A 67,102-nucleotide genomic window follows, 5' to 3' on the forward strand; every position below is an offset into this window, starting at 1 on the left:
TAAAACCTATTGCACAAACTTGCCATGAAGGTGCATGGAGAGTTAAATTTATGGTATACCATACTTGTTTCTGCTCTTAGTTTGTGTAATTTTGCGCTAATTACAGATTCATTATCTTGACCATATTTTGTTCCAATTTTGGGAAAGAGGTGAGGGAACAAAAGTGTAAATCAGTTTAAGTATGTGGTATATAGATATTCTACCATTGGGTGTACAGGTAGAAGTGTGGTTTTAACCCAGATTCTACACCCTCCAGTATCTATATAACATACATATGATAAGATTCTATTAATACAGTTAACCTATCTGTGCAAATCTGCACATAGTTTAAGGATGCTGCATAATATAACACAAGCACTTTATATTTATGTATATTTTATTGAAAATAAGTATAACAGGTGTCACAATCGTGGGTTTGACATCTAAAAGGGGTCATTCTGGATACTAGAGTCAACATAGGCTCTATAAGAATCATTTTAAACTGACTTGCTTATCTTGAACAGCTTCAAGACATTCAGTATGGTGGTGGCACAGGGTCAATGATAAAAGTTTGTCAAACTATGCTTCTTCCACCTTAATAACAAATTTCAACCATATGAAGCTAGAAAAGCAGTGCGTTGTCATATGACTTCCAAAATTATTTAAGGTTTTGCAAATAAAAAATGTGCATTTCAAGCAGTGTGCCACCATCTTGGATTGCTTAGGTCGGAACAAACTCGTTTCATTAGGTCTGTGTTGACTTGGTTCGAGATAAAAAGTCCATATAGACCTATGTAGACTCTATGGTCCTGAATATTACCAAGGTAACTTGCATGCAGTACCCCAGATTACATCAGTGGTCAATACACTGACGGTCAGAACTGACCAGTAGTAATGACGCTTGTGTTTCCTGTCTTTTCTGTTGGTCAGAATAATCGCATCTGTTGGTAATCGCTTTTTATTGAGATCCGATATTGAAATATCCAACACAAGGCACTTCAGATACATCCAGAAGAAAAAGGTAGACAGTCATTTGTTTTGTTTTTGTGTAATACAAATCCGGGAATTATAAGAAACAACAAGGCACATAAATGTTATAGTTCAAAGTATTTTAATTTATGTACTTACAGAGAATGAATGACAACAATTTAGCAAACAGTCCAGACAAAATGCAGTTTCTTTGTTCTTGATATATTAAACAAGTACAGCAAAAATCAAACTGATGCAATTTATACAGCATATCAATATTTCATCCATGAAAATTTCGTCAACTGAACTTTTTATCTCGGATAACAAGTTCATGCAAGTAATTTGTAATACTGTACAGTGGGTAATTTTAGTGGTTGTTTTATTTTTGCAGTTTTTTGAAACACTGCTGCTAAACTTTCTATAATACTAATATGCAAGAAAATGATCATCTGAAAATCAATACCAACATCCTTTTTATTCAATTTTTCCTTTTACTTTTTACAGCCTATTACAATATTCATGAAAGATGTGATCCTGCCGATTTACTTATGCATGAATTACATTTTTTTCTCCTAGTGCAAAAATAATGCATTAACAATTCAACCCATTATGCATACCAAAAAGTCCTTTTGGAAAAATTTCATTGAAGAAATTGAATTTTCTCTATACATATTGCCATACAAAATAAGTCTCCATGTAAGTAGATAGTACCACAAAATTTGATTAGATGAAATGGCATAGGAAACTATATTGCACCTGTACCGAGTTTCTCTTATATAATCCATCTGCATGAAAATAACTAGTTTTTGAAAAAAATAAAATCTATTTACTGTGATTTTGAGTATTTGACAATATTATTAACAAGTATGGAAACATGTATATATATATATTTCATGTATACATATAAAAACTATATATAATTGATATAGGTATAAAAAAAATATGAATTATATCCCTTCTCTGGAATGTGATGAAGTGTTCCAGTTTCACTGCCACGTGGAACAGGAACTGAAAATCATTTGTTTTCTCAACGAATATTGGTCCGATAGTCTTATTTACATTATAAAAGGTACTCTGAAAAATCCAAAGGACCTTCTTTCCCTTAAGTACACCAGTAGCACTCGTACGTAAATAGTAAACAATGCAGAATATATAGTTATCTACAGAGAGTAAATTTGCTGGTTCACATATAGTTCCAGACTAGCATGTCTGATTGTTAACATTATCGTTATCAAAACCAAATTATTCTGCAGGTACAACATCTATTCCGAAGATAAGTGACCGCTGGTCAGATATGATTATGTCGACTGTGACATGCATGTAAAAGTCGATCTCACCATGATTAACCTCAAACATTTTTGGAGTAGTACATCTAAACAAAAGTCTGGATTCAAGTTGTGGAAGTCAAAATTTTATCCTACTTATCATTGACCTAGCTCCATCTCTCTGACATTTTGTGTACCAAAAAAATATATTTGAAATGACAACAGTTATTGAAAATTTCTATAAAACCATATAGAAATCTTTATTAACGAACAATTGCTTGTCCAGTCCCCAATTACTTGGATATTTCTTAATTTAAGAAACTTCCTTATGATAAGTTTTCACATTTAAAAGCATTATTGGGGTAATCGAAAAATCATGAGGAATATTTCTTCAACTATAGTAATAGTTTCTTAATGTTAACCAATGTTCATGACATGGTAGCATGAAAGACATAGCCATATCTACAGGGACCAGTAAAAAATGGACCAGACCTATCATCATTTTATCAATTTATCCGTCCCCTGTTGCCTTGTCCATACCCTTATACTACACATAATACAATTTTTACAACCACCAATTCTCCACAGGTAAAGTTGATCTCTACCTGATTAGAAATCGCAACTGCAGTGGAGGCACACGATCTCAAAATAAGTCCTATATAATGGCAAGATTACATGCTGTAACAGACAATAATTGATGATACAACAAAATTATCTCAAATTTCTTGTAATGTTTTTCATATTAAAATCTATTCTTCTGATAGACATGAAATAATAACAGATGAAGAGACATCACATCAAGCAAGATGTAGAAAGTACCATGTCGGCTATATTAGGATTTTATTTAAGTACAGTGGAAACTTGTAAGTTTCTGAATAGCATAATATTTATATTAATGAAACAGGTATGTTCACTAAAGGATCTTCATGTCGTCAATCTGACAGAAAACGTTTTGGTTTAGTTACTGAGTCAGAACTAGCCAGGTTCCACCGGTACTTGGGAAAGAAAATTCATAATGGAAAGTTATAGCGAAAACGTAAACATTTAGAGAAGAAATTAGGTATGGTCAGAAATAGACAGAGTATAAATCTAGGGAAGAAAGGATGTGTTAGGATAACTTGCAAGAATGTTGTCGGAAGCTTCTAAATAAGGAAAAAAAAGGAATAACTTCAATAATAAAGAAAATTGAAAGAAATGTGAGCAAGAATTGTTCTAGATCAAAAATGCAAAACTAAGTTGTATCCTTATTGTGCAAGTGAGAACATAAATTTCTATATACAAAATAAAGTATACAAGTATAATCTTGAACGTAAACTTTGTACATAACAAATGTAAAATGAAAGTAAACTGATTCAAATGGTATACAAGGAGTATGATATATATGTATGTAACATAATTCGTATAGGATATGAAACACCAATATGCATAACATTATAAAATTTAGATAATATTTTCATAATGAAACAGTATGTATGTACAATAAACTTCAAAAGTTACAATGGCAGAAAAAATAATAATGATTCTGAATGATTAACTCATGTACAACATTGTAATAAGAATACATGTAATTATCCTGGAGGACGTTTTCGTACCAATAGGAAGTTGATCCCAGAGTATATATCATAATACAGGCAAGGCACTCGAGGTAAGGTCAAGATCTCCAAGAACAGATCCAACATCATCTATTTGAAATCTTACGAAAAACATTTTAACACAAAAATCTCTTGACCTAATCTCACTAAATAAGCAGTTTTAAGTCTAGTTGTGTATGATCGACATATTTCTTGTTTGTAATTTTGCAATGTCAAGTTATAACACAAAGGGTGCAAAAATTTACCAATTGTTTCACATTATGATGATCTATTTATACTTACGACTCTAGTCCACTACATTGCACAAATATTCACACTCTCTTCTGATCAGAGCTGAATTCCCACACGCCCGTCTAGCTAATCCTACCCAGGATTATATGCCCATCTTGCACAAAACAGAAGTTTAAGCTTGTCTTCGTGTAAAACAATGCTCCCAGATTGCTCCTGTGAGCCTCTATCTTTCCTCATATATTTCCCCCATTTCCAGTCTGCATTGCAACAACAGAAGAACGCTAGCTAGCATTGTGATGCTCCTAACCAAACTGTCCGGAATTTTATTCCTGCCAAGTGAACTTCTAGCCTTCTACTAGCACACTCAACTTCTGACCAAAATGTCTGCAATTTGAATTCACCATAACATCTGTAGCATTAAACCTTACCTTCACTCCTGGGTCCAACATCACTTCGGAATTATTATGTAGTATACTGAACGTCTGCCCAAGGACCTTTGTCAAAAATTGAGGCCGTCACAACAGTAACAATATCTTGTCTAAAAACATGTCAAACAATTGATGCATACATCATTACAAACATAGAACAAAAACTAAACAACTTAAGTTTAAATCTGTCACACTGTAGCACAGGAATAATAAGTCGATCAAAACACAGAATAATTAAAATAAATTTCCAACATTCCCTTCTTACCCCTAAGAATAATATTATTAGATCTCAGGTCACCATGCAATTTGCATAAAATCATTTGTTTAAATGGTGGTCATTTTCTGTAGTTTAATTGCACACCAATCATAATTAGCAAATACATTAATTGCAATATTAATTTAAATACCCTATTTGTAAGTATTTCAACTCTCTTTTGCTATTATCACTAGTATTAACCTAATTTTAAACTAGATCCAGTTTACTTTAATAGGAAACTTACTATGAACAACAGCTACATGTTTCACAGCATATATTATTATATTATATGTGTATTCAACCTGTGTTATCCGAACATCTGTATATTTCGAACAGAATTACCCTGCGTAACGGCCCCTGTAGCATTAAGTTCTACTGAACGTAATCATTAGACCATGATCTGATACAATGCTTCCTTTATAGCCTAAATGAAGCTCTTTGAGTATTACAGAAGTAATTTGCAGCTGTAAGGGTTTATAAAGGAATACACATGATTTTTTTATATGATATGGCAAGTGTTGTGTGTCTCGATGTAAATAGGAAGAGAAGCGAAATAGCAATACAGTTTTTAGTTTTCTTTTCATCAGACACAAAAGAATCTTAAAATTTAGGGAAGCACAGGCGATGGTGTTGATCCAGGATATTGCAGGAGGGATCCAAACATAAACATGAATCAACGGGAGGAGAATCTATTTTGTCCAGTGCGTTCCTGCCTGGAGGGAGTAGCCGAGTACCATACTCAGAATATACTATATGGTATTTTTTGTTTGATCGGTACGAACAGTGTTCACTGTTCTCGAACGAACATTTCTTTCTCAAAGCAACTGTTGAACACAAGTAAGTATTTGACTCAATGTAGCACAAAGCTGATCAAAAGCAGATATTCTGAGTGAATACTTCAGCTTCAAACTTCCTTTTTCGGGACATCCCAAACTATAAAACTTTCTCCCGACACCGGTCAACTGGCCAATTAGAACCCTGTTAGTAAGTTTGGTTTCAGTTTTCACGCTTCGTGAAGTTTTCTGGGAAGACACCCTTGACACCTGTCAACTTCTTCACACCCATCAACCACCCATCATCCTGGGGAAAAAAACAAGTACATTTCATCAATGCTTAAATATTCACAACAGATTTTTCTATCTTTAATACAATACTTGTAGGCAGTAAGGATATCAGATTGGATCTTAATGAATCACTTATAATTTTATTAGTGCCAAATTAAGAGTTGGAACAATATTTTAAAGTTGACTTGAAACATGAGAAGCCTTAAATTTGACAATGCAATTGTTCAATCTAATGTAATGAAATATATCAAAATATCAAAACATGTATCAGCTAGGTAAGGAAGGAGAACTTATTTATAAGCGTGTAGGTAGGAATTCATTATCCAGTTTGTAAAATTGATCTCGCGAAAGATATATTTTATAATAAAATAAAAACATTGAATGATGCTTTGGGGGAAACAGGCAACTAGAACTGAGAACATGTATTCAAAATTAAAATTTGCTTTTTAAGCCAATAAATCTATTCCAAATTTTATTTTTAATTTACCTAAATATTTTGCAGCTTTACTATCAGGTAATGCTTATCAATATGTTTTTTAGTAGAAGTTTATTTCTTTTTTCACCATATAAATTTTATCAAGCAATAAGCTCATGCTGAATTTGGTTATAAACAAATCATTAGAAGTATGAACAAATGCAATTTCATTTTCCCATTCCCCTTTATTGAGGGCTGTTCCAGAATTAACCATTGGGGAGGGGTGGGGGGCACTTTTGCAGAGACCAAACCCCCCAATAAAATCTTAAAAGTGCTTTCATATAAGGAAAGTTATGCAGACCTGGCCCTCGGAATCTCGAAACTTTTCAACCCCAACACCGATAATATATTAATAGTTGCCTCCCACCTACCCGTACGATTAATTATGGAATAGCCCCAGAGTCAAGATATTAAATGTTGGCACCCTGGGCTTACTGAAGGATATATACATCTTTAATGCTCACAGACCCTTGAGCAGAGCTACTCACCAAATCCTCCGTGCCATCGTATTCCATCACATATATCACATCACCTTTCTCAAAGCTTAGTTCGTCTTCATCCTCCTTGGTGTAGGAATGAGTGGTCACAACCTGTTATAGAAATAATCTTCAATAAGATTCATCAGTTTGGAAATTTGTAATATCAAAGTTTTACTTTATACACAAACAATGTACGTATCAAACGTGTCGCAACGTTTCAACGTTGTCAAGCCTATGGGTCATAGCTTGACAAAGGGACCAGTGGGTATTGAAACGTTGCCACACGTTTAATACGTACATTGTGTGTATTTAGAAACACTTTCATAGAAATTAATTCTTTGGTTTACTTGCTAACAGGTGAACTAATTTAAACAAACTATAATCTGAACAAACTCTGTACATTTCCTGTAAAGCTTAGAGGTTCATGCATTGCCCACTTTTTTTTTTCACAATGAAGATGTAAGCAATAATATAACGATCTATTCCACTAGAACTTATATCAGGAACGATTTTGTCGGTGAGAGGTTAGTTAATAGTACTAACCATATACAGAGTTCCCTCGGGTAGTTTCTCTACCACTGGTGCATTGGACTTTGGCACTTCGTACAAATTGTCATCGTCGAATTTACTTGTGTCCTCTACCTCTGTTTGTTTTGTTTCTGCGGGTGACGGGACAATATCGTATATTGGTGCTTCCTCTGCCTCAGGTTCTGGACCCCCTGCCTTAGGCTCTGGCTCCTCCGTAGGTAACGACTCCTCCTCCTTCATCTGCATCACAGGCGAGTCGCTGGTGGGAGGGAGGTTTAGGGGGACAGCTGGTGGAGGATAGTCAGGAGCATCAATGACAGGTTCCTTATCTGGTATCTCCTGAGAGGATGTGTCTTTGGTGGTGGGTGTTTCCTGAGAGGTGGATGCTTCTTCGTTCGTGTCTTTGGTTTCCTCGGTCTGCAACATGTATAGTCAACAGACATTTAAATCACCAGAGCTTTTTAAAACCAAACAATTCTCTGACTGTTTAACTTAATCATCTTGAAAGTTAACTTTAAAAAAATCAAAAAATCTAACGAAGTTGTATAAACACAGTGCGACTTAAAGCTCATGAAGAAAGTATTCCTTTCTTTCAGATAATCATAACATCAAATGCAAGTGTTGTATCCTTTTACAGAATTAATTGAAACTGGAATTACTTAGTGATGAGTAGGAAGGGACTGAGAATGATAAAGGCAGTCCAAAACAAGAAATGATAGTTTTGGTATGAAGCAAACAATTATTGAAAGAATTCTTGAAGGTTGGTTGAAGTATAGTAAATCTATCATAGTAATAGTGACCTCTTTCTGCTCCTGAGTGTTAGTGGTCTGCTCTGCAACAACTGGCTGTGGAGGCTGACTTTCTACTTGGGGTGGAGTCACTATTTCTTCCTCTGGTTTATTGTCGATCTGGGGCGGGGACAGGGGCACAGTTTCTTGGAAGGACATGTTATTCTGGTACACTGGGCCTAAAATGAATTTACAGAATATGTACACATTTGAAATCACATGGTATCATTTTATCTTTTCAATAAGAAAAATTCCAATAAACAAAGTATCTACATATGAAACGCTTTGGAGGACTTCTAAATTCCCCAAACCAGTTGAATCACAGGCAGTATGTCTTCTTTTTTTTTTAAATCACGGCACTTTGTATCACCTTTTCTAAGGATTGTGACAGGCTTTCCATATGACCCAATTTCAGAATGCTATTTCTTCCCGACCTACTACCAAAAGCATTATGGAAATCTAACTGGATATCACCTCCTATTTCTGACTTGAACCGTTTATTTGTTATCACACATGTGACCTAGGTCCCTTTCGCGTATCCGGTTCAACTAGGTTGAACCTTTAAAGAAAAAGACAGGCACAGATCTGAACCGCAGCTGACCTCAGGAATATTCGCCACTAGTTAATTGAGAGGTCCAGACGAACCTGACCGAAACTAAAATGCAGACTATTTGCGTTATTTCTTTCTAAAACAATGTCAAGCCACATGTAGTTTCTAAGATACGTTATGTAATTCAGTGGACGCGTGAAAGAAGGGCATAATATTCTTGATACATTGTTATTTATTCTACGAAACTGTGCATTTAAAGCTCTGCTTATAGAATGGTCCAAGTGCATTAGTTTATCGTGAAATATTTCTGCTCCCCCTGTACCATTTCGACCGGTATACGCGAATGTAACACTAGTTGTACTTGGTGACCTACTTTCCGGCGATGAATGATGCCCTTCGTCTTCCTCATGGCCGTTTAACATTGGAGGCTGTGATGGTCGTGTGGGTGTGCTTACTGGGCTGGACGACTCGTATCCACTGTTGCCGTTAGTATGGTCGCCATTCTCTCCATTCACTACATGTGTGTTTCTGTAAAAAATCAACCGATACCATCAATTTGTTTTTCATTTTTCCTCAAACTTCATCATAACATCTATTATGACTTTTGAACATTTAACAATAAACTCACTTAACCCCTAATCTCCAGGATTAAGTTATTATCTCTATACTCAAAAGAAGTGAATTGATTTATTGATTGATTGACTGTTTTTATGTCTGTTTCACTACCAAGTAGTTCGTTTATCCAGCAGATGNTAACGGACGACGGACGACGGACGAAAACGGATAGCAATAGGTCACTTGAGCTAAAGCTCAGGTGACCTAAAAAGAGAATTATTGGTTACAGACCTTTATAAGGAAGTTGACCATTTTGAAATTATTCCTAGTAATGTTGCTTCAGTACTAACAAAACATACATCATGTCTTGTAGCATAGTGGATATGTATTTGACCCCTTATTCACATACATTGTGTCTAGTAAAAGTTATAGCTGTGTTCTCAGAAGCCATTTCGAGGCTGACAACACTTACTCATGTGACAAAGCCTTGCTGATGGGGCGTGGTCTGTAGGAAAACTGGTTCTCACTCGCTAAATGTTTTGAGATGTCACTTACGTCATCAGATAACTGTGGACAAAATAGGACATGTTAATGGTTGACATCCACATCATCATCATTACAGTGACGCTAAGAAACTAAAATGGTAATGTCATTGAAAGTATAGCTAATACATTTTTTAGGTTTTCAGTCTGGTGACAGATATTGGTCAAATGTAAATGTCCACTTGAATTTTTTTTTAAAGACTTTGTCAGAAAACTGTTGAAGTTCTTACCTTTCCAAGCTCAGAGTGGAACACACTTTCTGTGCCGAAGAGTTTTTCAAATATTGAACCATACATACTAACACGACTGAAAAATACAAAAGCTTGTAATGTCAACAATCTTTCTTACTGAACAATATAGTTACCTCAGCCACATATCCAATGTGTACAGACGCATTTTACCGTAAATCGTGATATTTTTACATAGGTTAGTTTTTGCAAATTTCTTGAAAATAGCTGTAGTTTTATTTTTACTGGCTTTTTTTCGCGAATTGGGTCTATGCACAAAAATGTGACTACTGTTAAAACATCGCAGTTTAAGTTTTAGAGCGAGTTGCACATCCGAGATCGTGGCGAGGTGTAGATAGAAATACAATAATGGAATGGAATCCAGGTGTCGGCTGTGTCTTGTTTCCAGGTTGTGTATATTATATTTATATTTACAAAAAAATCAAAAATAGAACCATCGTAAAATTATCCCGATTTAACATGCTCAATCATTTTTAGTAAGTGTCACAATCCATTGAATACATTCAAACTTCAAACAATATAAAATAGCACAAGAATTGTCAGCTCTCAAAAGTACGAAAATGCTGAAGGTGTATTTTAAGGAAAAACATAAAATCCAACGATTAGGAGCGTTGGTACAGCTATACCTGTTGTAGAACTCTGGGAGGTCGGCATGGAGATAGTCATTCATCTCAGTGTAGATCATCTTTGCCTGTTCAGCATCGTCCTTTGCCTTCAAAAGAAATATGTTTTTTCGTGAAATCTAATGAAGACAGAACCGTTAGGACAAAGGTCAATAGTTCATCAGGTAAAAATATATTAATGATGAATTTGTAACTGGTTTTCATATAAGGGCTGCAACTATATGTCATATCATATCGTATCATGACACTTTCTTGAGTATCGTATCAAATTGTTTTGTTTGTCTGTATTGCGATACGATAACAGTACTTAAGTTATATATCAATTTTCACCAAACTCTAAAAAAGTGTACTGAAATGTTTTGAATCTTTCAATGAAGATGTGGTCCACTGTACAGTCATACTCAAAAATACTGGTGTTAGAAATCATACAAAGATATCTTTTGATAGTATTTACTATTTAAGTCTATGAAAAAACTCGATAAAATCCTGCACTCAATCATTATGAAGTTAACCTTTCAAGCAGATGTTTATATTGTGATACACATGGTGTCGTAAGCATTGTACCACAGCATGTATCGTATTGTGAGGTATGCGTATCATTGCAGCCCTACTTATCATAAATCAGGCATGGGATCGATGAAGGAGTGAAAAGCTTGAAAATGGTAACAGTCCATAGTACAATTTGGTGATAATGTATACTGCTTTTTGTCATTACAAAACTACTTCTTAATGAAGTGCATATTTCCAAAACTAATCAATCTAATCTAATGTTTTACTTTAAATAATGCCTAAATTATTTAGGTCAACTTGGATATGTTATAAACAAGTTTTAATAATATTTCATTGTAAACAAAAAAAATGATTTCTTTACCTTGGCAATTTTGTTTTCATCTTTTTTCTTTGCATTCTGCACGACATCCAAATTGTGTCTTGCGTTATCGTAGTCGACCATCTTACGTCCTCGTTTAGCTATTCGTGTCTGTAAAAGAACATTAATGCATAAACACAGAGCTTGGTAAAAACAACAACCAGCTTGGGTGGTTTTACAGAACAGAATGGAACCAAAATATTTCTGTTAGGTTCCTTTACCCATCATAACAATATAATAATAAATATGATATGATACCACAAATGGTGGTTACCAAGGCAACTAAATATCAGGTGTAAGATTGGTCTACTATTGTAGGTGCCATCATAATTGTACCAACTCAGGACAGGGGAGTGGGGGAGGGGGTAGTTGCCTTGGTAATTTACCCATCCTGAGACTGTTATATAACTGGTATATTTGCCATGGTTATTGAACCTACCTTGAGGGGTGTTATATGACTGGTGTAGTTGCCATAGTGATTTACCCACCCTGAGGTCATTATATGACTGGTATCATTGCTATTGTACCTACCTTGAGGGGTGTTATATGACTTGTGTAGGTTGTCATGGCTACTGTACCTACCTTGAGGAGTGTTATATGACCGGGTTAGTTGTCATGGTTACTGTACCTACCTTGAGGGGGGTTATATGACCTGTTTAGTTGTCATGGTTACTGTACCTACCATGAGGGGGGTTATATGACTGGTGTAGGTTGTCATGGTTACTGTACCTCCCTTGAGGGGTGTTATATGACTGGTGTAGGTTGTCAGGGTTACTGTACCTACCTTGAGGGGAGTTATATGACTTGTGTAGGTTGTCATGGTTACTGTACCTACCTTGAGGAGTGTTATATGACCGGTTTAGTTGTCATGGTTACTGTACCTACCTTGAGGAGTGTTATATGACTTGTGTTGGTTGTCATGGTTACTGTACCTACCTTGAGGAGTGTTATATGAACGGATTAGTTGTCATGGCTACTATACCTACCTTGAGGGGTGTTATATGACCTGTTTAGTTGTCATGGTTATTGTACCTACCTTGAGGGGTGTTATATGACCTGTTTAGTTGTCATGGTTACTGTACCTACCTTGAGGGGTGTTATATGACTTGTGTTGGTTGTCATGGCTACTGTACCTACCTTGAGGGGTATTATATGACTTGTGTAGGTTGCCATCGGTTCCTGAACTCTTTCCTGAAGGTTTTGGATGAAGTCTGCCCACATCAACTCCATGGACTGCAAGAAAATAATAGTTCATCATTATTTCATTGAACACTCTATATACCACACAATTGTTATATCATTTCACTAAAGTTTGAAGTTCATAATAACATTAACATAGTCAATCATAGCACACTTCACTTGGAATTAGAGCTTTAGATCTTGCCATTTTCCCATGACTTCACAGTCAGCAATGTAATGATCAAGTGTTGGTGCAGTAGAACCGTGACCATGAACAAACTTAGTGATCAACAGAATTTTCACGAAGTTTATGAATATGTATTTATAAACCTAGTTGTATCATTGAGATACACCCTGTAATTCACTTCAAGATTATGGTGAAATCCTGGCACTTTCTGTTACACACCTGAAGATTTTCATGTATTTTGCTGCCACCTTCCCATTCCTCCTCATAGGTCTCCTGTATTGTGGCAAACAGGGACCGCGACGCATTCTGCATTGCTGCAAGTAAATCAGAAACAGTTGCAGTCAGCCAAATGTTGAAATTTATTTCTGATAATTGATAAGCAAGTTTTACCTTAAAAATTGTATTATACAAAATGTTCAAAATGAACAGGTATTCCAATATTTGGTGATATAACAATATATTTCAATGTTTAATAATCATGCATAATTTGGCAATAAACAGGTGTATGTATGTTTTATTTGCTCAAGTGTGACTAGTCATGGACACATTTGCTTTTCCAGTGAGTATACATGTGGACATGTGTATATTTTCTAATTTAACATCCATGTACATCAGCTATAAACCGAGAGAATATGACCACTGGATACAATAACACATACACATGTTGATTATTTCATAAATGATAAACATACGAGAATAATATGACGTGTACAGATTCCAAAATATACTTAATAACCAACGTATCTACAACAAATATCTAAAAAATATCAAGATGCAAAATATAATGTATTAAACCTAATAGGTCTCCATTGCACTAAGCAATTTGAGTAAATCGGAGGGATTCCAGAACCTTCCAAACTTCTCACAAAATAACCATGAGACACTTTTTTCAAGTTAGTTGGTAAATTATGTTAAAGGGATGGGATTTCGGACCAGAAAGAATACCAGGGGCAGTGGGGACTTGTAAATGATGGGATGAAAGACAATATTATTAAATGAAGAATAAGGTGGTCCATAAAAAACTTGGGAATGTTTACATTTTTTCGTCAACATGTCCTAAATCACTGTCACAAGATGATGAATCACCGAACTACAAATAATGACACAGCCTGTCACAGATTAAAACTTAGCCGGAAATCTGCCCTCTGTCCCAGTATTCATAACTCGGTGTAATGGGCACCGGTCTTCATGGTATATCGTACCACAACTTGTAACAAGTACCATATTAGATATGTCATAAACACGCTGCTATAACGTCATATGATGAATCATATCCAAATCCAGGAAATATCAATTTTCACATTCAGCTTCAAAATATTGAAGGTACACACAGTTCAATTTCAGTTTAAATTTGAAATCTTCATCTTCAAATAATTAAAATATACAAAAAAATTGATTTTACACTCAAAATGTGAGCTTTCTCGATTGCATTGTACTTTGAATGTGTCTGAATACTAGTTTTACATAAATATATTTACATTTCCACTGCAAGTTGCTCTATAACATTACCAGAAGAAGTTACATTCATAGCACTATGAATGCAATTTGATCGGCATAGTTTTGAGGCCCCTCCTCCCGCCTCAAATAACATTAGACAACCATTGGCAGCAAACATTTGTGACATTTTTTACTTGGGTAAGTACCTTTTCTGATATGAACCATAACATTTAGTGCTTTTTAGAGCTAAAACTCTAATGTTGTGATTTGTTCGGACAATTTGGTAAGTTTTGTGGATTTCCAAGCCTATAAAAACCTTGTAAACAAAGCCAGATAAGTGATGGTTTGTATTTAAGTGTAAACACATGAGTAATTTTTGTTTTATTCTGATTTAGAAAAGATGAGCAGACATCCTGTGTCTGATGCATCATGACCTTTAAACATGCTTGAGAAACCCTTTGACTATCCTTCCTTGTATAAAGTGGCTATACCTAAGTGTAATTGCTACATGTGTTTAGTATCAAATTGTGCATAAAAAACATTTTTGTATTTCGTTTTACGCCACAGAAAACAAATGCACTTTTCATTATTTGCATAGCCATTCATTATACAAAACATATGCGTTTCTGAGTTTTTTCAGGTTTATATTGAAACACGTTATACATATTTTTTGTCAGACATTTGGAATGGCTGTTGCTATGGTAATGAAAGTTTTACATCAGACAAATTTTTCAATTAACAACAAATTTCCCCAGCTGCTGTCGTGAAAGTTAATTACGGAGGCAGTAACACATGTAAATGTAAAACTGTGACAGCTAAGTGTGGATCAGACATACACCATTTTTTTGGTACTTAATTAATATGTACAAATATGTCTATTAATATACCTGCTAGTGACATCTACCTTTTGTTTCCATACTTGTCAACATTAAACGTCAAGTTTGATATGAGGAGATGTAACTTAGGTTTGAATTCTGTTCTTTGCGAGCTATATATGGTGACACCAGGCCTAGTTATATCTTCACGACATCATTATCATTCAGCTAGACAGATGGACTGGTGTTAATCATATAATATAATAAGGTCGTAAAATGGAGACGCTTGCTTTGTAAAATCTGACAAGTCTGTACGTATAGGATTCTTATGGATATCAAACAAATCAAACTAAGGCAGTTAAAGGGATTGTCTCCCTTTAATTACTGAAATTTTATTATTATCGCTTGTTTTTATTGAACTACTGAATTTGATTTAGAATCGGTCCACTGGAGGTTGTGGAACTTTTGGAATCTAAGTAAAAAGACATTTGATTTCAATTTCTCTGTATTGTTTACATTGAAAAAGGAAACAACCTAAATCTGGAATTAATTTTGGAGGCACAGTAATCTAATGGTAGGACGCCGGGCTTGTGACTGAAGGGTTGTGGGTTCGAGTCACGTCATGGCACTGTGTTGTATCTTTGAACTAGATAATTAACTCCGCTGGTTCCATTCTACTCAGCTGTAAATGAGTACGGGGTTTGGCAGTGCTAGAATTGTTGAATGCCAGCTGTAAGCGCTGAAATGGCAGCACCGGCTGTATGCTTCCCAGGGAGTTAAGAAAGATATTGGCTGGTTGCAAAGGCCCTATAACCATGGATAATAATTTGTTAACCGCTTTGAGATGACCTACAAACTTGGTTGTGATAAAGCGGTATATAGGAACCTCAAATTATTACTATTATATATTATAAATTATCTAGTTTGATACATCACTTGACCTCATTGTTCAATGGAAAAAGAAAGATATACTTTGAATTAGTGTCTAGGTTAACATAAATTGTGTTGTTTATATGTATACATATCGGGTATAATGAATAGTATTATGTTGACATAGAGCGAGGCCGGTATTAAAACAAGGAAATACCTACTTGAGTAACGTCCTGGCTGTATTATAGATATCAGTACCACTAGTGACTTTCAGGAACTAATGAGGTAATACACACATATATACATACACATGCAAACATTTTTCCAGAAATATAACTTTTGCAAAATATGCCTATGTAGGAGTGTGGTCTTACTACAGGAAAACTTAATAGAATTAGTTTTCATTTCTGCTGAACTGTTATATATATGGGTAGGCTTATTAACAGACCTGGGCGTATTACCAGACAAATTAACAAGGTAAATGCAGATTTAACACGGACATCCTCCGGTATGCCAATAAATCATGGGCAACTCCGTTTATGATGATTAATCCTGGCCAGCATAATACAAATTAACTAAAATAATCATGCCAGACAGAAATATACCATATTTCTACATTTTTGAAAGTTTGTTATTTCAAAATAAGGATTGCGTCAAAATGGAGCGTATATTATGTTTTTGTTCATGTCATATTATTCTCGACACCAAAATTGTGTCACTACATTCTTAACAAACACAGAATGCGGTCATAATTGGGTATTCTTTATGGCTTTAATTAATGGCTTTCTGTCGGAGTGTCACAGCCTATGCGACAAATAAGATCTTAACTAACACTTTAACATACAACATCACATATCAAGGTCATTCAAGGCCAAACTCGTGCCCAACGATGAAGAGTGAAAACATTTTGGTCTCCTAATCTTTGTCAGATCTGCGAAGTACAGGATCTGGTTACTGATAGCTATGTATCAGTATCTTCCTGCTTCCTCCGATGTGACTACTCCTTGGATATGATATGGTGTACCGATAACCGAGATTTAACAATACTCCAGCGCTTCTTCCATTCCACAGAACAAAATCAAGGCAGCTAACATTCTGTCAGTTGCTGGTAGAGCCATGTGTTAGAACCTTATAAATCGATTTTAAGCATTTTTTGGAACTCCTAGATCAGAGCTTCAATGAATATTGAATGATTTTGTTTGTTGCCAATATTACCAGAGGCTGATCAATCAAAAACAATCAGATTTTACATACTCTATACACACTGAATTACAATTAATTTTGTCACCCTTAAAGTTTTCAAGGGAACAGTACAAATTATTCACGGTATATGTAGAATATTCATGTGAGGTGGATGGTTGAGTAACAAAGTAGAAAATGCTCGTAACAAAAGATAAACACCTCGATCTTCACTCATATGAGCTGAAAAGGTAAAAACGCAAAGCCCACTCTACTTTGTGATGAGGGCATACAAATATTATTGTTTCAGTGCATGCATTTATGTACTGTTAAACGGTAATTTTTGTCTCAATTTTACTTTTGTCTTTGTACTGTTGAAGGAGAGAGCAAATTAAAATACCCCAAATAAATGAGGGTAAATTCAACACACATTTAGTTAGCAGTACCCCTAAATGTTTGTGGGTGATTTCAACATGGATGTATTTGTATTCAAAAGGTCAGAGGTCAACAATATGTTGGGGGCGAAATATTATGATTTACAGTAGGTGGAAATACTTGGCAGCGAATGTACAGGTAGTCATGGATACTGAAAAATTACCTTCCGTGGAATGTCACAGACCAGCACATTAGAAAATCAGTTTATATTTAAACACCGTAATTCAATTTGTTTTAATCATTTAGTTAATGTAAACCTAATAGATATTAACTTGATGAAATAGTATTTGCACACTCTCTGTGTATGATCATGTTTAGCCCGAGGTGACCACCAGGTGACCAGAGTTCAAACAAGGACAGACCTGACATATATCAGACTTGTCACTGGAGTTGGCTAGGTACACTAGATACAAACACTGGTGCGAGTCTGAGCCAACCATGCACTCTGGTGCAGAATCAGAGTAAGTGTTATTTACTTAAGTATGATGAACTTAAGGCACCATTTTGTGATGTACTCCCATCCCAGGGGCTATTAGCATTCCAAGGTCAATATTCACACGGAATACCTCCAACTTTTAACAACAGGGGGAAAGTAAGGTACATGGCAAAGCCTCAAACTTGGAGATGATGTTAAACATTGAACATTGTTTCAAAGCTTGCTTGTTTCTTAAACTTCTCTTCCACCAATCAAAGAGAAGTAAAAGAAACAGTGGGGCTTTGAAATGATTTTAAATTTTTGCCTTACGAGAATTAAAGCAAAGTTTGCTTGAATAAGTTGATGAATTTAAAAGTACAATGATAAATAATGAATAAATCTACACCTACACAAAGGAATTCCCAATGCTCTTAATTAGTGAAAGATGATTTATGGTTGTACCTGTGATACATCCTTACTTCAAAAGGGCCCTATATTAAGTCTTCAAAAACAGAAAATCAAAATCTCGCTACCATTTGACGTGATGCAAGAAATATCTACCTTAGTGAAATGTGTCTAGAAACAAACCTAATTTTTTTCTGTTTGGAAATTGTTGGATCTATGGCAATTAACTGGTACATGTAACAAATGAATTCTGCTGTTTCTGCTCCAAAATTTGCAATGAAAAATCTCCCAATTAAAATCCCCTGCTACATGCTCCTAATTCATCAACTCCATGACTGATGGCAGGGTTAACCCAGAGAAAATTGATGCAGAGTTTGAAGTATTGCAATGAACATCTACCCCCAATCCCTGGATACAGAAAAGTATCTACTTATTCAAGCTGAAATCTCTTTCCGCAAAAAGTCCTTAAATGAAATAGAAGCAAAAATGTACAAGTCATGCTTAGTTTAACAGTAAAATAATGCTACATTAAAAACCATTTAAATGTTTGTGTAACCTTACTTGCTATAAGATCGGCTACTATAAATAAAATCACTTCTGTACTAGCCCTTTACCCCTCTAATGACACAATTTATACCTGATACACACCACCAGGTCAGTTACTAATATAGATTTTTTTCAAACGTGTTGGAGTAACATTGCTACCTAATGGGGCTTCTGTTACTGTTTATGTAAACCTTCTGATCTGACAAGCCCCATATGTCACCTGAATTCTAAAAAGGCCCAGAAAAAGTCAAAGTTCAACACCAAAAATAACATCAAATGAGCTTCTAGCAATAGATGATGAATTTACCACCTGAGATACAATATACATCCAAAAATGTAAAACACCTTTGTTCCAATTCTGAATCAAATCGGAATAAGCATTATTTAAATGGAGACACATAAGCATTAGAAAATACAATACTTGGTATCTAAACTATGATTTATAGAATCAAATTTTACGAGTTTCTACTTACATATCTGTCAAACCACCAGGCATCTCACAATAAAGTGACTATCAAACTAATTTAATTGGCTAGAGTGATTTTTAATACAAAATCTTTAAAACGAAGATGAAATGTTATCTTCAGTTATCCTGTTTGAATTTTTTTAGCAACTATTAAGGTATACTTTAACTCATTCACCCCTGAAATTTCAAAAGAACTCTTCCAACCTTTGAATTTGAAGAGTTCAAATGTGTCTTCAGGGATGGAGTTAAAGAACAAAAAGAAGATGCCCATAAGGCCTTTGGTTGCAATTTACTGTTGATTATATAAACTTTCGGGTATTTACTGATATATGACATTAATCTGGTTAGTATCTGCTGTTACGGCGTATTTTACAGACTAGCTACCATGGGGCCGCGGTGGCCAAGTGGTTAAGGCGTCTGACATTCTGCTACCACTAGCCCTCCAGCACTGGGTTGTGGGTTCGAGACCTACAAGGGGCAGTCTCCAGGTACTGACCTTAAATGATCATAGCTGTTAATAGGACGTAAAACACAAACAAACCAAACCAAACCGACTAGCTATACATGATATTATATGGCTTGTTAGGTATAAATGAATCCAGAAAAATCATACATAAATGTCCTTCTACATGAGTTTACTTTTAGGGAAATGTTTGAGAAAAATATATATTTCAATTATGCAAATTTACATAAATGGATCTTTTATATTGTTGATATTAAGTCATGGTCCACACAACTAATCATTTTACCATATACCTAGAGTAAATTACATCGAAAAAATCGATCTAAGTTCTTTATTTTTTTTATAGTTTTGCATGACATAATAGTTACCATGCTTACGTAATGTTATGCATTTTAAATAATGAGACCATGTTTGTTAATTTAAAGATATTCTATTTGACATTTTGAAAAATACAAAACTCTTTACCCATTAACTTAACTACCTTATTTGACTTTCTAAACATCCCATCCCTTATAAACGTCCACTATTCTGGTCCAAGAATCTGATGTCTTCACCATAATCTACAGATCTGAACTTGCTCTAAACATTGTCTGTAAGACACAGATGTCTCGCTCCCACACTTCAAAATTAAAGCAAGGTCATCAAGGTCAAGGTCAGAGGACAAAGGTAACTTAAAACACATTCTTCTCATAAAGGCACATAAGCATGTTAAGTTGGATGACCCTAGCTGCAGTGCTATGACCCTAACTGACCTTAGTGCAAAAACCTTACAAGGATGTAAGTGTGTCATATGTACATAGGGACAAGAGTTAAACGAAGTGCCCTGTACCATTTAGAGGCCAGACATAAAAAGTATGACTATAATGTCTATTTTTTCAGAATATCAAAAGGGCCTGCAATCAATGTAATTTTCCCAAATTGTATACTTGCCAACCATTTGATATTGTCATCAGTTCAAAATTAAAAAGCATACAAAATATATGCATATATACCCCTTAGGGAAAAAATAAAACATCTTCAAAGTTGTTATATACACTGAAATCTTTCGATTTCAAATATAGCAATAGTTTACAAAATTCACTGGTTGAAAAAAAAATACATTCAGGGTCTAAAATCTGGAAAGTTGGCAAGTATGAAATTGCTATGAAAATACCAAGTGTCAAGGGCGTTTATTTTGTCAAATACGATAACTAATGTTTAAAATATTGAGTCATGTCATGCAATACTTAGTTATGTCATTAAATACTTATAAAATCACTGATAGCTTCTGCATTTGATTCAGAAGATTTTTTTTCCGTTGGGGTTTCATGATAGAAGAATACCTATACGAGGTGTAAAACCTGACTATGTGTTTAATTGTTGTGTCTATATATAGCAGAAAATGCTGATATTTTGTTTGTGAAGTAGCTGGAGTGTAAAGGAATGCGAGACACTATGTAGGTACGTGATACTGTCAGACTCCTATCCTACACTCTACACCTTCTAGGTAGGTGTCCACGAACCAGCCACTTCAATTACATGACAACCAAGTCAAACGTAGGAGATGAAATGTCACACTCATTCCAGTAAATATCTTACATTCATCAAGTTTTTTTCAAACATTTATCCAAATACTTTCACTTAAGAAATGTAGAAACTGCTTTTATATCCGTAACGACCTAAACACAAGTGTTAAGACTTTGTCACCACAACGCATACAAAACATTAACTTTATAAATATTCATGGTTTTTTGTAAAGGTAAAGAAAATGTTCATTGCATTCACTCAACTGTAGGACTATGCAGCATTTAAATAATGGCTTCAATCATTTAAACAGATTTGTATCTAATGAATTTGACAAAGGAGCAATATATCCTAGAAATATCAACACTCCATATAAACAAAATTGTCAAACAGCATCCTTGGGGACACGTTCACTTCCATTGACAGGGGCACTCTGTTACATACATATCATATATTAGACTTCCTTTATTCAGAATAAATACATTATAGCCAGGGGCTAACTTCCACATGGTCCTTTTTTAGACATTTTAAGTGTTAAAATTTCTAGTGCATGTAGATGGAAGCACTTGATGACTTGTACATTGCACTCGACCATCTGTCTCCAGCAACGTGTTCATCAAATTTCAGTAGTTTACTGTTACAACTGATGTTTTGATAATTGTCTAAATTAATATGCTTTTAGTCAAAGTCCACAGAAAATCTGATTCCCTTTTCTGCAAGTTTTTGGCCCAATCCCGGTGAGCATTATCATGGTGGCCAAGTCTTTCTACATTTTCATTTTCAAAATCAGCAACATTTCTTATATGTCTTGTTTTTGCTCAAATACGATAAATCCATCATGTTATTTGAGGTACATCTGAAGATCTTTTTGCAATTGGACAAAACGATTTTGCAGCACGATTTTTTCTTCAGCATGAAACTAAATGCTCAATGCAGTATGAGTTATTCATCGAACCAGATAAAAGAAGAATCAGTCACCCCAACCTTTTTTCTCCGAAAATGAACATTTCAATTAAATGCTGTTTTCATACTGTGACGACCAACTCATTGACATTTGTGTGGACACTACCAGTCACGAGCTGGTGTTATTGTGATGAGATAGATCTATAAGTCTACAGTACTCATAGTCTACATCTGTACGTACTTAACAGCTTCAGGGTCACAGTTCAAAGAACATTTTATGGGGACAAATATAGAGCGGTTTTGGAGGAAAATTTTGTTACAACCCTTGCATGTCACAAATTAAATTATATGATTATCAAGTTTGTATTCAATGTTTATTTACAAGATTCTTAAATTAAAACTATGATATTTTTCCTGTAATAAGCCAAGTAGGGTGAACACATGACATTTCACTTGAAATGTTCAATGGCTGTTTATTTAGTACAGTTGTACAGCTACACTTATAATGGCTTGGTTTTGTTAAAAGCATGCAGGGTACTATTGTATCTCCTAGCTATAGATGGGTATAATTCTCCAACTCAATTGAACTCAATTAAATTGGTCATTAGGTGTTCTAAATTCATTTGTCATCGCTTTTCCTCGAGTGACAATGGTGGTTATAGAATTGTTGCCAAGGAGAAATCAAGTATTCGGTACAAAAAGAGTAGTGGATTGTTTTAGGCAATTTAATCTATCCTCAGAATGACCTTGACATTAGCTACCCGAGCCACATGTAGAAATAGGTCATCTTTACCAGATGTAGGTCACCACTTAATCCCTACCTGTAATGGAATCCTCAGAAAAAAATAAAGCATTCTCTAACTATCCCCTTACGACATTCTCTACACTGAGGGATTAAGTGATGGTTTCAAATTTCAACATTTTAGTGCAAAAATGTTTAGTTATCATTAAAACCATCTGATATCCCAGGTTTTACTAAAATTATATTAACAATCGCCATATCAGGGTAAGATCAGATCACATAGATAAAAATTGTCAATCCAGTGTCCAGCGTGTCTCGTTCATTGAAGAATAGATTAGATAGATTAGATAGTGGGATGATCAGATATAGAGACACAATGTATTGTTACTGTAACTACCAGGTCACATCTTACAGAAAACATGAGTGGATAGTTTCTATCATTTACGTAAATTGTACAAAAAACATGACATGACAGAATGTAAACAATAGCTCAGAGTGACGTTTTTGTAAACAATAGCTTAGTTATACTTTTTTATAATTCAGTTTCATAAACTACCTCCAACCTCTGACTCTATTGACTTTTAATAGTAATGTAAACAATTGAATTATGTCAAACATAACAGTCATAATAAAGCCGTGTTATGATTTACATCAACACTATACTGGTCCAGTATAATGAGTGTTAACAAAAATTGACTGTAAAATGCAACATATTCCACACTGGAAATAGACATTCCAAGTATCGCCTATTTCATGTATACTTCTCTGTTTCCGTCTAGATACCAGTTGTGTCTGATGCAGTTCACCATGACAAGTACATAAAATCTCGTAACCTAGATTTTGTAATATAAGAGACCACCCAGGGGAAGTCTCAAAAAAGGATTCTTAATAAGATGGTGCCCTTAATAGAGTTTTGAAAGTAAATTTGTTGCAGATTAAGAAAGTGGCGATCTCTTAAGAATAAAAAGGACGAATGGTTTCTCAGGCAGATTGAACTTCAACATATTTTCACGATAGAAGGATATAGTCAACCAAACTTTCCAAATGTTATTAAATATTATATAACCTTATCACACCAGAAAAAGTCAAAAAAATTGATACAGATCAGTTAGATCAAGATTACTAGAGCTATCCAAGTCTTTAGAAATGTAAGTGTGTTTCACTACTAAAGACAGTGATGATCTACTGACTGACGTGTACGCTGGCGACCCCAAAATGTGTATTATCATTTATTTATAGCTGATATTCTCTCACTGATATGCGAATCAAATCTTCAAAACATTTACATCACATGAAAACAAAAGGCATTTAACAAAATTTAAAAACATCAGTAAACAAAATGAACATTCTGGCAGTTGTTAACAGCTGGCGGAGTTAAGTGACTCCCTCACCCCTCCCGCATTCTTGAATAAAAGTCTCCAGAATTTTTACAACTACAATATACCTACATAGCTATGGAGACAAATACTTCAAAGTCGGTGATGCATGTAATATGAGTTTTCCCAGCTGTATGTAGGTCAGGCGTACACACCATTGAGCCACTGTCGGTTGGAGTCACTGTCACTTGTATATTGTACTACACAGCTTTCCCGCGATTGTATCATCATCCCTCTGACTACCTACCTTAGTATCCATTTTGACACATTTCCATACAGTTATAAGACTTGTAAATCCTTCCCTTAACTTTAATCTTTTTAATCAAAAAATGAAGTTTAAAGTTAATGAAGAGTTTTTAACATAAAGTTCTGGTCATATTTTAACATACAATAGTAAATGTTCCAAAATATGTAGCAATGCAATATCAAACAACATATATCTATATAGGGTTAGCCTGAAAATTGTGTTGTTTCCTGCTTCAGCTCCAAAATAAATAGGTTATTGGAATGACAGGAAAACATTTTATTTACATACGGTATATACATTTTTTTGACACCTGAAATATCACTTTGTCATATGCATGCACTGTACTATATAATATGCGATTATTGGAAATTTATATTTTTCACAAGTAAGTTTGGTTTGTTTGTGTTTTACGTCCTATCAACATCTATGGTCATTTAAGGTTGTGGAGGAAAGCAGGAGTTCACAGAGAAAACACACAGACCTACGGCCAGTACCTGGCGACTGCCCCACGACCCAGTGGTGGAGGGCTAGTAGCTAAAGTAGCAGAATGTCAGACGCCTTAAATTTTGTCTGGCCCTTTAGGAACCAATATGTCACCTGGCTACTTCACAAACTCACTGGTAGCTACAGCAGATCAGCCAACAAGATCTACATAATGTTATTTACAACAGTCCCATATTCTTTTTTTTTAAGGTTGGTGACATTTTGATCACAGATGTTGCATGAAAACATAAGCTTATAATTTACCAGAGCTAAGCTTAACTTTTATGTATGTTATATTATATGTATGTGTACCAGGTATATTATGTTTAAACCTTACGGTATTCAAGTTATATTTGAGAACAATTTTTATTTTTTTTAAACTTGCAAACAAATTGAATCCTACTACACCTTTGAACGAATGCATATACCTGCAGATAAACATAACATCTGTATACCCAACAGAAAAGCATAAGGCTGGGTGACTCTATAAGCCTAAGGGGCAGCTTCACGCGTCACCTGTAAACAGTACCTACACACCTGAGTATCTCGTTACAGGTAACTCCCCATGTCACTTGTCCCAACAATTACACATGATCATGTATTGCCAATGACAAGTGATGCTCCCAACACCAAGCAAACGTTTGTGCACCTTTTCTCACAATTTTAGAAAAAAAATCCTACATCTTGACTTTAGTTTTAGAGTTCTATGATAAATGATCTAGGAAAAAAAAGTAGACTTGACTGTCGGAACATTTGCGACTTGCCCCAGGCTTTTATTCGTGACATTTGGTGATTATATCCTCGTTATCCATTGGTAAACGTTTACAGGTGTCAGATTTCCTGAAACATATAGTCAGCTAGGCGACTACCTCTATCCCTCCAACATCTGCCTCTGTTGTAGAACAAAGTATCCCCTCAGCAATATCTTTTTCAAGCTTATTTAAATCATACAAAGAAAATTGTATTGATAACCTTTATCACTACCAAATGTACAGACAAAAATGATGTTAAACGCTTGATCACTTTACCACCTTGCCCATGTTCCTGAACTTTGTGTGGGTCAGACAATCTACCCCTATATGTGCTCACTGACGCTGGTAACTCTTTGCTGTCTCAATTTTCTTGTAGTGACTTATTTTCACTCAAGTTTTAAAGACAGTAGTTAGTGGACTGAATTCTACTTATGTCCCAAATAGTTTTCATCGAGACACAGTTATCATTGAAGTCCCAAAAACAGCTTTATGACGACTTCTTATTTCCAAAAGACATATATCATAAATGATATATCATAAATGTCTCAAAGGCAGCTTCTTGGACAGTTGATACATCACTGATGTCCCAAAGACAGCTTTAAAACAACTCCTTTTACTTATGTCCCAAAGACAGTTTCCACGGAGACACATTTATCACTGATGTCAAAAGACAGCATCTTGGACAGTTGATACATCACTGATGTCCTAAAGACAGCTTTAAAACAACTCCTTTTACTTATGTCCCGAAGACAGTTTCCACAGAGACACATTTATCACTGATGTCAAAAGACAGCATCTTGGACATTTGATACATCACTGATATCCCAAAGACAGCTTCATGATGACTCAATGAAGACACCTTTATCACTGATGTTACAGAGACAGCTTTTTGAAACTTGTTATATCGTTGTTTTGAATACCACTAGTCAATTGTGGTAGTAGTTTCCCGTTTTTTACTAGTCCTTGTACAAATTCCACTAACCTGATACCTTGTATTATTCCACAAGATATACAATATCTAATTTTGATTAGTCAACTGGTCATGGGCTAGTGCTTTCTAGAACCACTAGTAGAGCTAGAGATTTTACTAATCTCAGACTATCGGGCTACCCTTATTGTTAAGTCCTGCTGATGTCCCAAATGCAGCTGTCCCAATGACAGTTTCCATAGAGACACAGTTATCATTGATGTCCAAGAGACAGTTTCCATGGAGACAAAGTTATCATTGATGTCCCAAAGACAGTTTACATGGAGACATAGTTATCATTGATGTCCAAGAGACAGTTTCCATAGAGACACAGTTATCATTGATGTCCAAGAGACAGTTTCCATGGAGACAAAGTTATCATTGAGATTCCAGAGACAGTTTCCATGTAGACACAGTTATCAATTATGTCCAAGAGACAATTTCCATGGAGACACAGTTATCATTTATGTCCAAGAGACAGTTTCCATGGAGACACAGTTATCATTGATGTCCAAGAGACAGTTTCCATGGAGACACAGTTATCATTGATGTCCAAGAGACAGTTTCCATGGAGACACAGTTATCATTGATGTCCCAGAGACAGTTTCCATGGAGACACAGTTATCATTGATGTCCAAGAGACAGTTTCCATGGAGACAAAGTTATCATTGATGTCCCAGAGACAGTTTCCATGGAGACACAGTTATCATTGATGTCCCAAAGACAGTTTCCATGGAGACATAGTTATCATTGATGTCCCAGAGACAGTTTCCATGGAGACACAGTTATCATTGATGTCCAAGAGACAGTTTCCATGGAGACACAGTAATCAATGATGTCCAAGAGACAGTTTCCATGGAGACAAAGTTATCATTGAGATCCCAGAGACAGTTTCAATGGAGACACAGTTATTAATCATGTCCCAAAGACAGTTTCCATGGAGACACAGTTATCATTGATGTCCCAAAGACAGTTTCCATGGAGACACAGTTATCATTGAAGTCCCAAAGACAATTTCCATGTAGACAAAGTTAACATTGATGTCCCAAAGATAGTTTCCATGGAGACAGTTATCATTGATTTTCCAAAGACAGTTTCCATGGAGAAAGTTATCATTGATTTCCCAATGACAGTTTCCATGGAGAAACAGTTATCATTGATGTCCCAAAGACAGTTTCCATGGAGACAGTTATCTGTGATGTCCAAAAGACAGTTTCCATGGAGACAGTTATCATTGATGTCCCAAAGACAGTTTCCATGGAGACACATCTATCATTGATGTCCCAAAGACAGTTTCAATGGAGACACAGTTATCATTGATGTCCCAAAGACAGTTTCCATGGAGACACAGTCACCAATGTCTCAATTTCAACTGTTGAAGCTTCCAATTGAACATTTGTGGGGACTCAATTTCACTGATGTTACAATGAAAGTTTGTGGGAATTCAGTTTCACCAAATATTCAAAGGAGTGTTTTTTAGAATTCAATTTTACTAGTGGTCCAAGAACAGCTTTGTGGGGATAGCTTTGTTTGTTCAGACTCACTGATGGTCCAAGGACAGTTTTGTGGGGATAGCTTTGTTTGTTCAGACTCGCTGATAGTCCAAGGACAGTTTTGTGTGGATTATATTTTGTTTTGTTTCACAAAAAACCCCCACTTAGATCCAATATTTTATACCTAGGGATCGATAAACATTACCTAAGTGTGATGAGAAACACATGTGTAATGATGTAATTCTACTTCTATTGTTCACAGTAGAGAACACAAATACAAACAGTGTGTACAGCTAATGGATTACATCATGCTTAGCATTATCAAATATTTTAAATATTTTCAAGTTTAACCCGTTCACCCCTGAAATTTCATAATGATCTATTCCAACCTTTGAATTGGAAGAGTTCAAATGTGTTTTCAGGGGTGAATGAGTTAAACAACTACTCTGCAACATCTCACAAACACGGTTGCACAAGAATTGGTTTCTATTACAAACAATACAATATACATCCAGAATTCTGACGGCCGACTCCTGTTATACCGACTCATTAGGACTAGCAATCTGACAAGGATCAGACCAGCTTAAGTAAACCTTATAGTACACAAGTTACAGACGAGTTACCAGTTAAAGTTGAGTTACAGCTTCAGTAAACCTAATAGTACACAAGTTACAGACGAGTTACCAGTTACAGTTGAGTTACAGCTTCAGTAAACCTAATAGTATACAAGTTACAGACGAGTTACCAGTTACAGTTGAGTTACAGCTTCAGTAAACCTAATAGTATACAAGTTACAGACGAGTTACCAGTTACAGTTGAGTTACAGCTTCAGTAAACCTAATAGTATACAAGTTACAGACGAGTTACCAGTTACAGTTGAGTTACAGCTTCAGTAAACCTAATAGTATACAAGTTATAGACGAGTTACCAGTTACAGTTGAGTTACAGCTTCAGTAAACCTAATAGTATACAAGTTACAGACGAGTTATGATTACAAGCTACGTTAAACAGCACCTACCTTTGGCAGCATTTATGTAGGTGCGCAGTTCCTTCTGGAATTTGTTTGCAGTTTCCTGTTGAAAGTGAAATATTTTTACTCAGCAATTGCAATGCAGTGTGTTATATATCAGTACAAAAACAAAATAGTTGATCAATAAAGCTGAATACAAATTAAAAAGTGGGTTTTAGATATAAATTTACAAACGTAAATCATTTATAATACCACAAAAAAATTATAAATTTTATGTTTTAATGAGTAATTTAATTTGCCATTTAAATCAAATATACATACATGAGAAAAGTTACTAATAATGTCCCTTCAACTTAACCACAAAGTAGATACGGAATTTATCAAACTGAAAGTATGACAAGTTTGCAGGTTTCTCGTGACACTAACTTTAAGGCAAATTTCAGTAATTTGAGGTGTATATTTCAGCAAAGTCACAACACATTTTGTGATAACTACAGAAAAGCTGATTCACCAGTCTGCAGAGTTCACAGTATTACATCAATAAAACCAGCGAGGAGACATGTCCCACCGCAAGTGTGGACTACATATACATACAAGGTATACAGTATTACATCAATAAAACCAGCGAGGAGACATGTCGCAACGCAAGTGTGGACTACATATACATACAAGGTATACGGTATTACATCAATAAAACCAGCGAGTAGACATGTCGCACCGCAAGTGTGGACCACATATACATACAAGGTATACAGGATTACATCAATAAAACCAGCGAGTAGACATGTCGCACCGCAAGTGTGGACCACATATACATACAAGGTATACAGTATTACATCAATACAACCAGCGAGGAGACATGTCGCACCGCAAGGGTGGACTACATATACATACAGGGTATACGGTATTACATCTATAAAACCAGCGAGGAGACATGTCGCACTGCAAGTGTGGACTACATATACATACTAGGTATACAGTATTACATCAATACAACCAGCGAGGAGACATGTCGCACCACAAGTGTGGACTACATATACATACAGGGTATGCAGTATTACATCAATAAAACCAGTGAGGAGACATGTCGCAACGCAAGTGTGGACTGCATATACATACAAGGTATACGGTATTACATCAATAAAACCAGCGAGTAGACATGTCGCACCGCAAGTGTGGACTACATATGCATACAGGGTATACAGTATTACACCAATAAAACCAGCGAGGAGACATGTCGCACCACAAGTGTGGACTACATATACATACTAGGTATACAGTATTACATCAATAAAACGAGCGAGGAGACATGTCGCACCGCAAGGGTGGACTACATATACATACAGGGTATACCGTATTACATCAATAAAACCAGCGAGGACACATGTTGCACCACAAGTGTGGACTACATATACATACAGGGTATACAGTATTACATCAATAAAACAAGCAAGGAGACATGTCGCACCGCAAGTGTGGACTACATATACATACAGGGTATACAGTTTTCCATCAATAAAACCAGCGAGGAGACATGTCGCACCACAAGTGTGGACTACATATACATACAGGGTATACAGTTTTCCATCAATAAAACCAGCGAGGAGACATGTCGCACCGCAAGTGTGGACTACATATACATACAGGGTATACAGTATTACATCAATAAAACCAGCGAGGAGACATGTCGCACCACAAGTGTGGACTACATATACATACAGGGTACACACACAAGGATAGATTGTTGGATAACACTTAGCTATTACAGTTTCCCTGCAAAAGTTTTCATTCATTCCATGAAAATGATGCGTCTTTTTTCACAGGCACCCATTTTAGAAATGAGATGACATCCGAATGCTTTCTTTAACAGTATTATACAGATCCAGTGGTTTTTGTAGAATTTTTTCAGACAAGTCCTGAACTCTCTTTCAAATTTATGATAAGTCCCTATATTCCAATTACTTAGAGATACAATGTATATAGGTCCTCAAAAGGTTGATGAGTTGAGGGAAAGCAAAACAAAAAGAGTCTGGGACTAATATTCGAGTCCCAAAAATTACTGAGATCACAATGAAAGCATTATAGCAATACAAGGCATACAAAAACATGTTGTTTTTTTAAAGCTTCGATGATTTTCATTGTTTCTGAAGAGCTGAAGGTTGAAAAAGAAATCAATTTTACTATATTTTTCCTCTAACTCTTTAATTTTTCAGAAGCCAAAAAAAATTCATTGGAAAATATTTTAATATTGCATTTACCTGCTGTTTGTCGAGTTTGTGGACATATTCATCTAACTTTTCATCTGATGTTTTTCCAGCTTTTCCAAGATTCTGTAGGACCTGAAATGAAAAGACAAAAGCTAATACAGAGCTTTCCTTGAGGTGTGTGTGTACTTGAGATAATTTACTATCACAAAACAATGTCCTTGAATATATCCTGTATACAAAGTTTTGTTTGTAGAAAACATATCACTGGTCTAGGTAAGATAACAGTATCATCAAGTTAATTGCTATCTTGTCTTTGATCTATATAATACTTTAATGATACAATGTATATACCTACACTTCACACACTGCATAATTTTACCTGTCCAATCTGTATCCCCGCCTAATTCAGATCCCTGTATAATCTGGATCAATGTTTAATTCAGATCCCTGTATAATCTGGATCACTGCTTGATTTGGATCCCTGTCTATGTACCAGCTCCGATATAACATCCTAGCATTTCCTCTGCTTGTTATGTCTGATCTAGACATCATCATTATATAAACCAATGCTAATAAACACTGCCTACCACTGCCCATATTCAAAATCATTGATGTTAGGTTTAATTTTGACATTTTCCATAATATGCAAGTTTATGGTAATCATCAGAACTATTCATGTATGTTTTGCTGTTGGACATCAAAACTAGCTTAAGGCAGCATATATCATTAGTCCCCATGTTGAAATGATCAGTTCAAAATTTTGTCCTTATCAATCCTTATTTTCATCTATTTTGCCTATAATATACCAATTTTCCATTGGATGGTATCAAATTTCAAAGATTAATCAAAGTTGCATGATCTTTTTTATTTCCAAACAGAATTCTGGAAAGATTCCAGAAATATCATGACAAAATGTTTAGAGAACTTATAACATTTGTACATGATAAAAGCTAGCACTAGTGATTGTTACTGATAATAATGACATTCTGGACACTCTCTTCTCTTGACATGTTAATAGGACTTTGTTATTGTTTGTTTATGATCATAAACAGTCGGAGAAAAGATGGAAGCTCCTCGACTATAGGTGTTACAGTCGAGGGACCTGGGGACACCTCTGTTCTGCCCCGGGTTATAAACTAGCTACTGATACAATTTTTGCATGGTATTGGACATTGCCTAGGGCAACAGTATTAATTTATATCCACTTAAGTATGGAGACATCACCTTGTAATAATGTAGGAATGTTTGATACAGATAGGAACAGGTGAATGACCCTTATCTTCAGGGTTTTTTTCGAACACATGTATATGAATAAAACTTTGACAATTCACAAAACATTCAACTCGTAAATTTCACCAGATCAAATTCTCCTCACGCAGTCAAGTTATCATGTGATTTTTAAGTCCAATTTGGAATCAACAAAATTCACACTATATAAGGTCAAAACACATACAATCCCTTCAGGTGTGGTCGACATGTTTACATTTATAGTACATATCTTAAGTCAATACAGGTAAAAAAAATACATCATAAATTGACTGCCCTCGTGGTAGAGAAACACATTCTGTTTTCCCTAGATTAATCAGGTTTCATGAGGCTAAAGCCCAAGTGAAACATGGTTAATTGCAGGGAAACAAAATGTTCCCCTAATCCATATAAGCTAACCATGGTCAAACCCACAACCCAGTGGTGGAAGGGCTAGTGATGGTAAGATGGTCAAACCCATAACCCAGTGGTGGAGGGGCTAGTGATGGTGAGATGGTCAAACCCACAACCCAGTGGTGGAGGGGCTAGTGATGGTAAGATGGTCAAACCCACAACCTAGTGGTGGAGGGGCTGGTGATGGTAAGATGGTCAAACCCACAACCCAGTGGTGGAGGGGCTTGTGATGGTAAGATGGTCAAACCCACAACCCAGTGGTGGAGGGGCTAGTGATGGTAAGATGGTCAAACGCACAACCCAGTGGTGGAGGGGCTAGTGATGGTGAGATGGTCAAACCCACAACCCAGTGGTGGAGGGGCTAGTGATGGTAAGATGGTCAAACCCACAACCCAGTGGTGGAGGGGCTAGTGATGGTAAGATGGTCAAACCCACAACCCAGTGGTGGAGGGGCTAGTGATGGTAAGATGGTCAAACCCACAACCCAGTGGTGGAGGGGCTAGTGATGGTAAGATGGTCAAACCCACAACCCAGTGGTGGAGGGGCTAGTGATGGTAAGATGGTCAAACCCACAACCCAGTGGTGGAGGGGCTAGTGATGGTAAGATGGTCAAACCCACAACCCAGTGGTGGAGGGGCTAGTGATGGTAAGATGGTCAAACCCACAACCCAGTGGTGGAGGGGCTAGTGATGGTAAGATGGTCAAACCCACAACCCAGTGGTGGAGGGGCTAGTGATGGTAAGATGGTCAAACCCACAACCCAGTGGTGGAGGGGCTAGTGATGGTAAGATGGTCAAACCCACAACCCAGTGGTGGAGGGGCTAGTGATGGTGAGATGGTCAAACACCTTAACCACTCTGTCTGTTGATCGCAGTCCTCTCATTGTACAAAATAATCTAAAAATAGCCCATAAATCCTAAACTATGTATAGGTCATAATTCTCTATGGTGAATATGGAATGATACCTTGATTATTTCTTGTTTAATTGGCCTTCAAAGTAAAAACCTTCAGCACCAAATACATGTCTAAAAGTTAATTAAACTTTATAAATATTCTCATTAAAACATTATATACCAACAAAGTTTTGAGCAAGACCTATTTCAGATACCAATATATACCTGTTACAGGAAAAGTATCATAAAAATGTTAAGGATAAAAACACCAGGTAAAGACACAATTAGCAAAAGAATCGTTCTATTTTAACATCTTCATTCAAAAACAAAATAACAAAACTTTCACTGATACATGTACAGGTAATTATGAGAGATGCAAATGAAATTTCTACACATCACATCACAAAGCTATTTCATGATCCTGTGATCCATAAAATGGTAATTCCAAAGATTATCTGTAACATGACTCGGCATGAATAACTTGCATAATTATGCTATAATGGGCACACAAAAGAATGCATTTTCATCTATGATGGGTATACACATGAATACATTTCCATTTCCCCAGTATGGAACACTAGAGATGAGATTGCAATCATAAGCTCTCAAGTTTAGGTATGTTACTGATCTAATGCCTAACAGTCATCTAATCTAAATTACACACATTAGACTTCAGGTTAAAGATACTGGAACTCTGCTCATAAATACACGTGTAGTCACTTTTATTATCAAAATCTTTGTAACGTTTGCATCAGGTGACTTTATTTCCATATCTATCGTACTGGAGGCAATTTGATCAATTGGTTTGATTTTTTGTCTGATAGGTCGGTTGTCGAAGCCAGATCCATTGAACAGTGGAGAAATCGATGTTTGTTCATGACCCTTGGGGACAAAGTAAAATGTTAAGTTGAGCGATACTATGGAGAAGAGGACAGGAATGCTGGATGGCCAGTAAATCTCTGTGTTTACTCAACTGGCACGGTCACAGGTCTAGATTAGTATTCAAGGACAGGGATGAGAGTGGTGTTATCAGTATTATTGAATACCAAATGTACTCAGTGGGGCTCTGTCCTTCCCACACAGAAACTAACATTAATGACTTAAGACTTAAGTAATCACAGGTTGAAATTTCTTGTGATTATTTATCTATTAAAGCATTGACCTACTTTCATTAACTAACCTTAATCCCTTCCTTTATTAATTTTAAACAGGAACTATTAAAGCCTTCAATAAAATATTTTGCAAAATTTTGTACCTCACTTATCCTTATCCTAAAAGAACCAATTATTTTGTTTGGCCTATAACTTTACAGATATCTATGATGAAGAAAGTAAATCACTTCAAAGTAATGTCAGCTACAAGAACATCCCATCAGTACAGGTGTATGTAATTATCGTCCCTAAATTTCCCACATGGATTATCCCTCATTGTTGAAATGGAATGTTACATAGTCAAACTCAGGGGTGGCAGACATCTTTCTTCTAAAGAAACTGTATGAGTATGTTAGCTTTTACAATAAGTCATCAACAATAATGCCTTTGAATAAACTTTCATCAAAAGTTCTGAATAAATTTAAACACATTAGATCATATTTTCAAAGGGTCCTTTCAAAATTTACAGCTTTTATATGAGAATATACACCCACACCTGGATTGATCAGAAGAAATAAATCCACCAGGTGAAGTAACTCAAGCTGACAATGCTTTATGGGAAACAGATTCCTTAATTAATATCATTCATCTTGGCCACTACAGTAAGATCCATGTATCATTCTAATTCCTCTTTTGAATGAATTAAAGCAAGGATGTTTACAAGATGTTCATCCTTACATTCGACAATAGGTAAATTAGTGTAGATTGAGTGGTAGACTGGATTTAAGGTGTACAATTGTAGATAAACCGGTAAATATAGGTGTAAATACAGTGATAGAGTTGTACATAGGTGTAAATACAGTGATAGATTTGTAAATAGGTGTAAATACAGTGATAGAGTTGTAAATAGGTGTAAATACAGTGATCTGATAGTTGTAAATAGGTGTAAATACAATGATAGGGTTGTAAATAGGTGTAAATACAGTGATCTGAGAGTTGTAAATAGGTGTAAATACAGTGATAGAGTTGTAAATAGGTGTAAATACAGTGATAGGGTTGTAAATTANTAGGTGTAAATACAGTGATAGATTTGTAAATAGGTGTAAATACAGTGATAGAGTTGTAAATAGGTGTAAATACAGTGATAGAGTTGTAAATAGGTGTAAATACAGTAATAGAGTTGTAAATAGGTGTAAATACAGTGATAGAGTTGTAAAAAGGTGTAAATACAGTGATAGAGTTGTAAATTAGTGTAAGTGCAGTAGTAACTTTGCATAAGTACCGCATTAACATATTAATAGCTTCAAGACAATGAGCCATCTTTAGGATTTAAGGCTTCTCAAAATTCTGACAGAGCAAAGGCCCTCTCTAGGATGAATAAAGCTACAGTATTTAAAAGCATCAGTACAATTGAAGGGCAAGGACTCCCTTAGGAAAAGTACAGTATTTAAAAGCTTCAAAGTAAATCTGATAGAACATCAGAGATCAATCTAAGATTAGAAGATACATCTGAGTGCATTCACAGTCAACACTCAAATTTAATCCTTTCCTCCCTAAATAGCCGTAGTAGTGGACTTCTCTTCCTCACTGATACCCATTACCGGCCAGCTGAGCCGGACGTATCCATAGGCAAACCATTGATCTTCAAGGGTGCAGGGCCCTTTTCAAACACTAAGTCAAGGACGAGTGATTTTCACAGGAAACTTGAGCCAGCTTTTCTAATCAGAAAATCTTTTGTTCAGTAAGATGTTAGAAAGATGGTCAGTTTTAAATTTGAGATTTTAATAGTGCACCATATACTGTATGGACACTGAACTTCCATTTTCCAAATTTGAAAATAAGACTGAAAAACAAATAATCTTGCAATTAACATACCAAAGTCCCCTAACATTACAGTAGACAACAGATGTTGCAATAAGTATCTAATTAACACATAGAGAAAAGGACAGAGACCTTGGCAACATACCGGGAAATTAAATGGCAGTGGTAGTAGATTATCTCCATGTGATGATCAGTCAAAAACTGTTAAACTACAGCTCTACATGCGCAAGACTTGGTCACATTATTTTTATCATTTAACCTGTACAAATTTAATAGGTCCTGTAAATAGCCACTTTCTTTACAAAACAGTGCCCAAAAATTTAAAAACAATTCAACACAAGATGTTGAATACATATATACTTGGCCTGGACAGAGTGAGCCCACGAACATAAATTGATCATGTGATATTCTTACTGAAGAAGCGCTGGCCCTGTATGGGAGATACAACTACTGATTTGAGATTCCCACTATCTGACCAACTACTATCTGTTTTACGATGTGTATCAATACTTTAAGTCCTTATACCTGTCTATTGCCTGGAAGCTATACATTGAGGTGTGTACCTGGCTAGCGCCGCACGTCAGTCAGAGTGACAGGTATGTCCTTTCAATTGTTTTCTGTCTGACCATAGGCTATACTTACGCTTCACCTGTGCTATCAGTATCAGGGCCATGCCTACCTGTAATGGTTAGATATCTGATACCCTCAGACAATGCCCCGTGTCCACTCGTGTCAACAAATAATAAGAACCACATTCAACTCAATTATCACCCTGGGTACTAGTACTTCATGAGTTGAAAGGGTTATTCAGTGCTTGGTTTTATACTGTCATAAATAGTAGGTGTCATGCATATTCACCGTCTTCCTTTTATTGCATAATTATTTATGTAACAGAAAATTCCTTCAAGCTTTAGACACAGAAGGTCTTTCATTTGAAACAATGACACAAAACATGTGAACAAATTAATTTTCAAATCTGCCAGAATATAACAGAAATTTATACAGTTTCATTTGTCCTATTTATACCTACAGTGACACATGCACATCACACTTACATGTAAAATAAATTAGAATACACATGTGAAGTCGACAATAAATCCGTAGCACAATTTTGTAAGAAATTTTCATGAATCCAACATGATAGATTTTCTATATCAAATCAGTTATTAAGGCCTAAAAGAATAAATTGCTTGTTTCTGCAAAGTTTCCCTACCGTACCTAGTTTTGACAACCAAGTCTCATACCCTAAATTTTTCTCATTCAATATAACCGATAAATGTATGATACAATATTTACCTTGAATCCCTACATGTACCCACGGACTTAATCTAATTCCGTGATGTACCTACTATATATGTTACCCATGCTTTTTAGTTGGTAACACCAGAAACCCAATTATGTTTAGGCCTTAACTCATTCACCCCTGAAATAACATAATGAACTATTCTAACCTTTGAATTGGAGGGGTTCAAATGTGACTTCAGGGGTGAATGAGTTAAAACATTTAAAAGAATTGATTTCAAAAGAAACAATAACAGCATAACATTTTCTTTTTTATTTATTTGTTTACAAGTTCTGATATGTATTATATATATTCACCTGTATATAGATTTTTTAAATATTTAATTTGACAAACTGCAAGACAAGTTTAGTGTTTTCCTTCTGACATATATATTAGATTGCTGCTAAAAAGAAATGTCAGCTGTCATCCCTAATTACATTTATCAAACACTTACAAACGAATCTTTGTTAGATACAAATTTTATTATTTCTCTGAATTACCTACAGTAATGTAATACTTAATTCAGATAATATTGTACTTAAAGTAACCAACAAGAGTATGATTTTTGTTTTTCATCTGACAATAAACAGTGGTTATAACAAAGCTTCATATCTAAGTCTCTTTATCATTTCTTCTCTATGTGAACACTTCACCACCATTTTACCTACACCTGTGTATATTTGTGACAAAGTTAGCCTGACTAGGTTAAATCATATATCTATCTGTTGAATCTACACAAGGTATTTATATACCAACACGCCTAAGGTATCAATATATATCTGCTTAATCCCTATACTGAGCTCTAGCACTGTGGTCAACTGGTCAAGGTTTTGAATGACAATCACTGCAATGTAAACAACAAAACAAGACAAAAAAAAATTTAAACTGAAAAATATAAACATTTGTTAAGCATCGAAGCGTTATATATTCGTATCACGTTTAAAACACTGCGACACATATTATACTTCCGTGTTTACATCACAAAATTGTTGACGTTTACTTTCGTTTTCGTTAATTTGTTAAATGAATCATGTCATCTCGTCAAAAACAAAAGACTGCATTAAACGATGAGCCATACGAGGACACAAACTGGACTCCGTTTGAGAGCAGCGTGTTGACAATGTGTGACACACATTTCACGCTGAGTACAGAACACAAGACGATACACTCCTATATATATACTGTATACACACTACCACTGCTGTCAGTCGCCAACACCTGTTACACCAACCGCAAAATTCACACTCAAACGTCGACTTTCCTACATTAATTTGATAAAAGCATGTTCAAATATATAATTCAAGTCGAGTCTGACAGGGTAAATAGTTCCACTCACCTTAGCTTTTGTACGAGTTAAAGTTTTTTGCGCTTTCGTGAAAATGCCTCCTTTACTGTGCTCTGCCATGTTGATTTTTCATGCTATCCTTGTCAGAACTTTTCTGATTGGCTGGGGGCAGCGATGTACATTTCTATAGTCCGTTCTAATGTAAGCTCTCAATCTGGCGACATGGCATTGAATTTCAGATAGACAGAATATCGTATTATTATGATACACACTATAGGCGTAGGTGCGCTATAATAAACAATTTCAAGTCATCACAACTATGTGAACTATTTTCTCCAAAAAGATGAATGGGGAGGATGGGTACAACAGTATGACACTCAACACGTTATGCAAATAAAGAATAAAACAATTACCATGAAAAGAAAGCAGGTCCGTACGAGTCACAATGATCATTGAAAATCTTCGAAATCCATTGAGAATTTTACTTCAATTTTATTTTAAACATATTTATTGCCAATAAAATTGAACATTTACAAGGGATTGTGAAGTTTTTACAACTTATCACAGCCCTCTCCCGTCATACATTTACAATTACATGTCAACATTGATTTAAGACATAAACATGAAGTAGATAGATATATCTATTGAGTATTGACATGAGTGTGTATAGAGAGTGTCAGTAGATACTTGAATGAATGTATGATTGAGTGTATGAGTTTAATACAATAATATAAATAGCTTATTGATTACATGTATATACATATAATGTCATACTTACACCATCTTGGAGGAGATTGATATAGGCCTAGCCTGTTATCTTATCTATTTATATATGTTAATATATATATCATAAATCAGAAAAATGATCCTTCATATATATATATAATAAAATTTGTTAAAACATATATATATCTAATATTCACACATGTACAAATACACAACCTAAAAAAGCACCGTTCAAAATCTTTTGCTGGAGTTGATGAAGTGATCAATGCACATGTCTAAAAACTTAAAAGTTAATGTCTACCGAATGATCTGGTTGCCAAACAAAAGAAAATCTAAATTTAAAAGGCATTCAAATTTTGAAACAAAATACGCCTTTCATTGTTAAAAAGTTGACACTCAAAAAAAAGGTGAAAGGCATTCTCACATGGATGTCCACAGATGCAAAATGGACTTTCGACAAGATTAACTCTGTAAAGGTCATACTTAAGGGAACTACAATTGTGCCTCAGTTTAGTATGTATAATATTCAATTTACGTTCTCCAAAACTGAAGTAGATAGGAGGGGATGGTTGTACATTTGAAGTAAGAGCGTTTTTAAATAAATGTATAGAAGGCAACGATCGTACTGATTGATCTATGGAGTTCCAGCTACGAATAGTGGAAGGTATAAAGGAAAGATTGGTAAGAGAAAGCCCAAATAGAGGAACTAAGAGTGTACTGCAGTACCTGTTATTTTCTGCAATAGTAGATGGCAGGAGATCGTTTTAATAATCTGGAGTTATGTTGTTTTGCATTTTGTATCAAAGTTGGAGTTTTCTACGTTTTCGACGATTAGAAAGAGTTTCTAAAGCTGTTTCAAAATGTAAGTCTTCGATACGGGCATATGAAGGAAGACCGGATATAAATCGAGCAGCTTCTCTTTGGGCTTTCTCTAATTTTTCTGATTCAAATTTAGTGCAACCATCCCATAATTCGCAAGCATATTCTAAAACTGGTCAAATGAATGATTTATAAATTTTTAAAAGAGTATTCCTATTTAGCAAATATTCTTCATTACTGAACTATAAACGGCATTAATATGATCCCCCTCTTTGCGCTAGAATTAAAACTACTCCCAGATGCTTATGATGGTCTGTAAAATTTTAGTCTTTTCCATCAAATTTTAAATTAAAATCTTCATTCATGTCAATAGAATTAGAAATAAAGATTACCTCGGTTTTGCTTCAATGAAAGGATATCTCTTGATCTGCAGATAATTATTTCCATGACAAAACTTGCAGATGATATGGCTTGACTATTCTAAAAACGTTTACGGAAATATGCTTACATGTCATCTGAAAGGGGTGTTTGGATTAACGGATACAACAACGTGCCAAACGTATTTTTCATCAAAGATAGTCTTTATATATGTTTCTGATTTCATGAATCTCCGGATATAATGTTTCATAAATTTGTTTATTTGACAACATTTTCATATTTTTCCGTTAAATGAGTTGCTTAGGCCGGGTGAGTTATTTTCGGAAATAAAATGTCACTGCCACTATTTTGAAAGACAGAAGAAAACGGCATAGTTCAGTTAATCAATTTCATCTGAATAACTTGTCATACCTCGAAAACCAGTCAACACAAATATGTGACGATATTCTCAGATTGTGTAGCAAGGTACCTTCAGTATGCGAAATTTTGTTTCACTAGCGCTATAATAAATAAGACCCGGAACATTCCAATTTTTAAAATATGCATGAAATAAAAAAATAAAAAAACTTAAACCCCACATTATTTTGCACTGAATCCCAGAAAACATCCAATGGATGAAATTTAGATTTTTTTATTTATTTTTGGAAACCGCACATACTTTTGGCACTATAAAATGAATTGTGGTGCGGTATTGTAAATGATTCTCGGTTCAGATCGGAAGATGCAGTTATAAATCAAGTAGTTGGATTCTTCATCGTTTATCCTCGGTATCCAGGGTAACAACGACGCTCACATACGCTCCAGAGAGCAATTGAGCGTAACCCCATACTTATTATACTAGATGTTGACTACGAACATCGGGCTAGTCTATTGTATATTATCACGGACTATCAAAACAAATGCCTGAGTTGAATATAAATTCAAATTCAAAATTCAAAATTTTATTTGCACATTTGTAACTACAGAGTAGTTTGAAGGCAAAACAGTGAAACACAGTGAAATACATACATAGACATGTAAATGTAGAAAAGTCGCAAGGTGATTACTTATATTTATAATTTACAGTAACATGAACAAAATAAACATAGCATGTACAAGAAACTTTATTTAACGTCGTAAAACATAAGCTCTTGAGGGCTATTATTGCGACAAACATGTAAAATAACATTAGGCCTATAACACATTGAATTACAAGTAAAGGGAGATAACCACATACATTAAAATAAAGTGTCATATCCCAGGTCTCTAAGTGATTGGAAAGTCCTCTACCTACAAAGGCCCCCGGGATCTGACCCTTTTGAAACAATATATATATAAAAACAGTGTTAATATATGAAAAGTATTAAATGTGATCACAGATAAGTAGTATTCAGAATAAGTAAATAATAGACATACTTAATATTGAATGAATACTTGTATATCACACAAGAATTACTTCAGACTTAGGATTAAAACACTATGAAGTGGAATATATATACAATGCTAATATAGTGTGAAATTAAAAATTGACAGAATAAACACCAATATAGTGTGAAATTAAAAAATGATACAGAAATCAATGGACCCAGGAATTAATTCTGGGTGTTGCCCAAAATTTTAAACTCAGAAAAAGACTAAAATAACCTAATAAATTATAATTTTCATTATTTCTGAGATTGTGACAATTATAATTTCCCTGCCGAGCAGAGCGATGCGATTTTTTTTTCTCTGAAGATGTAATACTAAACTTGTTCAAGCACTGCCAAGCGTAGAAAGCTAGAATTTATCGGACATTATTTCCATTGTCAAACAGATCGAATAAGGCTAGCATAGTTTTCTGAGTTTGCGGTATTATTCCAGGTTATATTTTATAACATAGAGTATTTAGATTTTATGATGGCCGATCGGAGCGAGTGTTTCTCTGAAACAAGGGTAGAAATGTAGGTGTTTGGTTAAAATGTTGATGTTTGTGTCATGCCTTTCATGTGCATGTAGTTTAGGCGAGCATTTTGGCAATTAAATATTGATTTATTTTGTCATAAATATGAATTATGATTTGACTGTTTGTCTATTATTGTGAATTTGTATGCATGCATTTGTACAAGGGCAAACCCTGTTAAAAAAAAAAATATATATACATGCCAGGCTTTTATGCTAACATTGGTTATTATTCACCTGATAACGTGATGCTAAGGTGGATGCTTTATTGTCTTTGAAATTTTGAAATTTACATTGTTTAACAGGTATAATAAATCTATCCTGGTGATCATGTGTACATGAAACCACAGGTGAAAATACAGGGTTATCATGAAATGGACTCTACCTTTGAAATAACAATTAACATATATACCTAATTCCAACAGATGTTTTATCATCTCTCAACGGACAGGGTGATCACCACACCGTGACATTAGAACAATACGATTAGGTAGACAAATAGACTAATATAAAAACAAAAGAGGATTAATCCCCTTTTGTTTAGAGTATAAGTAGTGGACTCCTTGTTTGGGCAACTGCACCCTTTGGCATATATAGATAAGAAGAAAATTCCCATATGAAAAAGAGGAAAATCTAAGTCCAGATTATTTTTTGACACATAAAAAGGGTGTTGCCCGGGCAACTAGGGCAAAACCCCTGGGTCCGCCACTGGGATCGAACCCATGATCCATAGGTTCCTAGTCGGACGGTCTACCAATGGGCTAAAGTGACATTTCCTCTAGCTCGAAGCTAGTTAAGTCGACCTTAATCCTATGTAAATAAAAATCTGTCACGCGTGAAAAGTTATGCTTCATATGCATCTCTGATAAAGCTTCATATTATTTTTTTCCTCGCACTTGATCATACCCATCTCCGTCACCATTTAGGATTTAACGGATTGTACGGATTTTAAGAGTAATATTCTCAACGAGAGACCAGGCCTCATAGAAAAAGTGCAATACAGCAGTTATGAAGATCTGTTCAAAAATATGTATATTTCCTGTATTTAGACAATCGTTATGAATCCTTTAACAGTAATTTTTTTTACATAATTTAATTTGTGAGCTTTGATTTATTAAAGATACTTTTGATTTACAAGTTGCAAGCTTTGTTGTTTCTATCTTATGTATTTATTTCAGGCCAGAGACTAATATATAACTTCAAAATAAAATATTTTGACATCCAATCCAATCGTTTTTTTATCGATAAAAAACAATACTTTCGTATACATTCTCTTGTGTCAACTTGAATGGCGTTGTATCCACAGGGACCTGAGAATTTGTTACAGCTATACCTAGACCTAACGTTAAACTGAGATGTTCCACCTTCTCTTTTCAATCCCGTTAGGCGTTTTTTGACGAAATTGATCTAAACCCATGAAACGGGTAAAATTACTCTAAACACCAAAGTTTAGATCCANCCGCCAACCTAAGAATTTTCTTTAAAATCATGTATATTCACCATTTCCCCCACATGGAAACCCCTTCAGATAGGTCTCTGGATCCGCCACTGGAACTCAATAGCTTTAACGAATTCTCGGGTCCCTGTGGTTATATAGCACGGACTAGCTAGGCCTTTGATTTACGGTTCAAGTGAAATCCATTCCGAGAACAATCAGAGTTTAATATATTATATTTAAAACAATATCAAACTACAGAAAGGATATAGGCCTAAGAATATTCAAGTTCAGCTGACAAGTGCGCGCTCGATCTGATTTTAAAATTTCCCGCGTTTTTAGACTGGTTCAACAAGGGTTTTTTAATATTATGATTTATATCAAAATTTAAACACCAAATGACGAAATCATGAAGAATTATGTTTTAATGATTACATTTAAACATTCAAGTTTTTATTGTATTAAAACTGTTTATTTTTATTTCTATTCGCTGCGGGATTTGCTTCCGCCATAGTGTTCACAATCTGCAGATCATGCCGGGAGTAACGAAAACCAAAACGCCTGAAAAAACCGTGAATGGTGTCACAGAGGAGCCAAAGAAAGATCCTGATGTCTTGACATTAGAAGGTTGATTTAATTAGTTATATTTTGGTTGTATATAATGGAAGATTATAACTTTAATAGGTCAAATTATACTCTCAAATGTGCAGTCAACCACCATGTTTTGACTGCTGACCGTTTACTGTACTGTCAGTGTTTGTCAGTGTTTATAAGTTAATCGCAAACTCTTGCTTGCGTACTGTTGGTATGCCCTTACTTGATGTAACCACGGTCTTTTTTTTTTTATCTGAAAGGTATGTCGTTTATAAATAAATGTGTAGAAAATGGCATAGCGTCTGAGACAATGACGGATTATCCCACACTGCAATTTTGCGTTAACAAGTTTGTATTATACCAGGATTTCGAACGGGTCCAAGATTTTAATCCCAGTCTAGGCGATGCATTTCACTTTATTGAAATTTAAACAATATGTAACAGGAAAAATGCTCTGCCAGACCGGGATTTGAACACAAAACCCTCCCAACTCTAGATGAATGCTCTAACCAATTGAGCTACCTAGTTGCAGACGATCAACCCAGTGCAGTTCCGCTCCATTCATCCCTCCTTTTTCTTTGTCTTTGACCATGAAGCGAAAAAAATGCACAGCGAGACCAGGGTTCGGATCTGGTGCCCTCCAAACTCTAGACAGACGTTCTACCAATTGGGCATCAGCAATCCCGTCGCTGACCATCAACCCAGTCCAATTCCCCTACACTGTAAACATATTTCCAACAACACAATAGTCTGAAAACAACTCCTCCTGGGGTTGCCATTATGAGAGGACAATATTGTTATTTACTGATTTAATTACGCAAATATTGTTTCAGCAGAGGAATAAGTGCCCAGCAAGGTTTTCACACATTCAGCCATTTTGTTAAATTATTTTTTCTACTTTATTTATTATTTTCTACCAAAAACTTGACTCAATCAACTTTGGGATATGAAACAAACAATGCAAAATAAAGCTGCATAATGATAGCATATTACTGCAGCAAAAAGGGCACTGAAATGTTCACAACTGATTATATCATAATTCAGAACTTCTGTGGTTAACAAATTGAGTTCCAGCAGAGAAAAACAGTGTATTACTATCAGGAATTGATCATTTGATGACATCTGTACACATTTTCTCCAATGTGGTTGCTAGCCGCTCACATAAATGAAAATTTTGATTACAATATACTTTTTAAAACTGGTCTTTATTTGTTTCATGAGGATAAACAACAGCCCTAAGGCTACAGGTTGCTCTCCTCTAATACTGTTATAATCATGAAATTTAAAGTTGGACTCCCTCAGTCTCCCTGTATATTATCATAATTTATGAGTTATATTATTTATTTGCAGATATCAGAGAACATGTTCGACACATTGAGAAGTCGGTCTCTACCAAGGAGCCTCGTTATGTATCGCGGGTCATGCGAGGTCTGGTGGGCATTCGGCGACGACTCAATCCTACGGTGATGAGGAAGCTGTTAAATGGTTACATGATCAACCAGGTGGCTCAGAAGGAAGAGCTTATCAAATTCCTTGATGAGGTTAATATTTTATACCTTAAAATTTAACCAATAGTTAAAAGAAAATTGTCAGTGTTTTTGTACCATACAATTTAATCATTACCTGGTAGTTAATTATTTTTTGTCAAGTCTTCTTTCAAGAACTGTCTTTGGAAAGTTCATAAATGAAGTGCTCCACTTATAAAATTAATACAAATTTCAGTCAATATATATAGTTAGGCTTGATAAAAAAGAATAGCAATTAAAATCTTGAAAAAACTTTTAATCAATGGTATTGTTAATTTTAAAGTACATATTGCATGTATTTATGTAGTATCAGGTATGATAATGACAACCAAAAATTGTGACTTAATTCAGTGTAGTTGACATTAATGTACTATAAAAACTCAATTAGGAAATTATGCAAAATAAATGCATTGGCTCCTCATTGCTAGAGCCAAATTATAGATATTTACATTTCTTAAACAACAATACCAACAATGTGATGATATACATGTAGTAGGTATAATATACAAAAAATCAATATACATGAATTGAGAAATATCATCCGACTGTGCAAGTGTCAAATTCATTCAACAGTTCAAGCGTGTGATATCTTTCAAATGTTCTCTATACTAAAAGTGTGAGACATCGTCTTTTGATTTTGAAGGGAAAATGTTACAATTTCATGAACGATTTTCAATAATTTTACACTTTGTACATTCTGATGTTTTCTGTTTTAGCCAATGGAATCAGATGGACCAGATACACCATTCAGACCCAAGTCAGGCAAAGCCGCCAGTGTTGCATTAATACCAGAAGTAGAAACCTATCTTCATCTCCTTATACTGATTCATCTGATTGACCTACAGAAATATGGCATGGTAAGTTAGGCTTAGACACAAGTATTCATTATATCCAAGAGCTTTAATTTGACCCTTGGCATTTAGCAATTCATGAGTCTAATATCATTTCCCTGAAATACTCAGGTTCGAAATACATGACATACAAACAGGTTCTCTCAAACCCAAAGAGTTCAAACGTTTTTCGAGTCGTTAGAACTATACTCTGAAGAGTCTGCTGAAAGCTCGGTAGCAATATTCATTGCCTCACCACGAAAAGAATATAAACGCAAAGACTTTGACTTTTAACATACTTAATATGTTTCCTTATGATATAAGAAATCGTTAATTAAGTTATTTGAACTTCGAAGTCCTTGTTAAAAATTTGGTAGTATTTCACAGTGGTACATTTTCTCTTTCATTTTGATCAAAAGGAGCCCCGCAAATAGGCTTGCTATTGTTATTGAGAAATCTATGAATAGGATTCACTATTACCAATAGATTAGGTGTCAAAACAATGCTTTGTAAAAGAGATCATTTCTCGGTGTGCATTGTAGACAGTTTTTTAAAAGGTTATATATTTTTTTAACTTTTTAAAAAAAGTGTTCACAGAGTTAAACATATGGTCTAGCTGATTTGTCCCAATGTATAAACTGCGAAAAATAAATAATTGCTGCAAAAAATAAATTACCCTTTAAGTAAGCTGAAGTAACAAATATATCATAATAAGTTAACTTATGAAATTGTTGATTAAAGTACCATCTCGAAGTTCAGAGACATATGCTTTGGATAAGGATTTGTTGACAAAACTTCAAAACATTACTCCCGACTTGTGAAACTGCATGCTAATCCTAATTCAAATCTTGCAGCATACTAATGATGCTGGGTTATGGTATATTTTCTTGGATCATTGCAGTCAATTCTGGTATGATTTCTTGCAGGCTGTGACATGTGCAGAGCTGTTGATGTCAAAGATTATAGTGCAGAACAGACGAAGTCTCAACATGCTAGCAGCTAAATGCTACTTCTATTATTCCCGAGCTTACGAGCTTACAAATCAGTTGGAGAAAATCAGATCGTAAGTACAAGTCTGTGACGAAGTTACAAAAGACATCTAACAGAATAGATAAGGGAAGGGCCAAATCTTTTTTAGGTCCTTGAGTTGATGTTACAATGCTTAACCACATACTATGTGTAAATATTTGGCAAGAGAGTGCCACTTCCTACAGGAATTCAATGTTAACATACTTCTCCATAAGGTTTTTTAAACCATACAATTTATTTCAATTATTTATTTTTTAGGAACCTATATCCTAGTTATACTGTGAAGCTGTGAACACATGACGACTCAAAAGAGATATTGTAATACAGTCTATTCAAAAAATTTTGGCTCAAACAAATTCAACTAATCATAATAACATTTTCTATCATACAAGACCTTCTTGCCCAAACTGCTCACATAGAAATGCTTTTTAGGTCTAAAGATCAAGATAATTATTTCAAAAAGAAATCAATTCCACACACTATATAAACTCAAATCTCCATGCAGTACTTGCATAGAAAATATTTAATGATGTGTCCAGTCTGATGAACCCATTGAACTCCCCATCTAAATCATGAGCATTGAAATAAATATTGCTCAACGTTACAATGTTATATGGATAATATCAGTCTGAATATGTAGAATTACGTTACGAAGTGAATTTCTATAACAGCATATACAAAATGTATCCAATGGAATATCTTCACAGGAAATAAAATATAATTGAAGTCTTCGAAGTCCTAGTGTAGAGCCAACACCGAGGTGAGTAGTGGCTGATAGGTTGGTCCCGGTGTCCTTTTCTGTATGTAAGGCGCTTGGAAAGTAAGGGCAAATCTAAAAGGGTACATCAACCGCAACAAACTAGGGACTGGTTTTCTTGTGTTTATTAGTGTGGTCTACCGGTTTCACCAGGACAGTTTGACTACAAACATTTTCACCTAAAGTACTAAAATTATGGACGAGTTTGTGAAGTGACATCCTTCAATGGACTATTGTTAACATACCCAATAATGCGGGCACGAAACAACAGAAAACCAGTCCCTAATAAAAGGCTAATTGAAGTCTTGATGTTTGCAATAAGTGACATGTTTCTGTATCAGGGATATGTAAAATGCTGTTCACAGCATGTTACTGTTACAACATATTTGTCCACAGTTTTCTCCATGCCCGACTGCGGACTGCCACACTGAGGTCAGACTATGAGGGACAAGCCTCCCTCCTTAACCTCCTCCTGAGGAACTACCTCCAGTTCAACCTCATAGAGCAGGCTGACAAGCTGGTATCTAAATCCACCTTCCCAGAGAGTGCTTCTAACAACGAGTGGGCCCGGCATCTGTACTATCTAGGTAATGCATCACATAGGCTGGGATTAATTAAAACCTTCACTTAATAAATTAAAAAGAAAACACAGGAGAGTCTGTCATTTGAATACCTGTCTTCTACAATTTGCATCCACTTGCTTGTCAAGTTCTACAAGAGTTTATATGATAACCAAAAATATGAAGATTTTGCATTATGAAAAGTATTTACCTTGCTTCTGTAAAAAAAAATATTAGTTTGTGTACTCTTTACATGAAGATTTAATTTTTGGCTTAATATTAAAGAGATTTTCGTACATGCAAAAAATTGTGTTGTAATTGATATATACAGTCGAATCTGCTCAAGCGACCACCTGTATTAAACGACCACCTGTTTTATGCAACCACTTTTCATTCCTCACGACCATTTTTACTGTAATTTAACTATTAAGCGACCATCTATCTAACGCAACCACCCAAAAGTACGTTAAACGACCACATCTGATAATTTTAGCGACCCATGTTTGACCGATATTTATTGCAGCTGAGCAAAACCATTTTGATTGCACGAGTATCCTGCTAGGCAATGTAACCTTTAACCCTACAATATCCTCCATCTGATTGGATGAAGTACTCTGGCAGGTTTTCATTCTTGAAATCGGGTCTGTTGAGATATGTTCACAACAGCACTCTCGTGCGAAATTAACATTGAATATCAGTGCAACTGCACAGTAAATATGTTTATGTTAGCATACATATCGTTTCTAATTCCTCATCAATATTAAAAGCCTTTAATAACATCCCTGAACTTATCAACGCCAAAGTACTAACGACAATAATACCGGTTGGTTTTACGGCAATATGCTGTTGGCTTTATTTAGATCATTTTTTAAATGGATTCTCTTTCCAGTTTCCATCGTAAAATATAGGAATAATACAAGTGAACCCATCTGTTTGACCACCACAGGAACAGCTATCATTTCAACACGATATCTTTCGTAACAAGTTAGCTTAAATTATGGTAATTACCGAAAACACAGTCGTGTAATTTGAGAACTGTTCTGAGTGAAATGACAATTCTTTTCAAGCACTTAGCTGTTTGTTTACTGTCATAATTATCACTCGACTATTGTTTAGTTATTCACATGATCTGTTGAACGATGTTGTTTTAAACTACCTGTACGTGCGCTTGGGACAGTGGTCTGTTTACAGTTGTCTGTTTACCGTTGTCTGAATAAGGAGTCGCTTGGGTTGTAGTCGGTTATATTACTGTGTGTACAAAATATGGTCAACTTTATTAATTTCCCTTGGTTGGTCGCTTTATACAGATTCCACTGTACATACATTGTATATATTGTCTGCTTGGTATACTGTAAAACAATGTTAAATTATTGATACAATGTATAAGACATAGATTTTAAAATATATTTCAAGTAACATGGTTGTAAATAAAAACTTTCCCCCTTGTACTGGTATAAAAGAAACAAAAACAAATCCTGTCTTATTTTGTTTTCAGGAAGAATAAAGTCTGCTCAACTTGAATATTCAGAGGCTCATAAATACTTGCTACAGGCCTTAAGAAAAGCTCCTCAACACAGTGCCGTGGGCTTCAAACAAACAGTAAGTTGTAGACACAAACACCCATTCAATGTGTTTTCTCTCATAGTAAGGAACTCCTAACAAATTGTCCATTCAGTTCAGTGCATTCATATGAGAAAAGAAAAAACTTTTGATGTTTACAAATATCTTGCACATTTTATTAATACGCACATTCCAATACAGTGAAATCCACTTATTGTGATATATCGGTTATTAAGATATTTTCCCCCATGTACCGATTTTTTTCCTTCTTTAACTAAGCAAAAATAAATTGTTTATTATGATATGGTCAAGGTGGGACCCCGCTTATTATGATATTTTTTTTCTGCCGTGAATGGATTTTATAAGGTAAAAACTCGGGTAAGTTGTCGAGTGAATCACCTTGACAATTATGTAATAGGTCCGGCTAACTGTCGCCCGAGGTGATCGCCCGTCGTCTCCAGGTTATTTTTCACACCTTGCTTCACCCCAGTCAGCGAAAAACAATAGATCGACCATTGCTAGCTGGTCATACATTTTCGTCTTAACAAAACATGTGGTGCAGTTAATTGCTATCTAAAATACACTGTAGGACTATGTATCAAATTGAAATGAACAGGCCTACCGACATTTTCGAACACAAATTCCTGATAAGAAAACGAACATGCCTTTCACAAATATTTACGGTTACCTTGACACGTCATGTGAGAAAGTCATGCTGATTTCAATAGAAATATTACTTCAGAAGGAAGATATGTGTTTTTCATAATTATAGCAAGAGTTTCTCTTGCATTAGGAGTTGATTTCCCTGTGTCTCTAAAAAGGGAATGTTTTGTGTTTTTAATTGTTATTGTTTCTTTGCAAGTTGATTTCACCGCACGACTTGCGAGGCATGTGATTGTCATGTGATCGTAATTGACATAGCGCGCCAAAATATTTTTACGCTTATGGGACAAAATGTAACACAACCTCTCGTTGTAAAATAGTTAAATAATTTATATCACTTCTTTCATCCTATTGATTGTAACATTACGATTTCGTTAGCTAGGATGTAGGATAAAGATAGTTCTTAGGAATGTGCTCTTAGTTATTTGAAAGTAAAAGTAGAATTTACATACTATCATGATGACGGCAAAACGAAATTTTCTAGAATTTTTTCAACACGCTGATATAAATAACATTGAACAAATTATTTCAATTATTACTTTATCAGTTTGTATTTATATTTTCCCCTGTTTCCACATCAATCTAATGTATAATTAATATAGGGCATTTCACTTCCGGTTCACACAACATAAAAACAATCGAAAACGGCTTGATCGGTTATTAAGATATTTTTCTCTGGCAAATATAATATCTTAATATTAAAGCGGGTTCCACTGTATTATAAAACAAATTCTTGCATCTTAAATCAATCACTCTTGTTGGCCGGGATGTCAGCGCACAAGGGGTCTTAATGTGGGAGGGAAACAAACGTGGGCAGGTGACCTCATTCCTTTTCACATCCGATCAGGGAAATATAAATTTGCTTGATAGCTATAGTTATAGTTGGTATGCTTTTCAGGATCATAAGTCAAGTTACATGGAGTATGTTTTCTATGAAATTTCTTGCCATATTCAACTTAATGCTCCATACTTTTAACTTGGGTGAAGTAGAGCATTGAAATAATTTCCATGGACTACATATATATGGGGTATGCAAGGTCATAAAAAGAATTGTCAAAAATATTTCAGTTTACAAAAAATACCTAACAGTTTTGATAAAATGATGAACAAGTTTTGTACACGCTTCCTGATTTTATTTATAGGTACAGAGACTGGCAATCACGGTGGAGCTGTTGTTAGGAGATATTCCAGACAGACATGTTTTCAGACATAAGTCTATGAGGAAGACACTTGCTCCATACTTCCAACTTACTCAAGGTATGTGTCTCTCCAGAAAGTGATGTTTTAGGCATGTTGTATATACACCTAGATAAAACTCGCCCCAAGAGAAGTGTCAATCCAGGAAGTGGAGATGTAGTTTAAGACGTTCTCAGTAATCTGTGTATACTTTTAGATTAAACTAAGCTAGGATAAAACTAAAGCTTCTGTCAGAGTGGAGGAGAACCAACGTGATTGATGGTCAAGTTGGTGGTAATAGGAATCGGAGATGGATACCTAACGGTATTCAGTACAGTTCCATCTCGGAAGATAAATTCAAAGGGTATAAAAGATGGAGCATCAACATTTAGATTCTGTATTTTATTCACAGATTACATTTTACGGCTAGCTAGGCTAGCTGTCATCAGAACAACTATATACAATTTTTCAGAGCTAAGGTAGAAATTACGGATGAGTCGTGACGTAATAGTGATTATCAGTAACGTCATGCGACAATAATAGTAGACATGATGGAAATATACAAAAGACAAAGCAAAGAATTTGTAAAAGTGTACATGATAAAGTGTCAATGCAGGAGGTCTGTAATGTATATTTGTGCATGCTTACCTCTGATTTTGACTTAATGAAATACAAAGTAATAAATCAGTGTTATGAAAATAGGTTTCCAAATTATTAATGTCCCTGCTTTTCTTATAGTACGAAAAATACCCAGTGCAATGCACCATTCCCTGTTTTATCATTGTTTGGAACACTGACTAATTAAAGGTAAAACTCAACATTTTTGATTATGAATTGTCTTTTTCTGATTGTTTGACTGACTTGATGTCTCTTTCACATTTTGTTTTGTTACAGCTGTGAGAACAGGGAACTTGGCCAAGTTTAACGAGACGTTACACAAATTTGGCTCCAAGTTCCAGTCTGAGGATACCTACACGCTGATCATCCGTCTACGTCATAATGTCATCAAAACCGGCGTGAGGATGATCAACCAATCCTACTCCAAAATCTCACTGATGGACATCGCACAGAAACTGATGCTGGATAGCCCTGAGGATGCAGAGTACATTGTAGCTAAGGTATGCAGATAAATTTTATCTCTTTTGGGAAGCCGTGAACAAATATAGACACAACTGAAACAGTACAACATTCAGGCCTTACATTGAGAAAACAAGCTGCAATGAGTTCCATCTTTTGGAATTTCAGGCAAGAATTATATGTATCCTAATATTTTAACTGAAAATGGTCATTGCTTAATATTTTATGCTTCTATTTCTGAAAGTGCATGAAGTAGAATTTCAATGTCATGTTGTAATTTTCACATCCCAGGCCCCTAAGGCTGGTATAGGTTATGCTATCAACTTGACTGTGTAATGTTAAACCTTTATTTCACATATGTTTAAATACAGCAGCTGACATGTATTCATCATCGGCAATATGAATGTATGTTATCCTACCTTCTGTGTTGTGGATGTGGCCATCCATTTAGTATCCCATGTTCACAAAGAGACATCCACAACACAAGTGATGAGTACGGTACCTGTAGCATGTTACAAATGGAATCGTGACATATCACAATATATAGGTGATTTGGAATTTTCTCTGAATAGGTTCCTTACTTCCTAGATATAAAGTCATAATGATTTATTTGATGTATACAGGCTATCCGTGATGGAGTGATTGAGGCTACCATTGACCATGAACAGGGCTATGTCCAGTCCAAGGAGACAAGTGACATCTACACAACAAGGGAACCTATGGCAGCATTTCATCAGCGCATCAGCTTCTGCCTAGATATACATAACTCTTCAGTAAAGGTATACTAAGTCAAAATTGAAGTGTCCGAAGAAAATGTCTCCGTGTTTTATCAATTATTGCTTTGTTCAGTTTTCTGACTATGTGATGTGCAATTGAGTGGTACTTTCTCGATCAACATTATATTTCAAAAAATACTTCTCAGTGAAAATTATAAATAAAGGGAGTTAACTCTTACATCGACTCAAAATATTTATGCCAAATCTCATAAGACAAAATTAACCGACTGCTTAAGAATGGAACAGCTTCAAGTATGAAAAGCACTTATTGACCGAGGTACATGAAACTTGGTCAAGATGTTCAGTTCACAAAAATACACATTGAGGTAAAAAGTCAAGGTCATAGGTCAAGGTCATTATGTTCAATGGTCAAGGTCAAATTTTACATCTTTTCACTGATGAACATTTTGTTATGACATTATGAAGCAAAATTGATCAGAATTGAACAAGGAGTCAACTGACCAAAGGTCAAGGTCATCGGGTCAGGGGTCAAGGTCAAATTTTGTAGCTTTTTTACTGGTGAACATTTCACTATGACATTATGAAGCAAAGTTGTTCGGAATTAAACAAAGAGACACACTGAGGTAAAAAGTCGAGGTGAAAGGTCAAGGTCATTAGATTCAAAGGTCAAGGTCAAATTTTGCATCTTTTCACTGATGAACATTTTGTTATGACATGATGAAGCAAAGTTGATCAGAATTAAACAAGGAGTCAACTGACCAAAAGTCAAGGTCATCGGGTCAGGAGTCAAGGTCAAATTTTGTAGCTTTTTACTGGTGAACATTTCGCTATGACATTATGAAGCAATGTTGCTCAGAATTAAACAAGGAGTCAATTGACCAAAGGTCAAGGTCACTGGGTCAAAGGTGAAGGATAATTTTTGTACCTTTTCCCTGATGAACATTTTGTTATGACATTATGAAGCAATGTTGTTCAGAACTTAACACAGAGTCAACTGACCTTAGATCCAGGTTACAGGGTCCAAAGGGTCAAGGTCAAGTTTTGTATTTTTCACTGATTCATATTTTGTTATGATATTTAGAAGCAAAGTTGGCCGGAATTAAAGAATATGTCAACTGACCAAAGATCAGGGTCACTGGGTTAATGGTCAAGGTTCAAAGATAAAGTGGATCTCTGACTTTGACCCTGGCTCTTGATGGAGGAGGTATATAAGGTGAAATAAAACAAATCAAAGCTAACAAATGAGTATTGCACCAGTATTTACATATCTGTTAGCTATAGCCCAGCAAATATGGAAGTGGAAGGAAACAAGACTCACATCATAGTACATGTAAAATGTATATTTTGCTTCCTTGCGATTCTTTTTGAAGTCCAAATGTCAAACGTCAAGCTCAGCTATATCGGCAGATTGCTTCTTGATGATTATGGGGGATATATTGCCACAAGACGGGGCCCTTACTGACCTGTCAGTGTTCTAGTTATCACTTGAATTAAATTTTGATTATAAAATCGCTCATGTTGAACTTAAATGTTAACAAATAGATTATTGCTCCACTGAATCAGTAACCATATTATTTTCACTTTTACAGGCTATGAGATTTCCACCAAAGTCATATAACAAAGATTTAGAATCTGCAGAGGTAAGAATTTGGATGCGTTTCTGAAGCTTTAAGAATATTGTTTTTGAAATGAAAAGTCTTGGTTTGCTATTTAATAAGAATGGGAATATTAAAAGATTTCAGTGTTTGATTTTAAAGTAGAGAAGATGGAGAAAACGACACAATTTGACGGAGCATTTTTTCTTTTCATCAAGCTGACCCATAGTAATGTTTTGTTGATCAGTTCATTTAATGTGACTATTACAAATTTGGTATTGTACTGTTGTTGCAGGAGAGAAGAGAACGTGAACAACAAGAACTAGAAAGTGCCAAGGAGATCGCAGATGAGGACTTTGACGGTTTCCCATAGATTTTGGATAGAATTGTATAATAGAATCTTGTCATGCTTTGTTAGGTCTCACAGTGTTTTGTTGTATCATATGACTGAAAACTGAAATTGTAAACTAGTAGAAAGTGTTAAAGGTAAACTGGCAAAGCCATTATTTGATGATTTTGCTTCAATAAGATCATCTGTGTTGTATACTTTGAACTGAAATTTGGCATTATCTTGATCCTGCATCAGTCATTATGTTTCCTAAACATACAATATTCAATTGTCAGTATGTCCATTACCTTGTTTTGAAGTTTTGTAATTAAACACATGGTTTGGTGTTCTAAGCTATTATTAATGCATCTCAACTCGTTCACCCCTGCAGACACATTTGCACTCTTCCGATTCAAAGGTTGGAATAGTCCATCATGGAATTTCAAGGGTCAATAAGTAAATGCAGTTTGAAAAGAATATTTTCAAATGAGAATATTGCATGAATTTTTTTCAACACAAAGTAAGTGTTGCACAGTTTTAAACTTTAAGGAGACTAGGAGCAACAGTTGTCAGTACAATATAGTGCTATTTATGTTACATTGTGTGGTTACACAGCATTGTCATCTTTCATTGTGATAATGTTCACAAGATTTTAAATATAAGTTAATTTAAATGCTACAAAAATTACTAAGAGATATTCATTTTAGAGAATACAGAGATAGTTACATACCATTCAGATCTGCATTCAGCATCACACTTTTATTACAGTGTTGCTGTAAAAAAACACACTTAATTTTCATAATTTCTATTGAGTAATCTGTAGTTAAATTAGACAAAAACAAGCGATCTTATCCACAAGATACTATTAAAAGTATTCAATTAGCTTTACAGTTTTGTCTTGATCTGAAAATGAAATTCAGATTAAGAAAATAATTGAGTATGAATTAATTCAGGGATGACCAGTGTTGTTGGGTATTGCTGTTACAAAGTGAAGTTCAAACTGCTGTGTCAGTGTTTTTAAAACACCAGTTCTAATTTCTTTTTCAAAAACATTGATAACCAATAGAAATCTTTCTTTCATGGCTCTGTATCTTATCACAAAGTTAGGAGGGTTTTTCTGCAAAGAAGTTAAAAACTGATATGTCACTCTAGCTTTAATCCGCAAGATGAATATAAAATAATCTCACTTTAAACATCTGTGATGTACTGTAAATAAATAAAGAAGAACCGGTCTGTTATCAGTGTTGTGAATTAGTGCAGTAAGAATAAACATTGACAGACTTGTTGTATTCTGATAATATGGTTTATGTCATTATTGACAAATTGTTGTTCTTAGATGGGTGGAAATGAATGTCTTTGTGTTCTTTGTAAGGTTTCCCAGAGGTTTCCAAGAACTGTAAACAAACAATAGTACATAAATTTATAATAAAAATGTTCAAAATATTTATTTGTGGTGGTATTATATGATTTCCATGCTTCTTTGTTATGGTCCAAGGTCTAGGCGAAAGAAAGGGTATTTCAAAAATGAAAGATTCCTGGGTTTCTTGAAATATGTATTGGGCCAGACCAAAAAATATATGTGTTTCCTGTAATATGTTGGAAAAGTAAAGGGTAGGAAGGTAGAATAACAAATTTTATTTCAACAAATAGTTTTATATGGTTTATATAGGAGAGTGATCTTGACTAAGGTAGGTAGGGTTACAGGAAACACCAAACATTTTTTGTTTGGCCTTATTTATTATTGATTGCATTGTAAATCAAACCCAAACAAGTACCATGAATATTTCATAATATGCACACAGCTGTCCAGTATGGGCTGGACTATTTAAAGTAATATAAGGGCAACAACAATATTTAGAGATAATTAAAAAATTCTTCAGTAATGAGTTGGAAATGAACACGTATAACTGATCTTGGAAAACACTACAACGTTAAGAACTAAGTAGGTAAACTGTTACATTGAAGTTGTCTCCCTTAACTCACCTTTGACAGAAAATGTAGCTGTGTCGTCCTAGTAATCATGTAGAATGAAGTCTGACAATTTTAAAAGTTCTTAGTTATTTTTAATTTGACAAATACAATGACACATGAGTTTTCTAACCCAGAGCATTACTTTGCCGTGTCATATCATTGTAATACAACATAAAATCTGTGTGTTCTCTTACTCTCTTAGGGTGTGTGACTAGAAAAATACCTATGTATAGATATATTTTATCACTAGGACAAGAAAAAGTTGTAAAATTGTGAACAGATTTCAGTTATCTTGCATCTTGATAATTTTGGTCTAGTGTCATGATCTCCCTTAACTACTACTGGATTACTTCCCTTTGTCCAAGTACGTAATACATCCCCATACTGGTAGAATTGCTGAAATACATGACCACAATGTCAATGCCCCATTCAACCTAAGCGAACATTTCTCATTTACTAACCGTGGAGAAATATACTAGCCACAAATCAATGTTGATGTGGGGTTTCGGAAAAAAAGAATTTACAGTAAAATTCTTAGTAATATATTGAAGTATATTTCATAAAGGAAAAGAAGTACCGAGATTGTGATGAACGTTGGATGACGTGCCTTTTCAGAACATACTCTGACGTTGTTAATGAACGAGACATGGTACATTGTAAATAGTAAGTGCTAATACGAGTATCACATGTCTAGAATTTTATACAACACTAAACGTTTCGAAAGGACAAGAAACAAGAAATTTATTTCAGTCATATATGACACATTGGCTCTGGAGAGTTATTATAACAAAACATAACAAATATCATAGCAAGGTAATAAAACATATATAAACTACTAAAGTTAGGTATGAGAGAATTTGTTCAAGCATATTAATTGAAAGTACATGGATAAGAGCAAGCACAAATCTCATGCAAATCTGCTACTATAGCAAAGTGTAAAAAAAATAGCCGAATAAGTACTAATATAGTACAATCTAAGACATTTAAAGTTCATTTATTCCTCACGGTAATATTAGTTCAAGCTGCGCATGACGTACGTCATGAATAAATTTTCGGCAAAATGTAATTTCGTAGCATTCTATTTGGGACCAAAGATTATATTTTGTAGTGCCGGTTAACAATTAATAATAAATTGTTGAGCAACTATGTCATCTTAAAGGGGGCTTGTTTAACCATAAAGAAAAAAGAATGAATGAAATATCTCCTTTTCATTTCTGGTCCATAGTTTTTTAGGTCACCTGAGCTTTAGCTCAAGTGACCTATTGCTATCCGTTTTCGTCCGTCTTCGTACGTCGTCGTCCGTCGTCCATTAACATTTTACATTTCAAACTTGAAGTCAAGTTCTGCTGGGCCGATTGAACTGAAAGTTGGTAGGAATGATCGCCTCATGGTCCTGACAAAGTGTTGTTATTTTTTGGGTCGATCAGAAATCCAATATGGCCACCACGGCTGCCATTTTGAAAAACTATTTCAAACTTAAAGTAAAGTTCTACTTGGCCGATTGAACTGAAACTTTGTAGGAATGATCGAATCATGGTCCTGACAAAGTGTTGTTATTTTTTGGGTCGATCAGAAATCCAATATGGCCGCCATGGCCGCCATTTTGAAAACCTATTTCAAACTTAAAGTCAAGTTCTGCTGGACCGATTGAACTGAAAGTTGGTAGGAATGATCGCCTCATGGTCCTGACAAAGTGTTGTTATTTTTCGGGTCGATCAGAAATCCAATATGGCCACCACGGCTGCCATTTTGAAAAACTATTTCAAACTTAAAGTAAAGTTCTACTTGGCCGATTGAACTGAAACTTTGTAGGAATGATCGAATCATGGTCCTGACAAAGTGTTGTTATTTTTCAGGTCAATCAGAAATACAATTTGGCTGCCATGGCCGCTAATTTTCTACTAAGTTCTAATAGGCCGATCTCACTTAAAATTGGTCTAGGAATGATCAGCTCATGGTCCTGACAAAGTTAAGTTAACATTATACTATTTTTTACTCAAATTGGTACATATTTCAACAACAAAAATAAATACTGTAGACTCAGGTGACCGTTTAGGCCCATGGGCCTCTTGTTTTTTATACCACTAACAAAATCATGTAGTCTGAATGGTCGAGACAAATTGTTCACACTGTCACATTCGCTTTAACATTGAGCCAATGGAAGGGTGCTTCCCAACACCCTGGCAACGAGTGACAGTGTCTACATCTTCATCGTACGTCGACGCAGTCACACTTGACTATTACGCGACAGGTGGTGCAAGGTCAAGAAGAGATATTGAAAGGATAGACCGTAGGAAGAGGTTGGATAGTTGTAAAAACGGTAAAAATAAACAAATAAAGTGTCCAGCTACGTTTTCGCCTCTTCAACCTAGTCGTCTCCGGTTACGGTGGCCGCGGCCGGCACAGCAATTAGAATCACTAGAAACTACTTGTTGCTGGCCCCCTATGAACTAGAATAAGAGTGTTGATAGCCCCTGCTTGAAGGATACCGACAGGTAGGCTGTTCCATACTGAAGCTGTTCGTGGAAAGAACAAGTTTCTTTAGTATGATGTGGATGTAGAGGGCAGGCGGAATTTCCTTGAGTGGGAGGATCTTACAAATATGTCCCTGGGCTGGGGTGAGGTACTGGCTGACTGGTATGTCCACACGGTCGTTGGCGATCTTGAACTTTACTGTCAGCTGGGATTTGATCCGACGAGATTCTAGTGTCTCCCATCCCAGATATTACTTACTTACTGGTTCGTCGGTAAGTGTACGTGCTAGCAGTCGGTGAGGATAGTCAAGGTGTCGCATTATGTTGCTGACACTAATGTGTTCCAACATCTTAAATGGTATGAAGGTGAGGGACACAGGTCTGTAGTTGCTTGCCTTCAACCTCTCCCCCTTTTTTTTAAATGGCTGACACGTTGGCTGTTTTCCAGATATTCGGAATACTACCACTGGATAGGCATTTCCTGTCGATGATGCAATGATAAGGTGCACACTGCTCTGCCATCTCTTTAAGGATACGTGAAGGTTTCACATCTGGTCCAGTTGCCTTCTGGGTATTAAGTTTCTTTAGCAAAGTAAGAATTCCTTCAGTGGTGATATCGATATCTGACAAGGAAGGGGCTGGTTCGCTCTTAGGTGTTGCTGGGATGCTTGATTTGTCAGTCTTCCTTGGTGAAAACCGATCGATATTGCCTGTTGACGATTATTGCTTTGTCGATAGCTTCATTATGTAGCTTACCCTTATTCTTCAAAGGAGCCACCCCACAGTTATCCTTCTTCAACGACTTGGTGTAGTTCCAGAAACGTTTTCGTTTCAGTGGTTGTTGGTCGGGGTCCGGAGCGCCTTCTTTAATTAGGTTATGTGAATTAGTGTGTGGTCTAATAGTACCTGGGCGCGTGCTTGTTACGTTCACCTTCCTCTCGTTGGTCATAGATCTGTAGTGATCCGTCATGGTTTGCGATTTCATTCTTTAGCTACTTCCCTCTGTCGTTGGTGGTTGTTATGCTTTTATCTGATCTGTCATGGGTTGTGGTCCCAGCAGTTGTTGCTTGTGAGATATGATGTGGTTCAATCCTTTGGTCTGTAACTGGTAGTTTTATCACACTCTGAAGACTGTTGGTGGTGGTGACCCTGTGCTTTTGACTGTAATTCCCTACGGATTCATCTTCCAACAGCTCCAGTTCTACCAGCCGATGTATAATGGTCTCGGAATATATTGAATGATTTAGAAATGTCGAAGTCTGGTGTCAGGGCCAGAGGAATGAAGACATCTATCAGTCAAAATGTCGAAGTCTGGTGTCAGGGCCAGAGGAATGAAGACATCTTTCTGTCAAAATGTCGAAGTCTGGTGTCAGGGCCAGAGGAATGAAGACATCTATCTGTCAAAATGTCGAAGTCTGGTGTCAGGGCCAGAGGAATGAAGACATCTATCTGTCAAAATGTCGAAGTCTGGTGTCAGGGCCAGAGGAATGAAGACATCTATCTGTCAAAATGTCGAAGTCTGGTGTCAGGGCCAGAGGAATGAAGACATCTATCTGTCAAAATGTCGAAGTCTGGTGTCAGGGCCAGAGGAATGAAGACACCTATCTGTCAAAATGTCGAAGTCTGGTGTCAGGGCCAGCTGAAACTCGGGCTAAGTCCAGACGAAAATACCTGACAGTCAGTTCTGGGACTATAGGCATTTAGGTGCGTCTTCTGCAACTTCCTGCACTTCACCTATCGTGGCATACCGCTTCCAACAGCTGAAAATTTGTTAAGTTTAAGAACAGACCAAAAACATAATCAGCCAGCATGATATCTTTGTCTGTTACTTCGATTGCAGGAGCACTCGGTCAGGAATGGAGGTAGCCTTGTTTGCGGACGAAAATGCCTGCCCGTCGATTCTTGGACGCTTGCCATTGGTGTGCATCTTCTGCAACTGCCTGCTTCCAGTGATATGGCTTCCAATTACTCAACTGCTACTATCGATGTCATCTTGTCCCTAAATCTGCAATGTATTGTCCAGCGGAGTGTAAGTAAAACAATTGCTACAGTGTCAACCGATGTATTACCAAATCATGTTTCGGTCAAACCTGTGAAATTTATCATCGTCATACTTTCGTCCCAGACCGCGTCAAATATAAAGCGCCATCACTTGTAATATTACTAACTGTTGTAGAAAAATCATAAGACACCACAGAATGGTTAGAAAGGGCACATCATATAAAGTTCATTTATCAATCCAAATCACTTTGCCTTCATTTTCGTATTCACAATCTGCTGAAATATATTAATGGTTAACTTAACGATAATCTAAGCGGTTACGCGTGGCAATATCCATCTTGAGTTGAGGTCGGCATACCTCTTCACAGTCAGTAAAAGAACGTTTTAAGCTCCGTGTAACACGGGCCTCACAGTAAAGGAGTTTGAGATAATGTGTCATGTCCTAGCGTTCACTAGAAAAGATCAGTACAAAGACCTTGCAATCCGTTCAATGACCGAACTGTAGGTATAATCACGGAATCAAAGTCACACTAGAATTCTGCAGACGGTAGAATCGTAGAATCAAAGTAACAATGCAAAACATCCACACAAAGACCCTGATTTGCTGAGCTATTTTCTTTGTCAAATTCGGTGACTTAAATATATGTTAACTACAAAAGAAAAGAAAAAATATTCGCACTGCTGGTCTACATAACATACCCAAATATCATGACTCTAGTCCAAATGGTTCTTAGGATATGGTTGTTTGAATTTTTTAATATATTTGACCCCTGTGACCTTGAAAGTATGTAAAGGTCATTTTAATGAGGAAACTTTATAGTACTCCATCCTAGGTACCTACTGGCCAAATATCATGACCCTAGGTCCTACAGTTCTTCAGAAGAAGTTGTTCAAAATAAAAAGTTGACGGACGGACCACGGACGCCGCAGTACGGCATAAGTTCACATGGCCCTTCGGGCCAGGTGCGCTAATACAAATTGTAGCGCTCTGTACTATCACAATTGTGTGGTATCGATGACGGTGTTTTCTTGTTTCAGGAATTTAACACCCTCGGTAATATCGCACTGTTGGATTTTTTAATGTGAAACATAAAGTACTTGTCCATTCAAGCAGCTGATGCCATTTCTAATTTGTCATTGTTCTGTCGTTTGTGCTTCTTCCTCTTTAACCTGTTTCCGTTCTTCGTCATCTGATGCAGGGGGGGGGGGGGGTATCAGTTTCACAAGGCATAATTCATATTTTCCCATTTAAAATACACACAAAAAATATTTCAATACCTCTGTGGGGGTAAATATGTATTTTACAAAATAATGGGCACACAGGACAGAGCGTTACACTTGGTTACACTGGAGGCAAAACCGGTGGTCTACCTCGATTCCCCGGTTGGGCGTGAAAAGGTACAAGATCACCTGCCGACCACGTCGGTTTTTCAATATTATGACTCATACGCGCTTCCATCCGGGTCATCATAGACGAATTATGTAAATTGATAAAGCTTGATTCATTTTGTTGCAAAATGAATAAAGTTTAGTTTGGAGTAGGAAGTCAAGTTTTTTTACTTATGGCCCTGTGATCAATATAAGATGAAAGCACATTTTTGTTGTGTGTTGACAGTAGTTATCATAAATTGAGTGAAAATGTTTTCACGAAAAATGTCCATATATATAGACCCAGAAAAATAATAAACGCCTCCCCCTGCTAACTACATCGGTGAAAATAGAAATACGTTTTTGTGGTATAAATATTTGGAAGTGGAATGCCTACCAAGTGACACAATCATTCAAGTGTGAAAGTGTATGGTGGTCCAAGAGAACCTCATGCACTTTCGCAAATAACTCCTCAATTACACCAATAATTGGTCAAAACGTAAACGTCGTTTTTATGTCAGCCCGTGAAGATCAATAACTCATATAAAAAATATCAGCACTATGCGATTTTCATTATGCCGCGGCTATCACAAGTTCATAAGGAAGGGGCTGTTGATATGCTCCATGCATGAGTTTCGCAACGTCAACGTGCATGAACATTTGGATGCAGTGCGAAGACAGGAAGCCATTTGTTCGTCCAACTGTCCGTGAAGCAACATGCCCAGTAGAACGACCTCTCGGCACCTCCGCCAACCGGTACCTTATCCGTCGGTTTAAAAGGTTAATGCCACGACGCGGCAACACTGTTTTTGGCGCAAACGACGGTCAAGTAGAGTACTAAATATGTAATTTGGGAAATTCTATTAACCCTGCGCTTACGTCTAAATATCAATTCAGTGCGTTCTTAATAAATGACAAGTTAATAAAAAATGTTAATAAATTGATACCAAGTTAAAAATAATTAGAACAAAAATGATAAAATATTTTCTGCTGAAAGTAGTGTTAACCTTTTTTGCTGAGTATATTTTATCCAGTTCAGCCTCCTTCGGACAATGTGGCCTAAATAAAACTGAAAAGAGTCTTTATTTCGATTATCTTTCTTTCAATATTTAAGGTATCCATATTATTATCTATATCACATCTAAGTTTGTTTGTCGAGTGATTTAATTACAGGACAATTTTGTAACATAAATTATTACCACACCAAGGTCCATATATGTTTTGAACGCATCTACATAAGAAATATGTCAACCTTGTAAAATGCTATCCGCTTCTTACCGACCTGGCTAGGGAGAACTTCTCTTTAGCTCATTCGGTAGAGCGTAAGACTAGAAAACAAGAAGTCCCGGGTTCGACTTTTAGCGGGGGCAATGGAAAAAGTGTGTTCACCTCTGTTACGTTGGCGCCCGCGTAGGGACCCGGGAGTTATATCAACAATAATCAGCGCCGATATACAGGAACCGTAATGGCCCATGGAAAACTCAGGACGAGACTAGTTCTTTCGTGAGGGTGAGCAGCTTCCTACCGACTCGGCTTGGGAGACTAGCTCATTCGGTAGAGCGTGAGACTAATAAACCAGGGGTCCTGGGTTCGACTACTAGCGGAGGCATTTACGAAAATAATGACCTCTGTTACTTACAATAAGACCTGGACAATATGATGCGCGGTGATCAAAGGGACGTAGCTCTTTATGTAACTTAGAGTACCAGACTTCACATCAGTACGTCAGACTCTGCAATCCCAATACATACTTGCATAAAACAATTGGCAATTCTACGTGTCAGACACGCAACGGACAATGTGACGCACTGATAACAAAGGGTCATAACTCATATTCAATGTGTGACGATCCAACAACCCAGGAGGTACTCGTGAAGCGGAAATGGTGACAACGTCGAGCGACTGTCTTACTCTAGATTTCGGAGTGACCAGGGTTTAAATTCTGGTCTGGTTGTGCATTTTCTTTCTTCTGTTGCATTGTTGCCTGTGATCAACCCTAATTGTTTCAAGTCCTGTGTGAATACGTAGAAAGGGAATATCCTAACCTCGGTTGTCAGGGGAGGGGGGGGG

The 67,102-nt window shown here is 35.7% G+C and overlaps 2 protein-coding genes across 2 annotated transcripts; one reads left to right on the forward strand and one right to left on the reverse strand.

Annotated features, from left to right (window-relative positions):
• Nucleotides 1–1,067: 1,067 nt before the first annotated feature.
• LOC110445064 (myc box-dependent-interacting protein 1-like) lies at nucleotides 1,068–39,655 on the reverse strand. The gene is made up of 14 exons (XM_021489421.1): nucleotides 39,563–39,655; nucleotides 31,532–31,612; nucleotides 29,322–29,376; nucleotides 13,026–13,120; nucleotides 12,578–12,673; nucleotides 11,444–11,551; nucleotides 10,576–10,661; nucleotides 9,932–10,007; nucleotides 9,632–9,726; nucleotides 8,978–9,132; nucleotides 8,067–8,233; nucleotides 7,282–7,683; nucleotides 6,748–6,849; nucleotides 1,068–5,800 (listed from the first exon to the last, which is right to left on the reverse strand). The coding sequence occupies exons 1-14, from the start codon at nucleotides 39,629–39,631 to the stop codon at nucleotides 5,717–5,719; spliced, it is 1,671 nt and encodes a 556-aa protein (XP_021345096.1). The 5' UTR covers nucleotides 39,632–39,655; the 3' UTR covers nucleotides 1,068–5,716.
• Nucleotides 39,656–45,290: 5,635 nt separating this feature from the next.
• On the forward strand, nucleotides 45,291–58,663 carry LOC110445077 (26S proteasome non-ATPase regulatory subunit 3-like). The gene is made up of 11 exons (XM_021489463.1): nucleotides 45,291–45,413; nucleotides 46,731–46,921; nucleotides 47,623–47,763; nucleotides 48,663–48,799; nucleotides 49,919–50,109; nucleotides 51,578–51,681; nucleotides 53,448–53,562; nucleotides 54,376–54,599; nucleotides 55,182–55,337; nucleotides 56,885–56,935; nucleotides 57,186–58,663. Exons 1-11 carry the CDS (start codon nucleotides 45,320–45,322, stop codon nucleotides 57,261–57,263), a joined length of 1,482 nt encoding a protein of 493 aa, XP_021345138.1. The 5' UTR covers nucleotides 45,291–45,319; the 3' UTR covers nucleotides 57,264–58,663.
• Nucleotides 58,664–67,102: the final 8,439 nt, after the last annotated feature.

This window comes from Mizuhopecten yessoensis, unplaced genomic scaffold, assembly GCF_002113885.1.
Source record: "Mizuhopecten yessoensis strain PY_sf001 unplaced genomic scaffold, ASM211388v2 scaffold2711.2, whole genome shotgun sequence".
Taxonomy (NCBI): domain Eukaryota; kingdom Metazoa; phylum Mollusca; class Bivalvia; order Pectinida; family Pectinidae; genus Mizuhopecten; species Mizuhopecten yessoensis.

Bases quoted from the DNA above. Each gene is read 5' to 3' on its own strand.
- LOC110445064 (XM_021489421.1), bottom strand. From the start codon at position 39,631: ATGGCAGAGCACAGTAAAGGAGGCATTTTCACGAAAGCGCAAAAAACT. The intron at 29,377-31,531 runs GTAAATGCAATA...CACTTTCAACAG, and splicing joins ACAAACTCGACAAACAGCAG to GAAACTGCAAACAAATTCCA. The intron at 6,850-7,281 runs GTTAGTACTATT...TTTCTATAACAG, and splicing joins CCGAGGGAACTCTGTATATG to GTTGTGACCACTCATTCCTA.
- LOC110445077 (XM_021489463.1), top strand. From the start codon at position 45,320: ATGCCGGGAGTAACGAAAACCAAAACGCCTGAAAAAACCGTGAATGGT. The intron at 51,682-53,447 runs GTAAGTTGTAGA...TTTTATTTATAG, and splicing joins CCGTGGGCTTCAAACAAACA to GTACAGAGACTGGCAATCAC. The intron at 54,600-55,181 runs GTATGCAGATAA...TGATGTATACAG, and splicing joins CAGAGTACATTGTAGCTAAG to GCTATCCGTGATGGAGTGAT.